This window comes from Centruroides sculpturatus, unplaced genomic scaffold (genome assembly GCF_000671375.1).
Source record: "Centruroides sculpturatus isolate CEXI.00-Female unplaced genomic scaffold, Cexi_2.0 scaffold254, whole genome shotgun sequence".
In the NCBI taxonomy this organism is placed as follows: Eukaryota; Metazoa; Arthropoda; class Arachnida; order Scorpiones; family Buthidae; genus Centruroides; species Centruroides sculpturatus.
In genome coordinates this window covers 415,022-465,884 of record NW_019384488.1, presented here as the reverse complement: position 1 = coordinate 465,884, position 50,863 = coordinate 415,022, and the positions used below count along the sequence as shown (strand labels likewise).

At 31.2% G+C, this 50,863-nt stretch overlaps 3 protein-coding genes and 1 long non-coding RNA gene across 7 annotated transcripts; 1 reads left to right on the top strand and 3 right to left on the bottom strand.

The window, feature by feature from the left end:
- Positions 1 to 8,394: 8,394 nt before the first annotated feature.
- LOC111621651 (serine/threonine-protein kinase Sgk1-like) lies at positions 8,395 to 9,875 on the bottom strand. The gene is made up of 8 exons (XM_023363858.1): positions 9,844 to 9,875; positions 9,654 to 9,762; positions 9,293 to 9,387; positions 9,078 to 9,214; positions 8,911 to 8,996; positions 8,768 to 8,843; positions 8,555 to 8,692; positions 8,395 to 8,486 (listed from the first exon to the last, which is right to left on the bottom strand). The coding sequence occupies exons 1-8, from the start codon at positions 9,873 to 9,875 to the stop codon at positions 8,395 to 8,397; spliced, it is 765 nt and encodes a 254-aa protein (XP_023219626.1).
- Positions 9,876 to 10,632: 757 nt separating this feature from the next.
- On the bottom strand, positions 10,633 to 11,083 carry LOC111621681. The gene is made up of 3 exons (XR_002756126.1): positions 11,026 to 11,083; positions 10,877 to 10,940; positions 10,633 to 10,760 (listed from the first exon to the last, which is right to left on the bottom strand). It is a non-coding gene; the product is annotated as an uncharacterized LOC111621681 (long non-coding RNA).
- A 4,525-nt stretch (positions 11,084 to 15,608) lies between these two features.
- LOC111621670 (protein tramtrack, beta isoform-like) lies at positions 15,609 to 40,878 on the top strand. Of its 3 annotated transcripts, none has more exons than XM_023363874.1 (6): positions 15,609 to 15,846; positions 21,189 to 21,364; positions 24,759 to 25,616; positions 28,975 to 29,130; positions 31,136 to 31,288; positions 40,422 to 40,878. In XM_023363874.1, the coding sequence occupies exons 3-6, from the start codon at positions 24,794 to 24,796 to the stop codon at positions 40,574 to 40,576; spliced, it is 1,287 nt and encodes a 428-aa protein (XP_023219642.1). In that variant the 5' UTR covers positions 15,609 to 15,846; positions 21,189 to 21,364; positions 24,759 to 24,793; the 3' UTR covers positions 40,577 to 40,878. The 3 variants fall into 3 exon arrangements, with proteins under 3 accessions (XP_023219642.1, XP_023219640.1, XP_023219641.1); XM_023363872.1 differs by lacking the exon at positions 40,422 to 40,878 and adding an exon at positions 39,237 to 39,799; XM_023363873.1 differs by lacking the exons at positions 21,189 to 21,364; positions 40,422 to 40,878 and adding an exon at positions 39,237 to 39,799.
- Positions 40,879 to 48,238: 7,360 nt separating this feature from the next.
- LOC111621669 (membrane-associated protein Hem-like) lies at positions 48,239 to 49,939 on the bottom strand. 2 transcript variants are annotated; one of them, XM_023363871.1, is made up of 4 exons: positions 49,033 to 49,939; positions 48,859 to 48,969; positions 48,669 to 48,751; positions 48,239 to 48,484 (listed from the first exon to the last, which is right to left on the bottom strand). In XM_023363871.1, the coding sequence occupies exons 1-4, from the start codon at positions 49,103 to 49,105 to the stop codon at positions 48,287 to 48,289; spliced, it is 465 nt and encodes a 154-aa protein (XP_023219639.1). In that variant the 5' UTR covers positions 49,106 to 49,939; the 3' UTR covers positions 48,239 to 48,286. The 2 variants fall into 2 exon arrangements, with proteins under 2 accessions (XP_023219639.1, XP_023219638.1); XM_023363870.1 differs by having other exon boundaries at positions 48,669 to 48,781; positions 49,033 to 49,301.
- Positions 49,940 to 50,863: the final 924 nt, after the last annotated feature.

Below are 50,863 nucleotides of genomic sequence, written 5' to 3'. Positions count from 1 at the left end.
AACATTGCACGTTGAATAATTGTAATATTGACCAAAATAATGTAAAAATCCTACATAAAGAAAAAGAAACTTATCACAGAAAATTTAAAGAGAGTATAGAAATTATAAAAAATAAACATTGTATAAATAAAAACTTAAGTTTAAAAATTAACGAGAATTGGCTAAAAATACTGTAAAAGAATTTGGAAAGAAAAATTATTTGAAAAAAAGGAGAATTTTTGGAAAATAAAAAGGAAAAAATTCAAAATACTTTTAGAGTACTATTTAAAAGAAATACGAAACATAATTAAAACTTGCCTACCAGAAACCATATGATTATGTAAATCATCATAGAATGAAACGCCTCTAGAATCGAAGAGTTGAAAGAACAAAATTAAGAAAGTGAAGTCTAGTTACTTCGTATCGATATAAATACTAAAGAAGAAAAAATGTGATAGAAGCTCATTAGATACAAAGAGGATAAGGATACAAAGAGGATAAGGACAGGAGAATTATAGGGAACATACGGAAAAAGGAGAACTCTGCCAAATGTCCATTGTAATCCTTTGTGACACCTCAAGAACTCTACTGTGACTAAGTACGTAAGAAAAAATCCTGTATATTGTTAATACCTACATGTTAAGTACACTAATTGTGTTGTTTTTATAGTCTTCAAAGTATAGTAGAGTTTAAATAGGACAATCTGTGTCTGAAGCATGAAGAAGTAAGATTAAATCTTCAACCTAGTATCTGAAATAATCAAGTATATAGAGTATGATTCCCGTTCAAGGAAAAAAATACATCCAGAGAAGGAATTTACTTAGAAAATGGTATGTTATGTCTTACTTGTATATACCAATGAAATATACTTTTATTTTTGTCGTTTTTTAATTCATATGTCGGGTTATAATATGTATATAATTAGTTTTTATATGTTTTAGTTGACTGAGGAGGGGCAAAAACAGAGCCCGAAACGTGTGTAGAAACGCGTCTCAACAAAAAGCTGGAATAAATGAATGAGTTATGCCATGTGTTGAATACTGTGCTACATTGCAGTTTTTTAAACAGATATAAAGATATAACACGGTTTCGAAATATGGAAGAATTAAAATTAATGTTTTGTTTCGATTTATATGAAATTTTGTATGTGAAAAAGTTAAAATCTTTTATATAAAGATATAAAACAATTTATTATAAAATGTCGAAAAACTTAATTTTCTGGGTATAAATGAGTTTTATATGATAAGAATAACAATGAAAATCTTTGTTAGGCTCGACTCTTTTCGAGATATGACACACGACATTTCTATCATCTCACACTTTCAACCTTTAACTAATAAAATTAAATAGCATCAATCTGTAGTACCCTTCTCTGCAAAACTATAGACATTTTCGATAAACGCACAGGAATCGTTTCCATCAAAGTGAACCAATTTGTGTTCTTTCACACGTACAAAAAACAAACCCGAAGTTTTCTCATTTCTCTACGATTAAATTTCTCCCTAGTGCAAAAATGTATACAAAATTTCGGGATTTGCTGGTTCCTTAACCATCGCCATTTTTTTTTCCCGTTATATGTGACCAGAAGCAATATGAAAATGGTTCAAAACAATACGTGTCTTTACAGAGAATAAACTTTTAATTTTCCGGACGAAACACTAACGTCTTTGCATTTATTATAATCTTGACAAGTGTGTCTGTTATATATAAAAAAAGCGCTGCAGTGTCCGATTGGATTAAACCATCGAGCACGTGGTTTGCGCCTCACCAATGAGTTAGCGACGTGGAAGTTTTCGGATTTTCTACATTTGTCTCGCACCCAAATAAAGACCAATTTTCTGAGAAAAAGTCCTCCCTTAAGACATTCCCCTCGATGTTTATCGATGGCAGGTATGAATAAATCGAATCTGTCATAACCTTTCGACAAACTTTGAAACATTGACGATCATGTGGGTCAGTAAATGACCCCTTTTATAAATACATTAATTAACGTATAATATAAAATAAAACACAACAATTAGCTTTATATGCATTTATATGTTTTAATTCATTTCCTAGTGTAAAATAGCTTCCACTAGGAAATGAAGTGAAACACTTAAAAATAATATGCAACACAGTCACTCTTACAACGAATAGATGATAATTTCAACTTAATCTTTTTGGTTATTGCACGATTTGCATATTGTTGTTTTTATGACAGTTAGGTGATGGAAAATCAATCGATTGCATATATTGGCAGTCTTTGTCAAGTGTTCTGCAACACCCAACGGTCTTGGTTTCACTGCAGGATCATTGAGTTGTTCTGCAGTTTTGTTTATCAACATTACTGGTATGTCTTGTCTGATATAGTTTGCGCTCCGTTCAATTTGTCGGGATGTAATAAACTTTAATTGTCAATATATGCAGAGAACAGAATACGAAAAGATTTTATTTTGGTGGTGTCCCCAAATTGATGACCTTGAAGGACAACATTTCTCGAACTGTGATGAACGTTCCTGCAGACATGTTACGTTCGGCCATAGAAAACACGGTGTTGAGGATGCAATGTGTTGTCCAGCAGGACGGTAATCACATTGAAGGTAGGGAATTTTATTTGCTGATTAATTAATAATATATTTGGGTTATCCTTTTTCATGCGTGTGTAAAGATGCAAGTACGCCGATTTGAGGGAGGGATTTTACTCCCTTGTCAGGAATGACCTAAGGCCCTCGCGTATGTGGGTGGTTGTTTCCCGAGGCAGAAAAGACGTGTTAACAATAAACCGTTTATTTTGTCGATATACGCTTACATCTATATGACAGTCCAAAGATTTCCGAGTTTCATCGGGGTTGTTGTATCCTTAAAGTTTCTCTCGTCTTGATGGAGCAGACCCGGGATAGCGGTGAGTTGACGTTCGGAGTATATGACTAGCACAAAGGATGGCGGAAAATCGGACATTTCTTGGTGATGACAGAGGAGGAACTCTTGGCTTGAACGGGAAGATAGAACAAGCAGATCGCATCCGTCTTTCGTCACACTGTCATTTTATACCTTTTACCCCCCTTATTCTTCTTCCCATTCGTCGGGCTTTCTCCCTCCTGCTCCCCTATTGATCTCCTATTTGCGACTCGATATCAGTTCGGGTCGCAAGAAACGTCTGCCCGGGATGGTTTATCGGACACCATCCGTTCGACTCTGTTCACGACTTATCGATGACTAAGACACCCACGCTCATATTCTCCGCTTCCTTTTTCTTATTGCATTTTAAACAATTCCATTTTTCATTTCTTTTGTCTATTTCCTTTTTCTCTATTTCTTATGAGCGACGATGTCAAAGTCCAGTATCTCTGGCTCGACACTTATTTTATTTGTTTCGTTGTTTGTTAATTTATTAAAATATATCTTTGCTTATTAAATGCGAACTATTTCTGGGCCCACAAAGAGAGTTGGTCGCTTATCCTCGTTTTCGCTTTCTAAGTGTTTTTTTTTTTTTTTAACTCTTCTCTCTCTGTGGGCACTAAGAGGGCCTCTTTTAACAAGCCCATTATGGATTCGGCCAGGCCCACAATGGGGCGGCCGGGTAGTGAGGGACGAGGTCCAACATATCCGGACGGACCATCCCGCAAAAAATTCCTGGGGCTGCCGTCTCGTTCGGATCGAATCCGGACGGGACGGCAGCCCACCGCTCTGGGGGACCCGGATTCGAATCCAGATCTAAAAGCTCAGAAATCTTAAGCGATGTATTCTGTTCATCGGAGACATGTAAGGCACTATTTCTTATCACCAGGACCTTCCCATTGTGGGTTTAGCCGAATTTATAATGTCCTGAAAAAAGCCTTTTTTAATGACCACAAATAGAAAAAAAAATAAAACTGAAAAAATAATAAATAAAAGAAATTGTGAATAAATATAATTAAATACTTTTTTCATCCCGTATTTGTTTGGTATTTCCTATTCTTTAGTCTCAATTTATAAGAATATGAAATTCTTAAATTTGTATTTCGTCAATGAATTTCATCGACGGTGAAAATCTGGCAACAGCGCTCTCTACTCGCAGCTGTTCGAATTTTGATTTGAAAATAGAAATCATATTAAGTCGTGAGTCTGAACTAATTATTTAAGAAACTTGTCATTTTAACATATAATTGTTATTTTTAATTACAATGAATTCTGAAGATTTTTTCCAGTAAATTATCCAGTTGTCAGGATTGGAGAAACCACGCTTTTGCACTTCATAATTTTTATAAAATTAAATCTCCAGGTATTTAAAGATGTTTTAATAATTCTTTAGGTGAATAATGTATAATCAGTTAATTCAAGCAAATTGAATAACTTTATATCTGTAATAGAGTAAGAAAAACAGGTAGATAAAAAGAAAAAAAATGTGACAACAGTTTAAACTCTTTTAAAAGTAAATTTACACATTCAAACAAAATATTTTGTCAAATTTTTGATTGAGTAAACTATATACAGTGACTCCATTTAATATTTGGATTCAGCATACACAGTTTCTTTTTCTAAACTTGTTACATACCACTTACAAATGTAATATTTTTGTATGAACAAGAAAAACCTTATATACTTCCAGCATACAAGATATCTTGCTGGAAAAATATGTAAAGTTTTTCTTGTTAATATGTGGAAGTTCTGGCTTTAGGAATTTTGTAATATTTTTGTAAGTTTACTGACTATTATGTAGTGTGATATATGCTTGGATTGCAACTTACCCTTGAACAGGCAACTAAAGTTGAAGGCATGTCTGTATGAATGGAATTTGAAGCAGTTACTGTCTGAACTACAAACCCACAAATCTTCTGCCAGTAATGAAGAAGAAACATTGATATGTATCTAGATAAAAAGAAATAATTAATTTATAATAAACCTATTTTCTCAAAGCAAGCCTTTACAAGCCTTTCTTACATACCTACCAAACATATGCATTCTTAACCTATGTGATAACTGTTACATTAGTACATACAGGTATACTATGGTTTGAAAACTGTTAAATTAAAAAATGAATAATTGTTCATTAAGGTTTTCTCAGCCTGGATAAAAGTGGAGGGTTGGCATTGGGAATGGCATCCAGCCATAAAGTTTTATGTTCATAAGGAGAAACGGCCTTGCTAGGACATACTCCAGAAAGTGATGCTCGGTGTCTTTGCCTGGTTCCTATGAGAAATGGGTTGAGGCTACTGTATTGGGAGGAGATACAACTAAAGAAATTAGCTGAAAGGAAGAATAAAAGAAAGGATCAATGTATTGAGAACTGTTGGAATTTGCTCCTTTAACTGTTGAAACAGTGACAGGAAGAGATAGGGATATAGTGGATCTAATGAACATTGACTCTGTATTCAAGAGACAAAGTGCAAGGGAAGTAAAACTAAGGAGATTGGAGAGGAATATCAACTCTTCTCCCATGGCACAGAAAACAAGTGAACTGTGTGGGGTTATTTTGAATGGGAAATTAAAGAAGTATGTGACTCAGATTAAAAGAATTTCTGATTGTATCATCTTGGTTAAGAGAGATTTGATGGACTGCCTCTTAAATATTGTAAGTGCATACATGCAATAGATGGGATGTGATCAAGATGAGAAGGATGCATTTTGGCTAGACTTGAGAGTATCTGACAAGTAGTATCCCTTAAAGTGAAAGTTTATTTGAACATGGTGATCTAAATGGTCATGTTAGTAAGAGAAATGCTGGTAATAAAAGATTACAGGCACAGTATGATGTGGGGGAAATGAGTGATTGAGGAGAAAGAATAATTGAGTAAATAGTTGGAAAAAATTAATTCCAGAATTAAATTAAAAGAATTGCAACAACAATATGCTTTGTTAAACTTAAATATTCCCAACATGTTACAGATATGAATGTGAGATCCGGAATTTTTGAGGATTTTTTTCTTAATTATTCTCCCTTTTATTGCCTAAGGAATTTGAAAGAAAAAAACCATTTCACTGGGAAAATAAACAACCCTCCTCCAACAATGTCAACATTCTCTCATCACAAACATCATAAAGCTCATATTGCAAGATAAGTTTACAGTTAAAGTCCAAATTCGTCACTTTATTTTGATCCCGGGAACACCTTTAGCCTCCACACCAGCTCCAATAACGTTTACTGCTTACAATAAGATGTCACATGACATATTTTTCCACCACAAAACTATAAAAGCCATTTCTTCCCCCTCTAGGTGAGTCTCTCGTCCACCACAAGCCCAACAACATCTAACCCTTTTCAGGGAAGTCTACAACCCACCGCCATCTCTGAGCCATATCCTACGATCAATGATTCATGTTTAAGTCATGTTTGTATAACTTGATGCAACAATTTAACGAAGGACAAAGCTCGAATGAGTGGAACAGAAAAAAAGGAGAGAGAGTAAACTCTCCCTCTTTTCTGTTCCACTCGTTCGAGTTTTGTCCTTCGTTAAATCTCTTTACTACACATTGCAGGCCGAGAGAGAGTTTACTCTCTCTCGGCCTGCAATGTGTAGTAAAGAGATGCAATATGTCTAATTTGATCAAATCTCGATGACAGATATTGTGATCATCCGATTGTTATCCAATAAATTTTTTGTTTTTGATTGTTAATGGTGTTCTTTACTCATTTATTGCCTATGCCTTACCGACAACCCCTCTCACCTCCTCCACTTGACCTGACAAAAAGAATCCCGATCCCTCGGGATCGTAGAACGTAACAAACCATCCACTGACAAAATGGGTGGGTTTAACCAACCTGTTGCCGACAAAAAGAGGTACAACCTCGTCATACCTTCAGCGTCCCACATGAGTAAACTGTCAGAATATGTAAGGTAAATGATTAACTAATTGTTATATATTTAAGTAATGTTATTTTTGAATGGTAGACAGCTTCAGCAAAATATTACAAGTTATGGTGGCATAATTGACTGATTCAGCCAATATCAGATTCTATAGCTTACATTGATGATAAGACAAATATTTATTATGATTTCTTTTTTTTTTTAGTTTAAAGAGGATAAGTGAATATTTATTGATAAAATACAATTGTAAAATATAGAACATACAAATAAAAACACAAACACAAAAGTTTTTAGTTTTATATTTTGCATAAATGAATTTTACCACCTATTTCCATATTTATGGCAGTTATGGTTGCCCAGCTATGGCAGCTAAAGTTTTTGCATTTTTAAATTCTCTTCTTTATGAAAGAATTTCTGTGAAATTCCCTTCTTTATGAAAGAATTTATGAAAAGTTTCACAGAAATTCTTTAGAGAATTTCTTTGAAACCTTTCATAAGCCAAAATGGCACAAAGCAAAGAAGCAATTACCATTAATTTATATGAAAAATGTTTGAGAGTACAGACTCAAAATGAATTACTAAATTATACGAAATAGTATATAAAACCTAAAATAATACTAACACACAGTAAAAGCAGAAATAATATCATAGACAGCTAATATAAAGTAGAAATGTAGTCAGTACAGTGTAGTTAGTGAAAGTAGTCTCTCTTTAGTAAGTAGTCTTTAAGCTATGAAACTGTCCTCATTTTTGCAATACTTTTATCACCATTGTTCATTCTCTGTTTCAGCTTATTGAAAAAACTGACTGATTTCTTCTTAATTAAGTAAATAAAAGATAATGGGATGTTATGATTTGTACACCCATCAATCCACTCAAACAATAGGCTATTCATTTTATCCTTTTACTTTTACTAATGGATGCACAAAATAAATTGACAAATGTCCACAGACACAATTCAAAACTAAAGCAGCTTGATGCTGAATGTAGTTCTCAGGGAAGGAGTTTGAAGACTCCTCTTACTGTTTGCTGCTTAGAATGCACAATGCTTCTAAAACTGCATACTTCAAAACAAGCACTAAATGCTAATGTAAACTTTCATAAAGTGGAGATACAAGTTATTTTTAATATTTGCCAACAATACAGTGCAATCTGACTAATTTCAGATCAAAAACTGCACAGAATGCATGTCAAAATATTAAAATGAAGGCTTAGTAAGTTTATAATATCTGTAATAATAAATGATGAATATTTGGATAGTGTTGTGCATAACAGTATATAAAAACTTCAAAATTTCTCATTAAATTATTCACATCAGTGAATGCAATTCTTCAAAAACAAAATTTGACATATAAAGTAGTTTTGGAAGTCGTCATAGTAGCTACAGAGTTTTTATTGGTTAACAATTGGTCATCATTCTTTTAACTTTTTCAAATATAGAAAGACATTCAAATNAAAAACTTAAAATTGCTTTAAAAATCATTTGTCTCATAAAACCAAACATTGCGGTTCACATTAATACATGTAAGATTGTATGGCTTAAGGTAATATAAAACGTGTAATATATCAAAATTAATCAACACGATCTAAACAATTTTTCTCTCGTGAAATGTATAGTAGACAAACCAGAAAATTAATTACATAAAATGCATCATAAACTTACTTTCTGTAACAAATCCTGGACTATTTGTTTCGCATCCTCGGATAGTTCAAAAGGATATGTCAACTCCACTTCTTCAACAACTGCAATAGCATTTTTATATTAATCATCGTTTCTTTTATTTCTTAAGGAATTCTGAATCGATACTTACTTTGGAGTTTTTCGGTAATCGGCAATGACTGGAAATCTTCAATGGTCATAATTTCTTCCAGATAAACGTCCATTGGAGTTTTTCCAACCAAAATCTGGTATAATACAACTCCAAACGCCCACCAATCGCAGTAAGTGTCTGTAAACCATATATTGATTTCACCAATAAAAGAAAGAAATAAAAAATCCATTAAATGTAAATAACATTTCTTACCGTATTCCTTCCGTTGAACAATTTCTGGGCATAAATAGAACAGAGTGCCGCAGAAGTCTGTTGGATGGCGTTCGAACTGAAAACAATAAGATCGTCATAAGGAAAGCACAGTTGAACAAAAGTAAGAGGCGTACAATACTTACTGTGCACAGGCCAAAGTCAATCAAATGTGCTCCATTCTTCTTATCTATTAAGATGTTGTTTGAGCTTATATCTCTGTGAATAATTCCTATGGGAGACAGTAAAAGAATTTGTTACATGGTGTATACGTAAGAAAATTTATATGTATAAATATATTTAGATAAAGCACCTTTATCGTGAATATAAATAATGGCCGAAGCATCTTGTGCACCGATCGTCTTAGCTTGGGTTTCCGATAATACTCCATTTACTTCCAAGAAGTCGGCCAAATTCTCTCCATTCACATAATCACAGACGAAACAGTGACTGAAAAACACGAGTAGTTTATTACCCGATACACATAAATTATTACAAATCATTAATATAAAAAAACATAAAGCTTACCAAATATCAGTTTCGAAGAGATCAATAAAACTGACAATGTGAGGATGACTAGACACTCTGCGCCAAGCAGTTCCTTCTTTGAGAATATTGAATTCCTGTTAATAAAAAAGCATAATTAATATATACGAAATACGAAATTAATTTATTCTGCATAAGTTGTTTATAGAATATTTTTGAAAAGTATTAACAAAAACATTATTATATAAATGAACTGTGTTTTTTCAGTCAGAATGTACACACTTCAAAGATAAAATAAAGTACTACCAACGTTGATAAAATAAAGTGGATTCTACCAACGTTGTTACAGACATTGTTTCGTTTTTAGATAGAAAGAATATGGAAAACAATGCTCAATGCATACCTGATTTACAAAATACCGTCGCTTCTTGATGGCTTTGACAGCGACTGTTATGTCGGAACTGTTATGACCGACTGTTATGACCGACCCACATACACTGTGCCAAAAGATCCTTCACCAATTTCTTGAAATTCGTACTTGTCTTTTGTATTGTTTAGACGTTCAAGTCCAGATTGAAAATCCTCCGATTCGCACTTCTACGATTATAAAATATTTTAGTTGCATAGTTCGTTAATTGTAAAACAGAGAAAAACAAAGAAACTCGAGTGTTACCGGTGAATCGGAAGTTTCTCCTTTTACGCAACAACAGCGCAACAGTTTACAAAATATATTTTTGAAAAAGTGTTTAAATCCTCCAATTTTTAAATCTCTCTTAGGTTTGTTCACCTCGAATGATGAATCTCCTTTGTAAAAAAAACAAAGAAACTCGAGTGTTACCGGTGAATCGGAAGTTTCTCCTTTTACGCAACAACAGCGCAACAGTTTACAAAATATATTTTTGAAAAAGTGTTTAAATCCTCCAATTTTTAAATCTCTCTTAGGTTTGTTCACCTCGAATGATGAATCTCCTTTGTAAAAAAAACAAAGAAACTCGAGTGTTACCGGTGAATCGGAAGTTTCTCCTTTTACGCAACAACAGCGCAACAGTTTACAAAATATATTTTTGAAAAAGTGTTTAAATCCTCCAATTTTTAAATCTCTCTTAGGTTTGTTCACCTCGAATGATGAATCTCCTTTGTAAAAAAAACAAAGAAACTCGAGTGTTACCGGTGAATCGGAAGTTTCTCCTTTTACGCAACAACAGCGCAACAGTTTACAAAATATATTTTTGAAAAAGTGTTTAAATCCTCCAATTTTTAAATCTCTCTTAGGTTTGTTCACCTCGAATGATGAATCTCCTTTGTAAAAAAAACAAAGAAACTCGAGTGTTACCGGTGAATCGGAAGTTTCTCCTTTTACGCAACAACAGCGCAACAGTTTACAAAATATATTTTTGAAAAAGTGTTTAAATCCTCCAATTTTTAAATCTCTCTTAGGTTTGTTCACCTCGAATGATGAATCTCCTTTGTAAGCGGAGAAACACTCATTGGCGGGCAAATCATAGAAATCCTACGAAAAGTCAAAATAATAATATTTATTACTCTTAATGTATATTTGAAAATGGAGTAAAGAGTTGTTAATTGACTTTTAATCAAGAAATTTATTAATGAAATTGAATAACTTACATTATTAATCCAATAATTCTGATTTTGCTGACCGTCCGGTTCAGCGCCATCACATCTATCATAACTAAATTGATGAAATTTTAAATAAATATCAAGGAAGTGTCATTCGTGAATATTGCTTTAATTTAATTGCAATTGATTAAATTTACCTTTCTTTCTTCATTTTCTCACTAGAAAATCGCAAACAAACACTTTCGAAAGAACGCTTCATTTCGCTTCAACAATTGAAACAATTGGAAATTGTTACATCGAGAACATTGTTGAAAAATGACATTAAAATTAATGTATGTAATGAACTAGTAAATGTATGGACATAGATAATGATATTAAAGTTTAAAGAAAAAATTCTTGTTAAATGGATACCCCAACAGGTTACTTACAAACTGGAAAGAAAAAATCAACAACGTAAATAATAAAAAGAATCCTGAAAAGAATGAAATAGATAATGGAAAGATTTCAAATGAAAATAAAGTGAAATATATTCCATTTCCTTATATTAAAGGTCTATATGAAAAAATTAATAAAGAAATAAGACATGCTAATGTAAAACTTGCCCCGAAATATAAAAATTTTTTTGCCAGACTAAATAATAATAATACAACTAGGTCAACAGGAAAACAACAAGTGAAAGATACAAAAAACGTAGTATACCAAATTCCATGTACATGTGAAAATAAAAAATATTACATAGGAGAAACAAAGAGAAAAATGGAAGTTAGACTAAAAGAACACGTAGCAGATCTAAAACATAATAGAATTAATTCAGCCTTTCTCGAACATTGCACGTTGAATAATTGTAATATTGACCAAAATAATGTAAAAATCCTACATAAAGAAAAAGAAACTTATCACAGAAAATTTAAAGAGAGTATAGAAATTATAAAAAATAAACATTGTATAAATAAAAACTTAAGTTTAAAAATTAACGAGAATTGGCTAAAAATACTGTAAAAGAATTTGGAAAGAAAAATTATTTGAAAAAAAGGAGAATTTTTGGAAAATAAAAAGGAAAAAATTCAAAATACTTTTAGAGTACTATTTAAAAGAAATACGAAACATAATTAAAACTTGCCTACCAGAAACCATATGATTATGTAAATCATCATAGAATGAAACGCCTCTAGAATCGAAGAGTTGAAAGAACAAAATTAAGAAAGTGAAGTCTAGTTACTTCGTATCGATATAAATACTAAAGAAGAAAAAATGTGATAGAAGCTCATTAGATACAAAGAGGATAAGGACAGGAGAATTATAGGGAACATACGGAAAAAGAAGAACTCTGCCATATGTCCATTGTAATCCTTTGTGACACCTCAAGAACTCTACTGTGACTAAGTACGTAAGAAAAAATCCTGTATATTGTTAATACCTACATGTTAAGTACACTAATTGTGTTGTTTTTATAGTCTTCAAAGTATAGTAGAGTTTAAATAGGACAATCTGTGTCTGAAGCATGAAGAAGTAAGATTAAATCTTCAACCTAGTATCTGAAATAATCAAGTATATAGAGTATGATTCCCGTTCAAGGAAAAAAATACATCCAGAGAAGGAATTTACTTAGAAAATGGTATGTTATGTCTTACTTGTATATACCAACGAAATATACTTTTATTTTTGTCGTTTTTTAATTCATATGTCGGGTTATAATATGTATATAATTAGTTTTTATATGTTTTAGTTGACTGAGGAGGGGCAAAAACAGAGCCCGAAACGTGTGTAGAAACGCGTCTCAACAAAAAGCTGGAATAAATGAATGAGTTATGCCATGTGTTGAATACTGTGCTACATTGCAGTTTTTTAAACAGATATAAAGATATAACACGGTTTCGAAATATGGAAGAATTAAAATTAATGTTTTGTTTCGATTTATATGAAATTTTGTATGTGAAAAAGTTAAAATCTTTTATATAAAGATATAAAACAATTTATTATAAAATGTCGAAAAACTTAATTTTCTGGGTATAAATGAGTTTTATATGATAAGAATAACAATGAAAATCTTTGTTAGGCTCGACTCTTTTCGAGATATGACACACGACATTTCTATCATCTCACACTTTCAACCTTTAACTAATAAAATTAAATAGCATCAATCTGTAGTACCCTTCTCTGCAAAACTATAGACATTTTCGATAAACGCACAGGAATCGTTTCCATCAAAGTGAACCAATTTGTGTTCTTTCACACGTACAAAAAACAAACCCGAAGTTTTCTCATTTCTCTACGATTAAATTTCTCCCTAGTGCAAAAATGTATACAAAATTTCGGGATTTGCTGGTTCCTTAACCATCGCCATTTTTTTTTCCCGTTATATGTGACCAGAAGCAATATGAAAATGGTTCAAAACAATACGTGTCTTTACAGAGAATAAACTTTTAATTTTCCGGACGAAACACTAACGTCTTTGCATTTATTATAATCTTGACAAGTGTGTCTGTTATATATAAAAAAAGCGCTGCAGTGTCCGATTGGATTAAACCATCGAGCACGTGGTTTGCGCCTCACCAATGAGTTAGCGACGTGGAAGTTTTCGGATTTTCTACATTTGTCTCGCACCCAAATAAAGACCAATTTTCTGAGAAAAAGTCCTCCCTTAAGACATTCCCCTCGATGTTTATCGATGGCAGGTATGAATAAATCGAATCTGTCATAACCTTTCGACAAACTTTGAAACATTGACGATCATGTGGGTCAGTAAATGACCCCTTTTATAAATACATTAATTAACGTATAATATAAAATAAAACACAACAATTAGCTTTATATGCATTTATATGTTTTAATTCATTTCCTAGTGTAAAATAGCTTCCACTAGGAAATGAAGTGAAACACTTAAAAATAATATGCAACACAGTCACTCTTACAACGAATAGATGATAATTTCAACTTAATCTTTTTGGTTATTGCACGATTTGCATATTGTTGTTTTTATGACAGTTAGGTGATGGAAAATCAATCGATTGCATATATTGGCAGTCTTTGTCAAGTGTTCTGCAACACCCAACGGTCTTGGTTTCACTGCAGGATCATTGAGTTGTTCTGCAGTTTTGTTTATCAACATTACTGGTATGTCTTGTCTGATATAGTTTGCGCTCCGTTCAATTTGTCGGGATGTAATAAACTTTAATTGTCAATATATGCAGAGAACAGAATACGAAAAGATTTTATTTTGGTGGTGTCCCCAAATTGATGACCTTGAAGGACAACATTTCTCGAACTGTGATGAACGTTCCTGCAGACATGTTACGTTCGGCCATAGAAAACACGGTGTTGAGGATGCAATGTGTTGTCCAGCAGGACGGTAATCACATTGAAGGTAGGGAATTTTATTTGCTGATTAATTAATAATATATTTGGGTTATCCTTTTTCATGCGTGTGTAAAGATGCAAGTACGCCGATTTGAGGGAGGGATTTTACTCCCTTGTCAGGAATGACCTAAGGCCCTCGCGTATGTGGGTGGTTGTTTCCCGAGGCAGAAAAGACGTGTTAACAATAAACCGTTTATTTTGTCGATATACGCTTACATCTATATGACAGTCCAAAGATTTCCGAGTTTCATCGGGGTTGTTGTATCCTTAAAGTTTCTCTCGTCTTGATGGAGCAGACCCGGGATAGCGGTGAGTTGACGTTCGGAGTATATGACTAGCACAAAGGATGGCGGAAAATCGGACATTTCTTGGTGATGACAGAGGAGGAACTCTTGGCTTGAACGGGAAGATAGAACAAGCAGATCGCATCCGTCTTTCGTCACACTGTCATTTTATACCTTTTACCCCCCTTATTCTTCTTCCCATTCGTCGGGCTTTCTCCCTCCTGCTCCCCTATTGATCTCCTATTTGCGACTCGATATCAGTTCGGGTCGCAAGAAACGTCTGCCCGGGATGGTTTATCGGACACCATCCGTTCGACTCTGTTCACGACTTATCGATGACTAAGACACCCACGCTCATATTCTCCGCTTCCTTTTTCTTATTGCATTTTAAACAATTCCATTTTTCATTTCTTTTGTCTATTTCCTTTTTCTCTATTTCTTATGAGCGACGATGTCAAAGTCCAGTATCTCTGGCTCGACACTTATTTTATTTGTTTCGTTGTTTGTTAATTTATTAAAATATATCTTTGCTTATTAAATGCGAACTATTTCTGGGCCCACAAAGAGAGTTGGTCGCTTATCCTCGTTCTCGCTTTCTAAGTGTTTTTTTAACTCTTCTCTCTCTGTGGGCACTAAGAGGGCCTCTTTTAACAAGCCCATTATGGATTCGGCCAGGCCCACAATGGGGCGGCCGGGTAGTGAGGGACGAGGTCCAACATATCCGGACGGACCATCCCGCAAAAAATTCCTGGGGCTGCCGTCTCGTTCGGATCGAATCCGGACGGGACGGCAGCCCACCGCTCTGGGGGACCCGGATTCGAATCCAGATCTAAAAGCTCAGAAATCTTAAGCGATGTATTCTGTTCATCGGAGACATGTAAGGCACTATTTCTTATCACCAGGACCTTCCCATTGTGGGTTTAGCCGAATTTATAATGTCCTGAAAAAAGCCTTTTTTAATGACCACAAATAGAAAAAAAAAATAAAACTGAAAAAATAATAAATAAAAGAAATTGTGAATAAATATAATTAAATACTTTTTTCATCCCGTATTTGTTTGGTATTTCCTATTCTTTAGTCTCAATTTATAAGAATATGAAATTCTTAAATTTGTATTTCGTCAATGAATTTCATCGACGGTGAAAATCTGGCAACAGCGCTCTCTACTCGCAGCTGTTCGAATTTTGATTTGAAAATAGAAATCATATTAAGTCGTGAGTCTGAACTAATTATTTAAGAAACTTGTCATTTTAACATATAATTGTTATTTTTAATTACAATGAATTCTGAAGATTTTTTCCAGTAAATTATCCAGTTGTCAGGATTGGAGAAACCACGCTTTTGCACTTCATAATTTTTATAAAATTAAATCTCCAGGTATTTAAAGATGTTTTAATAATTCTTTAGGTGAATAATGTATAATCAGTTAATTCAAGCAAATTGAATAACTTTATATCTGTAATAGAGTAAGAAAAACAGGTAGATAAAAAGAAAAAAAATGTGACAACAGTTTAAACTCTTTTAAAAGTAAATTTACACATTCAAACAAAATATTTTGTCAAATTTTTGATTGAGTAAACTATATACAGTGACTCCATTTAATATTTGGATTCAGCATACACAGTTTCTTTTTCTAAACTTGTTACATACCACTTACAAATGTAATATTTTTGTATGAACAAGAAAAACCTTATATACTTCCAGCATACAAGATATCTTGCTGGAAAAATATGTAAAGTTTTTCTTGTTAATATGTGGAAGTTCTGGCTTTAGGAATTTTGTAATATTTTTGTAAGTTTACTGACTATTATGTAGTGTGATATATGCTTGGATTGCAACTTACCCTTGAACAGGCAACTAAAGTTGAAGGCATGTCTGTATGAATGGAATTTGAAGCAGTTACTGTCTGAACTACAAACCCACAAATCTTCTGCCAGTAATGAAGAAGAAACATTGATATGTATCTAGATAAAAAGAAATAATTAATTTATAATAAACCTATTTTCTCAAAGCAAGCCTTTACAAGCCTTTCTTACATACCTACCAAACATATGCATTCTTAACCTATGTGATAACTGTTACATTAGTACATACAGGTATACTATGGTTTGAAAACTGTTAAATTAAAAAATGAATAATTGTTCATTAAGGTTTTCTCAGCCTGGATAAAAGTGGAGGGTTGGCATTGGGAATGGCATCCAGCCATAAAGTTTTATGTTCATAAGGAGAAACGGCCTTGCTAGGACATACTCCAGAAAGTGATGCTCGGTGTCTTTGCCTGGTTCCTATGAGAAATGGGTTGAGGCTACTGTATTGGGAGGAGATACAACTAAAGAAATTAGCTGAAAGGAAGAATAAAAGAAAGGATCAATGTATTGAGAACTGTTGGAATTTGCTCCTTTAACTGTTGAAACAGTGACAGGAAGAGATAGGGATATAGTGGATCTAATGAACATTGACTCTGTATTCAAGAGACAAAGTGCAAGGGAAGTAAAACTAAGGAGATTGGAGAGGAATATCAACTCTTCTCCCATGGCACAGAAAACAAGTGAACTGTGTGGGGTTATTTTGAATGGGAAATTAAAGAAGTATGTGACTCAGATTAAAAGAATTTCTGATTGTATCATCTTGGTTAAGAGAGATTTGATGGACTGCCTCTTAAATATTGTAAGTGCATACATGCAATAGATGGGATGTGATCAAGATGAGAAGGATGCATTTTGGCTAGACTTGAGAGTATCTGACAAGTAGTATCCCTTAAAGTGAAAGTTTATTTGAACATGGTGATCTAAATGGTCATGTTAGTAAGAGAAATGCTGGTAATAAAAGATTACAGGCACAGTATGATGTGGGGGAAATGAGTGATTGAGGAGAAAGAATAATTGAGTAAATAGTTGGAAAAAATTAATTCCAGAATTAAATTAAAAGAATTGCAACAACAATATGCTTTGTTAAACTTAAATATTCCCAACATGTTACAGATATGAATGTGAGATCCGGAATTTTTGAGGATTTTTTTCTTAATTATTCTCCCTTTTATTGCCTAAGGAATTTGAAAGAAAAAAACCATTTCACTGGGAAAATAAACAACCCTCCTCCAACAATGTCAACATTCTCTCATCACAAACATCATAAAGCTCATATTGCAAGATAAGTTTACAGTTAAAGTCCAAATTCGTCACTTTATTTTGATCCCGGGAACACCTTTAGCCTCCACACCAGCTCCAATAACGTTTACTGCTTACAATAAGATGTCACATGACATATTTTTCCACCACAAAACTATAAAAGCCATTTCTTCCCCCTCTAGGTGAGTCTCTCGTCCACCACAAGCCCAACAACATCTAACCCTTTTCAGGGAAGTCTACAACCCACCGCCATCTCTGAGCCATATCCTACGATCAATGATTCATGTTTAAGTCATGTTTGTATAACTTGATGCAACAATTTAACGAAGGACAAAGCTCGAATGAGTGGAACAGAAAAAAAGGAGAGAGAGTAAACTCTCCCTCTTTTCTGTTCCACTCGTTCGAGTTTTGTCCTTCGTTAAATCTCTTTACTACACATTGCAGGCCGAGAGAGAGTTTACTCTCTCTCGGCCTGCAATGTGTAGTAAAGAGATGCAATATGTCTAATTTGATCAAATCTCGATGACAGATATTGTGATCATCCGATTGTTATCCAATAAATTTTTTGTTTTTGATTGTTAATGGTGTTCTTTACTCATTTATTGCCTATGCCTTACCGACAACCCCTCTCACCTCCTCCACTTGACCTGACAAAAAGAATCCCGATCCCTCGGGATCGTAGAACGTAACAAACCATCCACTGACAAAATGGGTGGGTTTAACCAACCTGTTGCCGACAAAAAGAGGTACAACCTCGTCATACCTTCAGCGTCCCACATGAGTAAACTGTCAGAATATGTAAGGTAAATGATTAACTAATTGTTATATATTTAAGTAATGTTATTTTTGAATGGTAGACAGCTTCAGCAAAATATTACAAGTTATGGTGGCATAATTGACTGATTCAGCCAATATCAGATTCTATAGCTTACATTGATGATAAGACAAATATTTATTATGATTTCTTTTTTTTTTTAGTTTAAAGAGGATAAGTGAATATTTATTGATAAAATACAATTGTAAAATATAGAACATACAAATAAAAACACAAACACAAAAGTTTTTAGTTTTATATTTTGCATAAATGAATTTTACCACCTATTTCCATATTTATGGCAGTTATGGTTGCCCAGCTATGGCAGCTAAAGTTTTTGCATTTTTAAATTCTCTTCTTTATGAAAGAATTTCTGTGAAATTCCCTTCTTTATGAAAGAATTTATGAAAAGTTTCACAGAAATTCTTTAGAGAATTTCTTTGAAACCTTTCATAAGCCAAAATGGCACAAAGCAAAGAAGCAATTACCATTAATTTATATGAAAAATGTTTGAGAGTACAGACTCAAAATGAATTACTAAATTATACGAAATAGTATATAAAACCTAAAATAATACTAACACACAGTAAAAGCAGAAATAATATCATAGACAGCTAATATAAAGTAGAAATGTAGTCAGTACAGTGTAGTTAGTGAAAGTAGTCTCTCTTTAGTAAGTAGTCTTTAAGCTATGAAACTGTCCTCATTTTTGCAATACTTTTATCACCATTGTTCATTCTCTGTTTCAGCTTATTGAAAAAACTGACTGATTTCTTCTTAATTAAGTAAATAAAAGATAATGGGATGTTATGATTTGTACACCCATCAATCCACTCAAACAATAGGCTATTCATTTTATCCTTTTACTTTTACTAATGGATGCACAAAATAAATTGACAAATGTCCACAGACACAATTCAAAACTAAAGCAGCTTGATGCTGAATGTAGTTCTCAGGGAAGGAGTTTGAAGACTCCTCTTACTGTTTGCTGCTTAGAATGCACAATGCTTCTAAAACTGCATACTTCAAAACAAGCACTAAATGCTAATGTAAACTTTCATAAAGTGGAGATACAAGTTATTTTTAATATTTGCCAACAATACAGTGCAATCTGACTAATTTCAGATCAAAAACTGCACAGAATGCATGTCAAAATATTAAAATGAAGGCTTAGTAAGTTTATAATATCTGTAATAATAAATGATGAATATTTGGATAGTGTTGTGCATAACAGTATATAAAAACTTCAAAATTTCTCATTAAATTATTCACATCAGTGAATGCAATTCTTCAAAAACAAAATTTGACATATAAAGTAGTTTTGGAAGTCGTCATAGTAGCTACAGAGTTTTTATTGGTTAACAATTGGTCATCATTCTTTTAACTTTTTCAAATATAGAAAGACATTCAAATATTTTTGTTTTTTTTTTTTATTTTTTTAATTACTATATTTATTCCTCATAAAATAACATTCAAATATGAAACAGCATGCAGGAAATAGAAATACAGTGGAACCCCAGTTAACGAATGTAATCCATTCCACGAGTCCGTTCGTTAACCGAAGCAATTTTTCCCGTAGAAATTAATGTAAATACAATTAATCCATTCTAGCTGTCAGTATTTTTGTAATTTTATTTGTAAAATGGGTTTTCTTTGATGAAAATATAAGAAAACGTAGTATCTATCATTACAGCAACAAATATGTAAACTTTATTTAATTTAATAAAGTAGCACTGTACTGTACATACCTTTGTTTCTATGGAGCTTAATGCTTGGAAGAGTAATTCCTCTCCATAAAAATATCAGGTAGCACTGCATCGGGAGTTTCTTCGAGTCGAGGTCTCTGTTGATAAGGAACAAGAAAGTGGTCTAAAGTTGATTGTCTTATTCTCTTAATCAAAATTTTTCTAAAATGTGCTAGCACAGTGTTGTTCATTAAATTAATGATCCTATTAGCCACAACTTTGTTAGGATGGTGCTTCTCGATAAATTCCTGCACATCATTCCATTTTCTGCAAATTTCCTTGATCTCAGCACTGGTGATTTCTTCCATAGCCTCTTCCTCTGATGAATGCTCTTGTAAGACTTTCATCTGTTCTTCCTGCATGGCTTCAGTCGTTGCAGCTCTGTCACCTACCATCGCTTCTGTGACCAAGCGAACCCATCTCATCCGTTCTGGGGCTACAACTGATCAGCTTGTACTATCGTAGGACTAGCAATACACCACTCCTCAGTGCCGGGAGAAAATACTGTAGATAAGCCATTTCCAACCACTTCAAATATGTAAGTATCTTTCCGTTCTAATAAACGATTTTCACTGAAAAATACTTGTCATCTTTGTCTCCTTTGCCATCACCAACATACGAATGGACCCTACACCATCACTGACACATGATTAACTGATTCCCCCTAAAAGTCGGCAAGCTTACAAATTTGACACAAAAAGCTGTTAAGTTCGTTATCCAAGACAAAATTTTTGCAAAATAAAGTTTGTTAACCGATTTGGTTGTTAAGCAGGACGTTCATTAACCGGGGTTCCACTGTACAGAGTTGTCTATAAAGTTCATGCACACTTTTAAATATTTATAATGTTGGAACTATATATAGTAGAATTAATCTGTAAAAAACATTTATAAGCCTGATATGTCTAGTTTTTTCTCATTATTTCAAAACTTGATTATTATACTACTTACCGATTATTTATTTACGATATTTTGATATTTGATATTTTGACTTGTATATATTTTGAAAATTCAAAATGACTATTTTCTTTTTAGAATTTTTATTGACCCATAGCTTCTCTAGAGGAGAAAATAAACTATGTTCTTTGGCTGGCTGAGCTGAAATCTATCACTTCTGTTTAAAGTCTGGAGCAGATAGTTGATGCCATTGCTTTTGACATAATGTCAGAGGCAACATTACAGTCACATAACTGTTTTTCTTCAATGATCTGGTAATGTATCACTTCTTGTGTATCCCTTCTGATATCACTCATGATGTAGTTCTAAAGAACCAATAGACATTTTGTGTATCCCTCCACAAACTATTATTACTCAATAGTTTGTTTGTAAAATGGCAATGATGATTTGTTGATGTTGGCTTTGGATGCTTTCATTTGTTGTCTATTTGACAGAAATTTAATAAATAAACAAAAACTAAAACAGGGATCCGATAGACAATGGATTTGCTGTCTTAATATGTACCCAGTACATAACTTATAAATAATTTCATTAATTTTATTGAAATTATAATAATTTGTCGAATTATTTTTAACCGTAACTTATTTCTAATTACAAAAGGAATGAACTATTGAAAATTAATTTTTTGAAATAAATACAGCAATAAAAATTTGTGTGATATTTTTATGTCGTGTTATATTTTTATAACATTTAAACGCTGCAGTGCATATTAGTAAATGAACATATCGCGTTAACATAAAGAAATATAGTATATTGATATCAATTAACGGATTAGTTATTTTATTATTTTTTCATTTTCATAAAATATTCATACCAATCCGGTTTTTCTGACATTTAGGCTCATAGATCAGCTTTTTATGAAACCTATTAATTACAATCGCTAATCAGGAAAATAATTAAACCGCAAACCAAAATCAAGCATGGCTACCTCACTTAAAGGACAAATTCTGTAGAAACGATTTAAAATATAATGAATCGAATGAATGAGAAAATAATTCAAAGACATTTTTATATTAAAATATTAAAAACTTTGTTTACTGNATTGCGAAAAGAGATAAATATCACAGCATAAATTTTAATAATATCAATGAAAAGCTATCAAACAACTTTCTGTTTTGTAATTCATTGTGAAAAGAGATAAATATCACAGCACAAACATCTGCAAGACTTGTTTGTGGCCTATGTGCATATTTCTTTCTTGCAAATTTTCAAATGCACACGAGAGTTTCCTGATCATTACCCAAAAAATTCAACAAGCTTGATCCAAGAGTTTGATGATTCTTGTCTTCTGTCAAAGAGTATGACTTAGAGTGACATTGAGTCAATGACTACATGTTGATGGTCAAACCTTTGATGATTGAAGTTTGATGTCACCTCTGACCAATTTGCTGCAATATCGACTAGTTTGCACTCAGTTTAAAGAAGGGTATATGGGTCAAGACAATTCTGAAAAGCAGTCATTTTAAAGTTAAAAAAAAAAATCACTTCATCAATATATGCAAATCACATACAATAGAGCCTGCAAACTTAACTTAATGTAGATTTGAGAAGATGAGTTTTATATCAGTGATGATACAAGTCTAATTAGCAGAATTTTCATAAAGTTGTTATATGTGCAAATTCATACAATGTCTGATCAAAAGTATCTGACCTTATTTTTCTTTTTTACAAGTATTTGCAAGCTGGGAGGAGACTATGTTAACATGTAACCTTGGACCCTTCTGCATGATTTTGAATTTTAGTGAGCCTATCCTATCCTGCAGTTACTGTCAGATAGTTGTGATAGTTGCATGTATGTTTTTATTGTTGCATTAGTGATTCAGTGGAACGTGATGGCGATCTGGATCTATAGGTATGACCCTGAGACAAAGGCACAATCATCCCAGTGGAAAATGCCATGGTCTTCAAGGCAGTAAAAAGGCACAACAATCACACAGCAATGTGAAGGTTATGTTGACTTTATTTATTTTTATTTTTTTCCAATCACCAAGGAATAGTTTATCATGAGTATACCTCTCATTGAAAAACTGTCAAAAAAGTACAAACTGACTATTTTACATCACCTATGAGATAGTGTTAGCTGCAAGAGACCATAGCTCTGGCAATCTGGCAACTAGTTCATTCATCATAACAAAGCTCAGGCCCACAGATCATATTTCATCCAGACATTCTCAGGATATTGCATAGGTTCTGCAGCTCCTTACTCCCCAGCTCTGGTCGACTTTTGACTCTTTCCCAAACTCAAGATGCTATGCAAAGGAAAGAGATTTCAGGATGTAGAGGTGATCGGGATTATCACAATGAAATGCTTGATGGATATCTGGATAAATGACTTTGAAAAATGCTTCCAACAGTAGAATCATTGTTGGAAGAAGTGTATATAGTCTGAAGGGACTTAATGAAGGGGTGTAGTTTGAACCAAATACACGTGCAGGCAATTTTTTCCCAACCGCAGGTTGAATAATTTTTGATCAGACCTTGTATACATAATAACTATGCATGAATATTGATTATTTTTATTTGTAGTTGAATTTAAATTTAAAAACAATATTGGCTCAATGTCTACTTTTAAGTTAGTGACACTAACCTTGAAGCATGAGGAACCTTGGAAAATAGAATATATGCTTTGTTAATAAGTGAAATTGATGCTACTATCAAGTGTCTTGAGTGAATAATGACAACTTATTTGATCCTAGTGTTGTTATAGAAGTAGAAATTAGATTACTTTTTAAACTCCAGAAAAGTAATTTTAAGTGAGAATAAGCTTGATGCAGAAATTGTTTTATATATTAAATTAATATAATCAGCAATATAAATCATACAATGAAAAATATAAAAGATGTAGCTGAAAATATAACTAAATTGTAAAGTGATGAGTATGACTGTTTGTTACACATTTTCATTTACATGCTGTTTTAAATCTATGAATGAACAAAGTAATAAATATTAAAATATTCAATAATAATAATAATTTAAAGAAGGCACATTTACAATATAAATACATTAACAATGACAGACTATTGAACTTCATTGTTAATTTATTACCAAATTTTTTCTAATCAAGAACAATAATTTAAAAATTTTTCAAGTAACTATTATTGATTCAGAAACTGCTTGGTTTTTATTTATAAATATTTGTATAAATAAAAAGCAAGCTGTTCCTAATTTTTTTCTTAAAAAAATAAGTTTTTTATTAGGGAGGAAAAATGTTCTTAAAAAGAAAATATTTTTTAAAATTCTGATTCTAGTCCCTTAGGATGGACTGAAGTGTGAAAGCACCTGGATGCTTATATTTAGTATAATATATTCCAATAAAGCAATTGTGTTTGATTTATTGACCCATAAATAGTTTTAACTAAAAAAAAATAACTTCAACTACAAAATAATTCTATTTAACCAAATGCTTTTGTCTATTAAGAACTTTTTAACATTAGAAAAATTGGTAAAAATCATGTTTATTGCAAAGCTACTTGTGTGAATTGTATCTAAAGTTAAATTGATAAAAAAGAAAATTTGCTTTTTGATTTAATTATATTGTTTCTTTTCATTAAAACATTAACCTTATTATAATGATATATTAAATACTTGTTTTATTTGTTAATTTTATAATATATATATAAAATAAATGTTTTATTTAAATATTTTCAGATTATTTATTCATTATAAAATTTAGGATATTTACAATGGGTTCTGAACAATTTTATGTGAAATGGAATAATCATCAGCCAAATATGATTGCTGTGTTTGATCAATTGCTTACAAATGAAACATTTGTGGATGTAACATTAGCATGTGAAGGTGTAAGACTAAAAGCTCACAAAATTATTCTTTCTGCTTGCAGTTCCTTTTTTCAGAATTTATTTTTGGAAAACCCATGTAAGCATCCAATTGTAATCATGAAAGATGTAAAATACACAGAATTGAAAACAGTATTGGATTTTGTATATAAAGGCGAAATTAAAGTGACTCGAGATCAGCTGACAGGACTCATTAAATTAGCAAAATTACTGAATATAAAAGGCTTAGAAGAGGTTAAAGATGATGAACAACCTATTTCAAATAACGAAGCTCAAACAACTGCACCAAACTTGGTATCATCACAACAACAGCTGGTTTATACATTTCAGTATGTTCCTTCGCCATTTATTCCAATTCAGCCACGATATAATATGATACTACATGCTGTAGAAAAAAATGAAAAAAGCAATAAAGAAAAAAGTTCATCAGATACAAACTCTCATAATTTAGAATGTCATAATTCAAAAATAAATGACTCAGATAATGAAAAATCTACTAAGGAATCTTCTGAAATGAACATTGATTCAAATAGAAAGTTAGTAGTAATTGATGATGATTTAAATAGTCAGAGTCATGATGATGATTCATCTAACCCATCAATTATGCATTCTGATGTGTGTATAAAAGAGGAAAAAGCTTCGGATGATGACAGCAATTACAATGAATATTCAAATTTTACTGACAGGATTAGTGAAGAAACAAATGTAAGTAAGTAATTTAAATTTATTTTTTATTTTATATTTATAAATACAAATTAAGTTTTGTGCAATCTGGTTATTCTAGTAGATTCAGCAATATGATCTATTGATAGTGCAGGCATGGCCAACAAGTTGAACGTGATTGACCAATCAATTGCATGTAATATGGCTCTTTAAAATGTGAGAAACATAATTTTAATACAAATATTAAATCCATATTTTTCACAGAGAAATCTGTAATCAGTTTCTATGGATTGGTAACTGTGCTCTGTGAGATGAATAGGAAGAAGGGTCCTTTGTGTTGATGGTCATTGCTATGCAGATAAGTTGTTATTTTAGAAATTGTCTTACTGTACCATAAACAATTCAGTTCAGTGCAAAACTTATAATTTGTGTGATGGAAATACAATTTTTTGTTATCGTGAAAAATGAATTGTCTTTTAATTTGTATTTAGTGTCTACCAAAAAGAGATAACCTGGGACATTAATTACTGTGCAATACATAAATACAACTATGTTTTGCAAAATATTTTCATTATTGTGAGTTATTATTCTTTTATGAAACAAAAATGGAGAGCAGAACATTGATGCTTTTGACTCTTGAAAGTCAATCACATCACACTATGTTGGCAGGCCTGATCTAGTGTAATTAACTTTAATAATATAATTACATAATGATAATGTTCTTTATATGCCACTTGACTGTAACAATGCTTTCTTAATACTAGTTATTGACTAATACAAATGTAATAGAGTAATTAATTTTTTTCAGACAGTGTTTATTGATTATAATCACAGTATTTACTTTCTATAAACATTTCATTTCTTTTAAAACATTTTTTGATATAAATATTCATTAGTTGTCACAAACATCTATATTATTATGAATAACTTACATTAATGTATCAGACATTTTTTTACATTAGTAAATCAATATTAATAATTTTTCTTTATGCAAGTCCTAAGAATTTGCACTATGAATAGATATTCAAATTATATTCAGTGGTACTTTGTACTTCAAATGATTCTAACTTTAAACATTGCAGTTTGAACACTAAATTCAAGAGAAATTTGATCTGTAGATTGAATGATGCTTCTACATTTAAAGTGCATGTGGAATGAAAAAATGTACTCACTATGAAAGCATCTCTTGCATTATGCTCATGTTTTCAATGTTTTCTTTTTTTATTTTTGGTGTGTTTCATTATACAGTAGAGCGTCGATTTTCCGAAAATCAATCATCCGAAAGAATTCCAGTCGGCAATTTTAAATTTTCACCAATGCTGTGGCGCTTCAATCTTTGGCTATGTCTTGGGCTACTGAAATATTTTACGTGTTTGATACTAAATTAACATCTGAAGTATAATTTTTTATTATTTTTATATTTTTCAATATATTTATTTTGTTTGTACAAAATAAAAAAATAATTTTTAATGATACAATAGTCTTTGTTAGGCTTAACATCGACGAAAATTCAACGCGAAGTGACACGCAACGGAGAAAAATTTTGACATCGGATACGTTAAACTATTTTTTTGTACGTAAATCAGTTATCTGAAATATCAGTTATCCGGACAACCCCAGTCCCCAATTTATTCGGAAAATTGACGCTCTACTGTATTTATAACCCCTATCTATTAACCATGTACCCAAGAAGAGTGTTGAAGCAATGAAGCTAAGAGGAAGGTTGTTGTATCAATGATTGAGGTGAAAAAAGAAGTTATTACAAAACCTGAAAGTGGTGCATGTGTGACAGATTTGGTAATGATGTTTAAGATGCTGAAGTTGATGGTATGCACCATTCTTAAGAACAAAGAAGCAATAAAATCAGCAAATGGCTAGAGGTGTGACTGTGTTTGACCATTCACAGTTATTGAGATGGATAAAACTCCTAAATGTAGATAAATGAGAAGCAATTGGCTGGTGATAGCATCTCAAAAAACAATGCTGTTTGTTCAGTAATAACTGAATAAACATTTATACAGAACAATATTATACATGTATAGTAGCAGAAGTTTTTTAAGAAAAAGAGCACTGCTAACTAGTTTTTATCTCATAATACATTTAAAAGAATTCTTGATAAGAACTTTTTTAAAATGTATCCTGTGATAAAAATTTACAAAAATTAAGTGATTGATCATCCTATATTTAGATTATTCAGCAATAATTACATTATTTAACAAAATTGAATTTCAATTATTTTTATCATAATAAATTCTGTCTGTTAAAAATAAATGTAAAGTTTTACATTTTGGAATGTTAGAATATTATGAATAATTTTCCAATTTTCCATTTTAAGTAATTAAATAAACTCAAAAAATTATTAGTTATAACTTTCCCAATATCACATTGAATTGTCAGATGTGACATTAAACAATCCTCTTTCAATGTCACTTCCCTTGTTTCTTGTTGTTTATATCATAAGTATTTTTTTTCATAGCTAATAAAAAAAGCAGACAGTAAAAGCAAATTAAAGTTATGAAGTAAGAATAATAAAACTACAAAATAGTTAAATTAATTCCAATTTTAAAAACAAACCTTAAATTTATTTTAAACAATTCTGAAGATAAATTTTCAAGAAATAGAAAATGCATATTTTTAATTAAAAAAAAAAAAAAATAGATAAAATATATAAACCTGTGTAACTTTACAATTTTCTTTTTATGTAAAAATTACATTGATTTGAAAAAAAGTTTATTTACAGAGATCTGAACCAATGATCTTGCAATTATCACTCAGATCCTCTGTTGCTGAGCCAGAGAATCTTTAATGAAAATTTTCACAAAGCATGCTATCTCATAAATCATGGTCAAATAACCTTTGCTCAATAAAAGTTCACACTAAAGTTATCCACACAAACAAATATCATTCAAAACTGTAATAACAATGTTTTGACATTGTAAGATGATTAATAATTAATTTTTTGCAACAACAAATAGATAAATGTTAATTTTTGTCACATATGAATAATGGCCTTAGAACTGTAGGTTAGGATCATAAGATCAAAAAAGAGTGCAAATTAGTCAATATAAGAAAATAAGAATATAAAAAAAATCATATCCTTTGGTACAGACTGGCAGCAAGTTAACATTGTTATCCTTAATGTAACTTAAATCTGTTTGTTTTGGACATAATTATAATACATAAAATCTCATATATTTTTACTTCTGTCTATTTCTATGATTTCAGTTGTTATTTGGGTCACATGTATGGCAAAATGGATTTACAAAGAAGTTACAGAATTCTTCTTCAATCTTCTTATATATTTTCATTTACAAATAAAAGTATACATGTATTTATAAATTATTTGATTTTTTTATAATATAAAGTACTGCTAAATCAGTGAATTTTTTTAAAAATATTTTTAGAAATTAAATCTAGTTTGACATGCCATGAATCAAAAGGTTCGTCACATGAAGAAAATAGTGAATATATGGATAATTCTACAGATGATTTTATTTTACCTAGTCAAACTAATTATTTATTGAATAAACAATCTGAATTAAGAGAACAAGATATGTCTGGTAAGACAATCATATAATATATTATGTTATTTAAATATTATATATTATATTATATCATTGATTTGTATTAAGTGATCATGTTCTGAAAATATTTATTAGAGGCTAAAAGTTTTAGTAATCTTTAATTATTACTGATGTGCATTGCTTCACATCAGGATTCTTTGCATCAAAGCTTACATCATCATAGAATCATCAGCTTACATCATAGTATTCTTAAAAAAAGAACTTATAGAAAAGTATGGCATATTTGAAAATCAGTATTATTGATAAAAATCAAACAAAAAGGAACCTGAAAATCATCCTTTCATTAAGGCATCACACACAGAGGTTTTGTTTGCAGGTTTGATCCCCACATGCGAGGTTTTTTTACATTTATAATTTAATCTTATTATTTTGAAAGTTGTTATGTACAATTTTTAAGGTTGTTGAAAATATATATTTTATTTTGATCACTCTACTTTTAGAAAATACTGTACATATAATATTATAAACATATTTTGTATTATTTGATGTAGTTTAATGTAGGTTTTTATAATGACTTCTTAATTGAAATATTACAGACATATATAAAATATAAAAAGTTTCATGGGGTGGTTAAATTCTCAAATATATGACAAAGAGGTTATTTGATTGGTATATATCACTTACTAATAAGTATGTGATGTACACCAATCTGTAGGTAACTGTCCAAGTTTCATCTCTCATCTGCATTCAAATGTTTTCCTGTCTACCTAAAGGATGCACTGTAAACAAAAATGGTGACTCCACGACAGAGAAGGTGTTTTATGTTCTGCAGTTTGCAAAGACTATCTGTATTTCTTTGATAGAGTTTTAATAAGAGAGAGCTTCTATTTATTGGCTATAATTCTCCCATCCCATTATGTCATCAACAAATCATGGTCAGTCTAATTATGTAAGATGGCCGACTCGGGGGAAGTAGGGGACTTGAAACCCACTTCATGGCACCTGTGTAAGGTTGCCGTCTTCTAGATGGGAGCTATTAATCCCGCATCAGGATGAACCTAAGGGAAGGTTGTATGTGGGCTGTGACGGAGGAGGCAAATGATAACAAGTGTTTTACACAAGAAAGCCGTTTATTTGTTAACATTTATGCTTACATTGACAATCGACAGTCCTTCACTAGTTCTCGTCAGCGATGTAGAGAGACAAGGAGGTCTACGTCTGGTTGGCCCTGGGGCGGACGAGATGAAGTCGGAAGCGGTGGAGTCCAAAGTTCGTGCCGACGACACACCACAATCTTAGTCGCAACGTTTCGGGGAGTCGGAGGAGAGCCCTCTTGACCTTGATTTTCCGATTTTTATAATTTTTCTCCCACTATTCGGACTTTTGATTGGCCCCTCGTTCCCTTCCTCACTTCCTGATTGGTCTCTTTTGTTTTGGAGAAAACCGAGACCGACTCGGGTCACGGGAAAGGTCCAATTCCAGCTGTCTACTGGACACTATTCTGTCAATTGTTCTTGGGGATTGTTGATAAAATTGCAAGATTTGCGCTCATAATTTAGCTCCGTTACTCGCAATTTCTGTCATCTGGGTACTCAAACGATCATATGCAATGATTTATCTCTCTTAAATCTTTCCCTCTTTTCAGAAATTGTTTCCCTAGATTGACTGTTTATGAGCGCTGGGGTCAAAGTTCTACCTGCATATGACCACTTGTCTCTGACTTATAACTTTTCACTCTGACATTGATAGTTCGTTTAACACGTGTTCGAGTCATCCAAGACTCGTTGTCTACATTTTGTGCCACGTTGTTTAGATTAAGGGATTTTCCTCCCCCTCTCATTTTTAATCTATCGTTATTATTTAAACATAGGAATATCGCAATTTACATGATTTGAACCTCAGTTGGGTCCTCACAATTATAACATGACTGAAATTGAATATTGACTTTTCAAACACATATATGTTAGATTGAATTTATTGTAACATAAGTTTTACTTTAATTAGAATAAAAGTAGAGTGAAAGAAAACATTTAATTTTCAGATATCAAACCAATATTAAGATTTGATGAATCTACAAATTTACCAGTTGCATCATTTAAAAATAATAATGTATTCCCAGGAATTTCTTCATTACCTGGTCCAAGTAATTATTCACAAAGTTCATGGTCTGTATTACCACAGAAAGGTGATAAAGGTAGGAAATTTGATTTAATCAATATGTAATTTAATAATAGCATTTAATTTCATATATTAAAATGTTCTGATAAGTCATAATATTTACTAAAACTTAAATGGAATATATTTATTCAAATTATATGTTTTAAAACAATTAAACAGATATGTAATATTTTTGCTATAAACTAGACAATAAAAGAGTTAGCTCTCATTTTTTATGATTCAGCTAACAAAATTCTATATTCATTTCAGTTTTATTTAAAATAGTTATTTGAGTTCATAGAATAAAATTCAATAGATATCATCTAATAATTAAGTGCAGTTTACTTTTACTGTAGATTATTCAGCTAGATTGTAATTTATTGTGCTACATGGTATCCAAAAAAATTTAAGCATAATCAGTAAGTTACTGCAAAAATTAATACAACTAACAGCAGAAAAATGTATATAGGGTTATCATATATACAGTGGGTGATCAGTTAACAAACAGTTTGGACTGTGAAGAAATCGGATAACGAACACTTACACGAAAGATTTTTATGTTCGGACGACAAACACATGTTCAGATAACGAATGCCTCACAGAACAAACACAAAAAGTGACACTGCATTTAACATTTGTAAAATCATATTTTAATGGCATCTATGAATGGTTTATGGAACAAGACTTTCACATAACCTATTTTTGCACTAGTTAATTTGTGTTTTCTGAATTTTTGTAAGTGCTTTTTTGCACTTTTTTAAAGAAAACTGATAATATTATGGGGACTAAAAAGAGTGGAGTGTCAAGAACTATGTTCACTATAGAAACTAAACAAGAGATAATAGCCAAGATAAAAAGTGGGAAGATGTCTGATGCTGCCAGGCAGTAGGTGCTACAGTAGGCACAATCTTAGCTAAGAAAGATATAATCAAAAAGACTCAAGCATATAAAGGAATAACAAAAATCGCATCTGAGAAACAAAGATGTGCCATCCATGAAAAAATTGAGAGATTGCTTTTAGTTTGTTATTATGTAAATAAACATAGTAAGAAAGTATATAATAATTTATTTTTTGGGGTCTCCAGAATGAATTAATCAATTTGAACATAAAAATCTATGGTAAATCCATAATCGGTTAACAAACAATACAGGTAGCAAACATGGTCTTGGAACTTATTGATTTCTCTATACAATGGGTGATATTTTTTCTACAGTTATAAAGAAAAAAAAAAAAACAAATTTATGCAGTGCCATAAATACAGCTGATTTTGCATTTAAAATATCATTGTTATTTTTGCTCTGTGACCATTAAGGATAATGGTGGGAATGATGATAGCACACAATGTCACACAGATGATTTTATGAAAGGCAGTGTTATTGGCATGCTGGAAACAGGATTTTAGAAGACAGAAGTGTCAAGGACACTGAATATCACAATGCATTTTATCCAGACTTTGACACAGGTTCCAAACAACAGAGGAAGTTAGATACATGACAAGAAGTAGAAGTTAAAGAATTACAACCCTTTAATAGACTGTTATTTGATGTTAACTGTACATTGTAATGAAAATGTGTAGAACTGCAGAGTTGTCAATAGCATCAGGAATAAAAGTTTTATGAAAAACTGCCAGGTTTCACTTGTATGGTTTCTTCACCAGGCATAAGTTAGTTTGTGTTTCACTGTCCCTTGCACAAAGAAGGGCATTTAAGGTGGAGTCAGAAACATCACAATAGGATTGTGAATCTGTGAAGCCATGTTCTGTTCATCAACAAGCAGTGGTGCCCTCAGACTAAAGGGCATTGTACCAGTACATTAGGATGTGTTTACATATTTGCTATTCACTGAATGTTGAACAAACGTTTGGTGAATACTGAGTAGTGTGGATGCTTTTACTCATGATGAATGTTTAGTATTTGCCATTTCCTGATTCTTCTTGGTAAAATGTGCTGAATCAAGTAGACAAATATTAATTTCCACAAATTCATGTATTTTCTTGTTTTGGGTCATCAATTTTCTATTTTAGTCTTTTTTAAACTAGATCTAGTCTCTTATTTTTGAATTTAGTTTATTTTTTTTATTTGGTTTATAGTATAAACATTTAGTTTATTGTTGTTTCTAACACACAATGCAGTGTAATTTAGCGATCACCTGGCTTACTTTCATCTTTATTTCAGTTGATACACGTATACATTTCACGTTTCAGGCCTAATACGCCCCTCTTCAGTCAACTAAAATTGTTAAAATTTGTTTAAAAGTGTTAAAATTGTGATCGCTAAATTACACTGCATTGTGTGTTAGAAACAACAATAGAAACATGACACGGTTTCAAGTTATCAAAATTTAATTTATTTTTTCTATGTACTTTTTTCCCGTGATATTTTTTTGTAATACAGATTAGTAAGCCAAACAATAGCTGTATTTTAATTGGGATACTTTACTGCTACTATTAATAATTAAATTTGGAGTAATTTGGTGCTAGAACCATTACGTGCCCATCTCTTATTAGTAGCAGTAGCCCAATTAAAATACAGCAATCATTTTGCTTATTATTAAAACATTGGGCTTTGTGATGTTGATATATGTATATTGCAATATTAATATATTCTTTTAGACTTTTTTGTTCATTAACAGATATAAACTACTAACTATAAAAGCAACAGCATAAATTATTGTTTGAGAATTGCCCATTTTCTAGATCTTGGACAATCATTCATCCTTCCCACAATGAATCAATGCTTGGCAAATAATCAAATGTGTGTTTGCTGAGTGATAAATAGTTTGGTGAAAGTAGAATATTTAGCATTCAGTGAATAGCAAATGTGTGAATGTATCCTTAGACAAGAAGCTTCAAACTCTATGATTCAATGTTAGATCAGTGTTTCCACAATATGGCACTGGTTGCACTCTGTGCTAACTTGGCATTGAAACAAGGAATTTGGTTTTGGTCAATATACAACAAACAAATAACTACATTAAAAAATCCAGCAATAAGTTGCATAACTTTCCAAAAAAAAGAAAGCTATATATGTTAATGAGCAATTATTTATTGTGACACTATTACAATGCTGGGCTGCAATTTTTAATCATATTTTTAATTTATTTAATTTAAATTATATGCTCTCCTCCTCAAATTAGTTGTGTCTTGCCCCTCTACATCATACTTTTCCTGCAAGAGAGTCATGCCAGTCATGTATCTAACTCCTTTCAGTAGAAATTTTTGAATTGAAATATGACTTCTGGTTTGCATTGGTTTGCCATTTCCTGATTGTTGTTGGTAAGTTCAAGTTATGTTTGTATATATTAATCAGATCATCCTGCTCCTAAACTTTCCATATCTGGTCTTGGCTTTCATCTATCTAACTCTGTTTTTGAGATTAAGGAAGAACAGACAGGTGGATGGATGGCAGTGGGAATTTATAGGTCTACAATTTTTTCAAATTACAGCCCAATAATGAGTAAAATTATCATTGAGTCTAGCCCTACTCAAGATATGATACATAACCCCTCCTCACCCCTTGACCTTTAATCACCAAAATTTAATAACGATCCCTAATACACAAACCATCCTGCAAAATTTCAGAAATTTTTGATAAAAGACACAGAACTTATTAAGTTTTAAAGTGAGTGTCTCTTCCCATACACAAACATTTATACATGTAGGAAAAAACCTTTAACATTTTTTAATTTATCAACGTTTCACAGTTCCAAATGTAAAAATCTTGGGGTTTCATTTTTCAATTGATTGCCATACTTTTCTTCTCTTATATATATAACTACCAGGAAAGTAATAGTTACAAGGGACAATGGGCAAATATCATTCATTAGTTTTTTATATTTGCAGAATAGGCTAGAAGTCATGAATTTTCTATTGTTTGTTGATAACAAAATTTGGGATCCCTTGGGAATTATGATGATAACCTAGACAAAAAGGGGAGACAAGTGTCCCAATGAATGAGTGTCCCTGCAAAGAAGTTAAGATATTGTTTACAAACTGATTGTTATCTCACCACAATATAAAGAAAGCAGGGTTCTTGCTAAAATCCAATTAACATCAGGAATAAAGACCAATTTGGAGATGTAGATGTCAAGATAGGAGACATTATGCTCAATGGACATAGAGCTCCACATTTTTTCAATGGGTACAATTATTAGAAAAATTATGGGGATGAACTCCTGGAATCCCATAAGAAACTTTATTTACTATTGAACACAAGATTGTGTTGTTATTAAAACACTTGGCGTTTATCCACTTTATTCAGTTGAGCTGCCCTAACAAGATTTTGAGGTGATGCGAGATCTCATTGTTATGTCACCCCATAGAGACTAAATTGTACATAGAGATTACACATACATTTTTCACATTATCATGCATTATCAACATACTACGCTGTGCTGAAGACATTTGTAATGGAGCGTGCACAGTTACTTGTTGACTTTTTATTTTTAGGTGTCAGAATTTTTTGTCGAGATATTCGGACTTAAGTAGCTAATATTGAAAGATTAATCACGGGCCACATAAATTCATTAGATGGGCCGTATGTTGGCCATGCCTGGACTAATGACTAGTATAATGTTATTTGTTTAATTATTGTACAATGTAACATAAAATATCTAATTATTCTTAATATAATGTTTTACTATATCGCCCAGAAAATTGTTTTTCGCCCCCAAAATATAAATTGTTACTAATTGCCCCTCAACATGTAAAAAGGCCCACATGGGGGCGATATCGCCCCCATTGAGAAATGCTGGTGTAGATATTTCTATTTAAAGTTTTGATTGTACTGAACTCCAAAGTTTCTTATACTATCAATCGAACTTATTTTTTGAAGCAAAAAATTCAAAAGAAATTCTATATTATAAAATTTTATCAAAGGTTCAAGAAGCATACAATACAGATNTGTTTTTGTATTTATTTACTATTGAACACAAGACTGTGTTATTATTAAAACACTTGGCGTTTATCCACTTTATTCAGTTGAGAAGGCCTTCTCAACTGAATAAAGTGGATAAACGCCAAGTGTTTTAATAATAACACAGTCTTGTGTTCAATAGTAAATAAATACAAAAACACGGTTTCAAAAAACGAATCAAGAAACTTTATATAGGTGTCATGAATCTAGACTTTCTTTTTATGGATGATAATGCTTCTGCACATATCCTTGTGCTGGTTAATGAGTTTCTTATAATTGAAGATATTTGCTGTATGGAGGGACAAAAAAATGTCTTGGGATCTGAATGTGTAGATGCTTTAGGAAGGTTGCATTGTATCCTGTTGGCCTCCATCATAAATCCTTCTTGAACTTCTGCTTGCCTTCAAGAATGGATCATATTGCTGATGATAAACAATGTAGTAACTGAGATCAGTAAATTGCTGTGGAACATGTGTTTGCAAAGGATAACCACTCACTATATTAACCATTATATGCATTAAAATAATTACTGTATTTTTTGGCGGTATTATTTCCTATTTTGTAGATCTTTACAATCTAATTATTTTGTTTATTAAAGGATGTATTGCTTTACATGTGTATCATGTTTCATGTCATTCTGATGAATAATTTCTTATGTATAGACCTATATAGTGATTTTGCTTATCTTGTTTTCTTGATTCTTTTTTTGTTTTTACTTTTATGATCTCAAAAATTGGGGTGCACATTAGAATTAGGCATGAAGTTTATTTAATGCAGTCTCATTTGCATCATTTTCTCTTCATTCTACTTAGCAATTTGCATGTACAGTATTATGACATTGGTAAAGACGTGGTATGTGTCCCTCCCACTATTTTTGTTTTAGTTGTGGTTTTGGAATGGTTTGATGGCCTTTTGAACTACAGCAAACTGAAACATGTCCAACAGATGAATCTTTTGTATAAAGCTATTTTTAAGCAGAAAGTTATTCACTATGCTGAAGAACATGTGAACAGATAATTCAGTGTGATACATTGAATCTGGTAAATTTTATGCTTGTGCATACTAATGTGAAATCTCACTGTCAAAACATTGATTATATAGTAATTTTGACTGTGATTTTGTATTGGTCTACAGATATCTTTCTGATAATGGAGTCATAAATGAATACATTCAGATACATTCAAAAATGTGAATGTCATGAATTACTGTAAACATCAAAATAAAACACTTTAAGAAATGCATTAACATTTTGCAGCTGCATTTTCAATGTAGGGTGCACTTTACATTTGTAAGATGAGCTTCCCACTTATGTGAAAAAACAATACATATTTTGGATTACAAAATTAAAATCTTGGATTTTAAATCATTTTCAGATTATTTATCATCCTGGAAAGTTTGTAATAGAACTTTATTTAAAATATTAATAAGATAAAAATGTTCCTAATGAACTTTGAAATTGGTGATTCTATTTAATTCTCAAATACCTGAAAATGTATTTTGGTAAAAAAAGGGGGGTGAATGAATAGTATAATGTTCAAACTGGAAGATTCAAAAAGTTGTTTGAAAAAAAAAAAATTGATTCATAAATGTATTAGGTAAATGCTGATAGTTGTTTTATGCATTCTGTCATATGTTGTAATAATAAATTTTTAAAAATTAACACTTATTTCTCTGCAAAAAAATTAAAGCAGTTTGAGTAAATGTAAATTGACATTAGAATTAAGTTTTTTGATGTGAATAATGTCAATGTTCAACAGTCATTAGGGAAATTTGTGTTGCAGAAGTTGTTATAAAAGTAACATAACACAGCCAACCAAAATCAAAGTTTCATTTACGACACATGGTCTATATTCTGCTAATCATGTAAGTCTAACTTTCCACTCCAACAACCAGAAGTGCTCCATTATTTCTGTCTCACTTTGAAGATTTAGTCAATGATTTTCAGAATTTAAAGCATATTTTTATTTAACAGTTTGTTGCAATTTGCATATATTTTGATATTAGTTACATATTTATTAAATACTTTCCAAATCAGTTTGTGTTTATAGTTGTTTGAGATGAAAACAATTCCCATTCTGGAAGATGATAATGGCACATCCAGTTTTGTTATGGTAATGTTTTATTATTTCTTCATTCATAGCTAAGAAAACTATAAATACAAATAAAAGTTAAATATGCAATTTATTTTTCAACTTTAAATTATTAAAAAATATCCAAATGAATGGCTTTCTATATTTACATCTTGCTAAAAGACTAACAGATATGATAAATACATTAAAGAAATAATCAATGTAACATTACTGAGTGGATAAAATTTCCACTAGCTGATGATTTCTTTGTGTATAATAATTTAGTATATAAACAGATAAATGGTGTTGCAATGGAAGTAAACTAACTGAAATAGTTATAAGTGAAACAGATATACAGATTTCTAAAATAAGTGGTATTGTTTTCCTTTATAGATATGTTGTTGATTATTTAATAATACATAATAAAACTTTTAATAACTGAAATTTGGCTGTAATCTTTAATCATTATTTAATTTTTTAAAAAATCATGTGACTTCCAGTCTGGACCAGAAGTTTATATACAGTTAATTAGGGTCTCTGGCCCCTAATTTACTGTATATGTTAAGCTTTCCATATTTGGTCTGAATTTTAGTAGTATCTTGTCCCTGTATATCATACTTCTCTCAATAACAATTGAGTCATGCTGGTCATCTAACTAACTACATTCTGGAGAAAATTTTTGAATTGAAATTATGTGACTTCCAGTCCAGACTGGAAATTCATATATAATTAATTAGAGCCTCTGGCCATTAATTTTTCCATATCTGGTCTTGATTTTTTTTAATCTAACTCCATTATCAAGATTAACAAAGGACATTCACATGGACAACAATGGGAATGTATAAGTCTGCAATTTGGAAATTGCAGTTAAAAAAAAATCATTTATTCAATGCAATAATAATAATCTTTATATTATGTTTATTGTATTATAATTGAAAATTAGAAAAGTTATTCCTGCTGTGAATACAAATGAGAATTAAATGTTTACTGTATCTTTTACAGTGTGTAAAGACTCTGAAGGCACAGAGAAGCAATTTCTGTGTGGAATTTGTAAAAAAAGATTTAAAAAATACAGTACTTTGAAGATACATCTAAGAACTCATACAGGAGAGAGGCCCTTCATGTGTGATGTTTGCAAAAGAGGATTTAGTCAAAAAATTCATTTAAAGAAACATTTCAGAATCCATACAGGAGAAAAACCTTTTTGTTGTGATGTTTGCTCTGAAAGGTTTTCATTAAAAGGAAGTTTGAAAATACATCTTCGAATTCATACTGGAGAAAAACCTTTTACTTGCAGTTTTTGCAAACAGACATTTGCTCACAGAAACACACTGAATTACCATTTAAAAACCCACACCAATGAAGGCCCTTATGTTTGTCATCTTTGCCAGAAAACATTTCCTATTAATAGTCGCTTAAAAAGACATATGCAATGCCACTTATAAATTGGTTAAAATGAATGAATTCATAGAAAATTAGCAAATAGTAAAACTTTTTTATCTATAGTTGTTATTAAATAAAATGCTATAAACCAGGGGTGGCCAACCTGTGGCTTGCGAGCCACATGCGGCTCTTTGAAGGATTATTTGTGGCTCTCGATAAATGTACCCGAGTTCCCTTTTCATTTTTGTGTTATTATATTTTTAAAAATTATTATCGTTCCGTATGTGTTTCAAAATGTCTTTTAAATTACTAACAACAAATATGAAAGACTAAGTGCAACGTTGTAACAAATTTCATTTCTGTCCAAGTTAAGAATGATATGACTCATCGAAAACCGTGCGAACGAACATAAACAGTGGTGTAATTGTTCGTTATCGACCGACTTTGAATTTGTAAACTGTCATTGCAAAGGACAGTTGACATTGTGCTCTGGAGGAAACAATTTGTATCACTCTTGCTACAGATATAATTTGTAATCTGGAATTTTTGCGCACCTTTTTAATACGTATTTAATTGCGGCTCGCGAAAAATTTCAAATTTTGAAAAATGGCTCGGACTATCAAGGAGCTTGGCCACCCTGGCTATAAACTATAGTGTAATGCCCTTGAAATGATTGTAGTATTGTATAAAAATATTACATTTTGTTTTTACTTACAAGTTAATTGTGATATTTTCTGTTACACTAGAAATAATTTCATAGAAATATCAGAAAAATTGTTTATTCTGTATTGTTATATGATGTAGTGATATTGAACCTACTCTTTCCCCCTGACTGCTGTCTTGTTGGCACATATCCAACCTCTTTACAAGCAGTCATGAAAATAATTAACGAGGGTAAACAAAGAGTCATAAAAAAGGAGAGAAAAAGAGGGAAAAGTGGAGAGAGGGACACCAGTTGAAGAAAGAGAGTTGGGAGGATGGTAGAGTTAGTGAAGAGAGGAGAAATGGTGGAGTTCAAAAGTGGGCAAGAAACGATAAGAAGAATCTTGTTAACTGCATAGGATTGAGTTTCTACTGTACATGATCAAGTGTGATTAAAGTTTAGTTTTTGCTAAGATATTTGACTGTTTCAATTCGGTATAACAAACCAGCATTAGAGAATCTGTGAATGCAGGCTGGATTCTCTACACACAAATTTTTATTTTACTATATTAATTGCAAATTTTTATTTAAAAATTTTTTAAAGGACATCAGCTTATTCAAAAAGAAAAAAATTGAAACTTGAAAATAAACACAAATAGATTATTTCCTCATATTCATAAAAATAAAAAATAATTAAAACATCAAAAAATGTTTCAATAAGTAATAATTTAATTTTGTTCAAAGACTCATATTATATATAATTTTATTGATGTAATTGTTAATAGTTATAAACTATGATTCCTGTTGTTTGGGGCCTTAAGTTTTTCTGTATAATTTAATAGAAACATTAAAATTACCAAATATAGATTTAATATTCACATGAATGCTATTGAATTATTTAAAATTATGTAAAGAAATTTTCTGACATTTAGGAAAAATGCACAGATCTGTTAGTGCATTCTTGTTCATTCAAATGCACTCAATTGAACTAATTCTGTTCATTTTTCCACTATATGTTCCAGCCAAAAACAAAAAGAAGTCATATTTTTTGAAAAATGATTTATAAAATTAATATGTACTGTACATTTTAACAAGAATACGTGTATCAACTACAGTATAAAAAATGTTTAAAAATATGTATCTGACTAGTGCTTTTTGATATCCATATTAAACCCAATTAATCTGAAAATTTCATTTGTCTGAACAACACAAAAAATTTACTACTTATCACACCGGAATTACTAAAAAATTTACACACCTGAACCATTTATGGTGTGATCATGCAAAAGATTGGTAAACAAACGTTTTCGAACCCCTTCAGGGCTCTGCTTAAGGTTCCATTCAGTTTCTATAAAGATGTTCGATATCCGTTAGAAGTAGAAATCCGTTCGATCATGTCGTTTAAAGCTTGAGTTCGAATTGTAGGTTCGAAGAATTCACACAATCCAAGTTGCGCATGTGCGGCCAGTTTGCCTGTCAGAGTTTGATGGGTGAATTAGAGCGTGTTGTGAATTAACTCCTGCCAGGCCATCGATAACAGCATCTCCTCTTTAAAATTTATGCATGTGTTGGTGGTGGAGGATATAAATATGTGCCTCTAGCCATTTAAGGTGTTCAATAGGAGGCGAATCGTGGAGGAGAATGGCCTGGGAGAAGTTCGCTACTATATCCAGATCGGTTACATACGTGGTGAGGGCCGTGGAAGTTCTTCCGTGCCGAATATCGGCTAGATGCTCTTGTATTCTGACTCTCAAAGATCGTTTGGTGGAGCCTATATAAATCAGGTTCCTATTGCACCTGTTGTCCTTCACGGGGATACTATAGATTCCAGGGCGTCTGATGGGGTTAGGAGGGTCCTTTCCATTACGTAAGAGGTAGTATCAGGTGTGTAAATTTTTTGTCTGAACAACATATAATAATTATGATTCCAGGGCGTCTGATGGGGTTAGGAGGGTCCTTTCCATTACGTAAGAGGTAGTATCAGGTGTGTAAATTTTTTGTCTGAACAACATATAATAATTAAAACTAATTATTATATGTTGTTCAGTGAGATTGTTCGATCATATGTTGGATCAGTGAGAGTGCACTGTATATTTTTAAGTTTTGTAAAACTACCTTATTATTATTAAAATTCTATTTGTATATGTGAATGTTCATGGACATAATGTAGTTGTTATTGAATTTTTGTTAGAGAGGAAATTTTGTTAGTCATTCAGACACTAAAAATTACTGGATTTCAACAAATCAGAAATTCTATATTTTGAACTTTATATGTGCATAATTAAATAAAACAAATTGTACATGTTATAAACATTAATTTTTGAGAGTATCAATTTATTTTTGTTAAAATATCTTTCAGATATGACAATGAATGTAACTGCTTCAAATAATTTCAGTGATTAGCTTTCATGTAGAATATATACAAAATTTTCATGATATATTACAATACAATACAAGAAATTGTATGTTTACACCTACAAGTAGAGCATTTTCATACAAGTTACTCTTAAGCCTACTTAAAATGTGATAAGTATAATATGCAAGAATTTAGTAAAATTTAAAAATATTTTGAAATCATTTTTGTATAATTGTTGGAAATATATAATGATTTCATAAGTAGTATGAATATGATGATGATGATCATCATCATAATTTTCTATGTACTCTCTATATTAAAAAATTTTATTAATATTTGTTAGGTTTTGATTTTTAATTCTGGTGAATTTAATAATAATTTTTAGAAAAACTAAATTAAAAATTTTAATGAAATAATAATAATTTTTAGAAAAACTAAATTAAAAATTTTAATGAAATAATAATAATCAGATAATACTAATCAATTTAATCATAGAAGTATAGCTCCCAAAATTAGCCACAACTGGTATTCTGTGAAAATTTTTGAAAGAAACCCAAAGAACAATAAGTGTAAATATCAAAGTTAGAACCTCTTTAAATTGATTATATGAGTTTTTCATTGTTATAATAAATAAACATATACATAATGTAGTAAAAATATATATTCATAAGCAAAATTATATATGAGCATAACAATGGGTTATTTCATTTAAAATAAAATTTTTTAAAAATCAAAAATGTATCTACAGTAGACCCCCTATAACGCAGGTTCCTATAACACAGATTCCTATAATGCGGCGAAAAAATTGCAACAGTATTCGTATAAAGACGCTAAAAGGGGCACATAAAATGCAGTAAAATGTCATTGCCGACTCATGTCATGACAGAATTGGTCGAATCTGGACCAATAGATGCGCAGCCGAACTACTTACACACTACGGAGAGTTTAAACAGGTAAGTTGAGTTTACTATCATCTGTACAGTATGTAAATTAGGTACCATAAGTCTAATACAGCACTGTAATTTTATACATTTCTTGTGAAAGAAACATTTCTTATTCAATGGCCATAAAAATTATTTCTATTAATGATGTCCCCAAAGTTTAATGAATTTTTCACAGAAAAATAACTTATCAGAAATCGCGGCCACCGTTTGGTGCGCTGCTCTGCGACGAAAACAAGCTTAAGCAATGGCGATGTCGAACAGTGCACACTCGGTAAGTAATCCTACAATTTTTTGTTTATAGCATAGTTTATACAAATTATTCCCAAAAAATTATGTGTTTTGGAAATGTTGAGTCGAATTAGTCAAGAATCGATTAATTTTATGGATGAAAACCTTTCAAACAGCCGTAATCCGTAAACTGCACATGTGCCAGGCTGTGATTGGCTCATGTATTTAAGGATTCCTACAACGTGGAACATATCTACCGCGTTATAGGGGGGTCTACTGTATAACTCTCCATACTTAGTTTAAATTATTTTAACTTAGATATAGTGGGATGTTGGACAGGTTTCTAAAGGCAATTATCACGCCACTTTTAAATGCAAATTAAGACTTGATGTTAATTGCATTTCTTATGTAAATGAATATTATTAATTTAAATAAATATTATTGTAACTTACTGCTATTTTAAGGAACAACCTGTTGTTTTATTTAATTTACAAAAAACAGACAAAAAGAATTAGGTTAAGTGGCAAGCAACATGACAATAGATTATTTACAAACACAACTTTAAATCACATAATTTTTTCCATGGAAATTTAATTATAGGTTCAAGTGTGCCATGAGATAAAGGTAGAAAAACACTAGTCTAGACCCTGAGCAATCCTTAGTTCTAAGTTATGCTGCTGTGATAAACAGGGTATACCACAGGTAACCATAGAAAATACATAATACCATAGAAAATACCAAAAGATGAGTCTGGCTATCGGAGCCAGACTCATCTTTTGGTATTTTCTGGTCATACTGTCTCCGATAGAACAATGTGTACTGATATTGGGGAGTCAATATTAAAAATTGTTCTTTTTCGTGTTACATAGGTAAGCAAAACTTGCACTTAATTAAAAAGGATGACAATGGCAGTGAGAAAAATATTAAAGTATTTATGTGCTTGCTTGCCTTAATATGCCTGTTTAAACTTTATCTATGACTACAGAGAAACCTCGGTTAGTTAACTACCAAATCATTTAACAAACTTTTATTTTGCAAAAATTTTGTCTTGGATAACAGACAAAATTTAGATAATGAATGTAATGGTTTTTTGTGTCAAATTTCAGTTGCTGTTAGGGTGTGCGCAAGGTAAGCATTGCTTTTCCAAGTGTTTGTGTTAAATTTCTTTTTACAGTTTTGTGATTTATATATTTAATCAATATGGCACCCAAGAAAGAGAAATGTGATAGTGGCATAGAAAATGTTTTAGCATAGCATTAAAGAAAGAAATTGCAAAACATGAATGTCATTCTCATGTTTCTGACATTGCTAAAGAATATAATGTGGCAAAATCTCTACAATTATTAAAAACAAAGAAGCATTTAAGACTGCTGAAGTGGCTAAAGGAGTGATTGTGATATCAAAACAAAAATCTAAAGTTTTAGAGGAAGTTGAAAAACTGCTGCTAATATGGATCAATGAAAAGCAACTTGCTGGACAGTCTAGTGAAGCTATAATTTGTGAAAAGGCTAAAAATTTACACAGTGACTTGTTGACCCAGACATCCAGTACAAGTGCAGGTGGCAGAACTTTAAAGCAAGCCAAGGGTGGTTTGATAGGTTTTGTCGACGAAGTGACATTCACAGTGTTATAAAGCATGGGAGGCTTCAAGTTCAGATGAAAAAGCATTTGTGGATGAATTCAGAGAGTTTGTAAAAAGTGAAGGATACATCTCAAATCAAGTGTTTAATTGCAATGAGACCAGTCTTTTTTGAAAAAAAAAAATGCATAGATGAATGTACATAACCCAAGAAGAGAAAGCACTACCCAGACACAAGCCCATAAAGGACAGGCTCACTCTTTTTATTTTGTGCAATGCAAGTGGAGACCTCAAAATCAAGCCACTCTACAATGCCGAAAATCCCCATGCCTTTAAGAGCAATAATGTGATAAAGTCCAAACTGCCTGTACAATGGAAGGCAAATAGCAAGGCATATGTAACTCAGACTTTATTCATGAATTGGCTCACAGAAGTGTTTGCTCCAACTGTCAAAAATTATCTTCAGCAAATGTTTCTTCCTCTTAGATGTCTTCTCTTAATGGATAATGCTCCAGCACACCCACCAAATTTACAGGAAGTCCAGGATAGTGAGCATGATTTCATCAAGGCCAAATTCCTTCCACCCAACACAACTCCATTACTGCAATCAAAGGATCAGCAAGTAATTTCCAATTTTAAAAAGCTGTATACAAAGGCACTGTTCACCAGATGTTTCCATGTTACCAATGATACCGACTTAACTCTTAGAGCATTCTAAAAGGTGCATTGTATCAACCTTATTGACAAAACCTGGAGGAAACTTTGGCCAACTTGTGTCCCAGAGCAAAACTTTGAGGAATTTGAAGCAGAGAGCTCTCCTGATGTAGTGCATGAAATTGTGTTCATTGGCAAGAGTTTGGGATTTAGAGGTACATGATGCAGACATGGAAGAGTTGATAAAGGACCATTAAAATGAACTAATCACAGAAGATCTGGTTGCCTTGCAGGAAGAGCATTTGTCAGAGCATTTCTTCCCTAACCTTCTCTTCGAAGGTTAGGGAAGAAATCACCAGAGCTGAGATCAAGGAACTTTGCAGCAAATGAAATGATGTGCAGGAATTTATCAAGAAGCACCACCATCCTAACGAAGTTGTGACTAACAGGGTCGTTAATTTAATGAACAACAATCCTATATTGCATTTTAGAAAAGCTTTGATTAATTTAAAAGAATAAGACATTCAACTTTAGATCACTTTCTTGTTCCTTATCAAGAGAGACCTCAACTCGAAGAATCTCCCAATGCACTACTACCTGATATTTAATCCTGAGGAGGATTTACTCTTCCAAGCATTAAGCTCCATACAAATGAAGGTATGTACAGTGCTGTTTTATTAAATAAAATTTACATTTTTCTTTTTGAAACCGTATCATGTTCTATTTCTATTGTTTATCTAACACAATGTAGTGCAACTTAACAATTGCTTGGCTTTCTTTCACCTTTATTCTAGTCAACTAGAATAAAGGTGAAAGAAAGCCAAGTGATCGTTAAGTTGCACTATATTGTGTTGGATAAGCAATAAAGTTTACATATTTGTTGCTGTAATGATAGCTACTATATTTTTATCAAAGAAAACTCATTTTAACAAATAAAATTACAAAAGGCTAGAATGGATAAATTGTATTTGCATTAATTGCTTTGTTTAATGAACAGAGTTGTGGAATGGATTAAGCTCTTTAACCAAGATTCCACTGTATATTTTAAACCATACACACTACATTCCATTTTATTTAAGCTTTGTGATATTGCAACAACTAGTTCAGTCACTGAGCAATTTGTACAGCAACTTTATGTAAAAAAAAAGTTCAATGCAATTCTTTCTAGGTGTCAACTCACATCGTGAGTGTACTGTATAGTTAATTGTCAACAGAATACAGACAAGCACACAAGCAATAGTTAAAACCAAAATGAGCACTTTACTACTGTTATATCAAGGATGATGAAATGCTGGTGTAACATTTCATAACTATTACTTAGGTTACTGTACTCAGCAAAAAATATTTTATATCCTACATAATACACTAATCTTATTAATTTCAAAAATTGTAAATTATATGCAATATATAAACTTAATTTTAACTGTTAATTATTACATAATATTAGAAATTTAATTTTAATTAAGAGCATATGTATAATATAAACATTCTGTAATCTTAAATTAAGAAAAGTTTTGCAAAGTAAATTTAACACTTTATTTAGGACAACTGACAAATACAAAAAGCAAATCTCATAAAAAATTTTTTATTTTCTCAATGTTTTATATAAAAAAAAATCAAACACCACAACTAAAAAAAAGAGAATTATTTTTTATATACTACAATGATAAAATAGGAAATTGTTTTTGCAACTTTTCATGTACAATAATCACATGTCAATTTATCATTTGTTGCAAATACCATATTTTGATTATTACTAAATTATTAAAAAAAAGTCAACAAAAATATTTTACACAATAGTAATTCAGTATCATTAATATTTAAAATGGATAAGAAAATAATAAACATTCTACTTCCATAAATAAAAATGATCTTTGGTAACACAAACTTTTAAAAAGTTCTAACAAAATCAGTTTATTTTTTTTATGTACAAGGAGTTTTGATGAATGACCCGAATAAAGTGAAATAAAATTTATACAAGGACTACAAGATAAATGCCATGTTTGCATTGGAAATTGCAGTTCCAAAAATTATCACCGATGATAAAATTATCCGGACAAAAATGGCAGTACAAAAATACAAATTATCGACTTAAATAAGCTACGGTACATGCCTGGAATAATTGTGGAACTCGACATTCTCTTATAGAAAAATGAGATATTGTAGCCAATGCAATTTTCAACCAATGTGGTAAGTAAACAGTTACCAAATGTATATATTTATATATTTATATATATAGGTATGTATATGTTTATACAAACATATTTTACACATTATCGGCACGATACACTGCATGATAGGCATTTCTCAGTAATGCATAAGGGAAACAAGATTCTAACAAGTCCATGGTCAAGAAGGGCGATTCTTTGACTATCAAGTCCAGCAGAAGATAAACGGATTCCCGATTACGTATTGCTTCTCTGTCACTCTCCTGCCCTAAACGCAGTAAACTGGATGAAGCCAACTGTAAGTAATTAATTTAAAACATATTTAAAAATGTAATCTTATTGGCAACTAAGAAAAATTTTGAATTGTTGTTAAATAATTTAAATCAATATTTAACAAACATATTAATGGATTATAAAATTAGTTACATTAATCATAAAATTTCTGTTTATTAAGACTTAATTAGAAACTGCAATGCTCACCGCAAGAAATTCTTTTAGTCTTTCTTCAATATCTCCATGCCCACAGATTGTAAACAGAGCTCCAGCAATGCCATTAATAGCTTCTGCCAAGCAATGAATATTATTGGCATGCCCTAATAAACCAATTATAAAAAAATTTACTTAAAACTAAAATCTTTACTTTTTTAACATTTGGAGCTATAATACCGACCTTCTAAAGAGGCTTTATAGTGAGAACCTTCGTTCCGAGCTAATTTCGGTAAAGAAACAGCCACAAATACCATCAGCAGACAAGCAATTTGATACTCGTCTTCACCTAAGTCTAAAAATTATTATTTAATTATTTTCTTTCTCCAAAAGAACAAAAATAGAAAAAATATCATACCACTTTTCTGTGATCTTAAAGATGATACTAATGCAGGATCCACTTTACAATTTAGTCCCGCTGCAGATGCCATTTCGCTTACAATCTATAAAATATAATTTGAGATTTTAAATCACAAAACCTTTTCAATACAATTTAAACATCTTACTTTTTTACTTTATTTATTTTATAGAATTACTTTCCTTTTAAGAGAACAAATTACAAGAAGAAATGAGAGGCAAATAATCATTAAACTTAAGTATGTTACTATATAACTGGATTGCTGTATATTAGATCTCTATGTAATATGTCTCTGTAATCCAACAAATGGTAAACGGACTCTCAGCAAATTTTCAGTTAGGATTGATTAAAAGAAAGGTGCTAAGGTTTTAACTTGGTTTTTTGTAAATTATTGTTCATAAACTGTTTATATCACTATATATTTTAACAGTAAGTAATATATGTTGTTTTTATACACCATTATTAATTCTACAAAATAGTCATTAAAAAGTTGTTTTTAGTAATGAGGTTATCCGGTGGTATTAAACACTTCAAGTGCTCTTTGAACTTGTACAATACCTCTACGATGTGTTGGTGTCCCATGCACAATTTTTTTATCTTTAAGAGTAAGTGTGTAAGAAAAAATTTTTTCTGTTAGTATATTTGTTGTCATGAACTGACTATTTTCGTTTTTATTATTTTTAAAAATTAGCACTGAGGAGGGGTTGGGATGTACTGAGCCAACCTGAAATGCATATGTCAATTTTGAGAATAAAATTGTAGTTCCTAACTGAAAATTTGGAGTGAGTCTGTCTACTGTTTGTTGGATTACAGAGACATATTACATATAGAATTAATTATGTTATCATAAAATGCTTAAAATAATGAAAGTAAAACAATATTTACAATTAGAATAAGACAAATTCTAAAACATACANACTGGGATGCTATAGATTCCAGGGCGTCTGATGGGGTTAGGAGGGTCCTTTCCATTACGTAAGAGGTAGTATCAGGTGTGTAAATTTTTTGTCTGAACAACATATAATAATTAAAACTAATTATTATATGTTGTTCAGTGAGATTGTTCGATCATATGTTGGATCAGTGAGAGTGCACTGTATATTTTTAAGTTTTGTAAAACTACCTTATTATTATTAAAATTCTATTTGTATATGTGAATGTTCATGGACATAATGTAGTTGTTATTGAATTTTTGTTAGAGAGGAAATTTTGTTAGTCATTCAGACACTAAAAATTACTGGATTTCAACAAATCAGAAATTCTATATTTTGAACTTTATATGTGCATAATTAAATAAAACAAATTGTACATGTTATAAACATTAATTTTTGAGAGTATCAATTTATTTTTGTTAAAATATCTTTCAGATATGACAATGAATGTAACTGCTTCAAATAATTTCAGTGATTAGCTTTCATGTAGAATATATACAAAATTTTCATGATATATTACAATACAATACAAGAAATTGTATGTTTACACCTACAAGTAGAGCATTTTCATACAAGTTACTCTTAAGCCTACTTAAAATGTGATAAGTATAATATGCAAGAATTTAGTAAAATTTAAAAATATTTTGAAATCATTTTTGTATAATTGTTGGAAATATATAATGATTTCATAAGTAGTATGAATATGATGATGATCATCATCATCATAATTTTCTATGTACTCTCTATATTAAAAAATTTTATTAATATTTGTTAGGTTTTGATTTTTAATTCTGGTGAATTAAATAATAATTTTTAGAAAAACTAAATTAAAAATTTTAATGAAATAATAATAATTTTTAGAAAAACTAAATTAAAAATTTTAATGAAATAATAATAAT

Coding starts and splice junctions, on each gene's coding strand:
- LOC111621669 (XM_023363870.1), bottom strand. CDS start 49,105: ATGGCATCTGCAGCGGGACTAAATTGTAAAGTGGATCCTGCATTAGTA. Junction 48,782..48,858: donor CTATAAAGCCTCTTTAGAAG/GTCGGTATTATA, acceptor TTGGTTTATTAG/GGCATGCCAATAATATTCAT. Junction 48,485..48,668: donor GACTAAAAGAATTTCTTGCG/GTGAGCATTGCA, acceptor AATTACTTACAG/TTGGCTTCATCCAGTTTACT.
- LOC111621670 (XM_023363873.1), top strand. CDS start 24,794: ATGGGTTCTGAACAATTTTATGTGAAATGGAATAATCATCAGCCAAAT. Junction 25,617..28,974: donor TAGTGAAGAAACAAATGTAA/GTAAGTAATTTA, acceptor AAATATTTTTAG/AAATTAAATCTAGTTTGACA. Junction 31,289..39,236: donor ACCACAGAAAGGTGATAAAG/GTAGGAAATTTG, acceptor TATCTTTTACAG/TGTGTAAAGACTCTGAAGGC.
- LOC111621651 (XM_023363858.1), bottom strand. CDS start 9,875: ATGCAACTAAAATATTTTATAATCGTAGAAGT. Junction 9,215..9,292: donor CTCTTCGAAACTGATATTTG/GTAAGCTTTATG, acceptor CGTGTTTTTCAG/TCACTGTTTCGTCTGTGATT. Junction 8,693..8,767: donor TGTTCAACGGAAGGAATACG/GTAAGAAATGTT, acceptor TATGGTTTACAG/ACACTTACTGCGATTGGTGG.